This window comes from Cetorhinus maximus, chromosome 2, assembly GCF_964194155.1.
Source record: "Cetorhinus maximus chromosome 2, sCetMax3.hap1.1, whole genome shotgun sequence".
NCBI classification, from domain to species: domain Eukaryota; kingdom Metazoa; phylum Chordata; class Chondrichthyes; order Lamniformes; family Cetorhinidae; genus Cetorhinus; species Cetorhinus maximus.
The window spans coordinates 143,149,732-143,210,679 of NC_135880.1; the positions used below are offsets into that span (position 1 = coordinate 143,149,732).

The 60,948-nt window shown below is 45.4% G+C and overlaps 1 protein-coding gene across 1 annotated transcript; it reads left to right on the forward strand.

Annotated features, from left to right (window-relative positions):
• Positions 1-11,795: 11,795 nt before the first annotated feature.
• mboat4 (membrane bound O-acyltransferase domain containing 4) lies at positions 11,796-43,574 on the forward strand. Its single transcript, XM_078559531.1, has 3 exons — positions 11,796-11,923; positions 14,737-14,961; positions 42,586-43,574. Exons 1-3 carry the CDS (start codon positions 11,796-11,798, stop codon positions 43,562-43,564), a joined length of 1,332 nt encoding a protein of 443 aa, XP_078415657.1. The 3' UTR covers positions 43,565-43,574.
• Positions 43,575-60,948: the final 17,374 nt, after the last annotated feature.

Genomic DNA, 60,948 nt, shown 5'->3' on the forward strand with positions numbered 1-60,948 from the left:
CAACTCCAACTCGGCCAATTACCATTCCATCAGTCTTCTCTCGATCATCGGTAAAGTAATGGAAGGAAGTCATCAACAGTGCTATCAAGCAGCACTTACTTAGCAATGACCTCCTCACTGATGTCCAGTTTGGGTTCCACTCAGCTCCTGGCCTCATTACAGCCTTAGTTCAAACATGTACAAAAGAGCTGAACTCCCAAAGTGAGATGAGAGTGACTGCCCTTGACATTCAGGCAGCATTTGACCAAGTGTGGCATCAAGGAGCCCTAGCAAAACTGGAGTCACTGGGAATCAGGGGGATAGCTCTCTGCTGGCTGGAGTCATACCTAGCACAAAGGAAGATGGTTGTTGGAGGTCAGTCACTTCAGCTCAGGACATCACTGCAGGAGTTTCTCAGGGTAGTGTCCTCGGCCCTACCATCTTCAGCTGCTTCATCAATGACCTTTCATCATAATGTCAGAAGTGGGGATATTCGCTAATGATTGCACAATGTTCAGCACCATTCGCGACTCCGCAGATACTGAAGTGGACTCTGTCCAAATGCAGCAAGACCTGGGCAACATCCAGGATTGGGCTGACAAGTGACAAGTAACATTCGCACCACAGAAGTGCCAGGCAATGACCATCTCCAACAAGAGAGAATCCAACCATCGCCCCATGATATTCAATGGCATTACCATCACTGAATCCCCCACTATCAACATCTTGGGGGTTACCATCGACCAGAAACTAACCTGGACTAGCCATATAAATACTGTTGCTACAAGAACAGGTCAGAGGCTAAGAATCTTGCGACAAGTAACTCACCTCCTGACTCCCCAAAGCCTGTCCACCATCTATCTACAAGCCACAAATCAGGAGTGTGTTGGAATATTCCCCACTTGCCTGGATGAGTGCAGCTCCCACAACACTGAAGAAGCTGGACACCGTCCAGGACAAAGCAGCCCGTTTGATTGGCACCACATCCACAAACATTCACTCCCTCCACCACTGACGCACAGTAGCAGCAGTGTGTACCATCTACAAGATGCACTGCAGGAATTCACCAAGGCTCCTTAGACAGCACCTTCCAAACCCACGACCACTACCATCTAGAAGGACAAGGGCAGCACATTCATGGGAACATCACCATCTGGAAGTTCCCCTCCAAGTCACTCACCAACCTGACTTGGAAATATATTGCCATTCCTTCACTGTCGCTGGGTCAAAATCCTGGAACTCCCTTCCTAACAGCACTGTGGGTGTATCTACATCACATGGACTGCAGCGGTTTAAGAAGGCAGCTCATCACCACCTTCTCAAGGGCAACTAGGGATGGATAATAAATGCTGGCCCAACCAGTGAAACCCACACCCTATGGATAAATTTTTTAAAAATTCAAAGGGAGCTCCAGGAGGGCCATTTGCATTTGATAAAACAATCTTGCTAGTGGAAGCAGTGGGTCTACTGAGACAATGGTTTCCCAAACAGCAGACCCTCAATATAAATTACACCCCTTTCAACCCATAATGGTTGAGACACTATCGGTCTTAGAAACAAAGCCAATTCCAGACATTGGATAAACATCCCCTTTTGAAGCCATTGTGGAGAAGGAAAGTCACATGACCCAAGACTCTGGCCTTTTGAACAGTTTAATATTACCTTTCTGAGCTGTACACCCAGTTTACTGTTTTACCAGCTAACTGGCAAGCCACAAAGAAGCCGGCTCTGTCCAGACAGGACAACCGGCCCATTGAACCTGACCCTGCTGGGAGATTTCATACCATCGTCTACAGAACCGACTCACTCTCTGCATGCCTACTTCATCTTGCAACACCAACACCACCCGAAAAGCAAATCTTACAACCCTGGTCTCCAGCCAGCCAAACTCGAAATGCCTATATAAAAGAATTCCTCATTGGACTCTGACTCTGGGACTCTAGAACTCAGGTGAACCAATATTCAGTTTTTCTATGGTCCTTGCACTGTAAACCTCCTTTTCTTTATCCCTCCTTTACTGTGTGAATGTGGAAAGCGAGGTTCTAGATACTCCTTTTGCAGACTTTGAATGTGTGAGATAAACAAACCTTCTGAGTTAATTAATCCTAACTCAAGTTTGCTGTGGATTATTAGTAAAATTGGATCACACAAAAATTGAGGGGTTGGGAAAAAATATGTCACTGCTTATTCTTTAAAACAAACTAATTCAAAACACCAGTTTATGGACAGGTAGCAAGAGGAAAACAGTGCTGTTTGAATTGTTCCCCGCCTGTTCATAACAACACACACAGCAAAAATAAAGTCATAATTGTCACATATTGTCTTCTTCCCATCTTCCCTCCCTGAACTCATTAAATGGAGTAAACATAAGAAAGGTAAAATCAACAAAATTGTAATTGGGGACCATGGGACATGCATTATTGAGATATGGGATGCCCCGGAGCACTAGTGTACAATGGAACTTATAGCCTTTGTTGGAACTGACTGTCTTATTAACACAAGTTTCTCAGGCCGTGATTTTCCAGTGCTGCGCGTGGTGAGGCCTGTTGTGGGTGGGACTGAAAATTTGGAGAGGCAGCCAAGCGTCCATTGACTTTGGGCTGAAATTTTGGCGGGACTGGAAAATCCCACCATCAATCTTTTTGTTCCTAAATTCACATGGGGCAGCATTTTCCCGTCGGTGAGCAGGGGGGTGCGGGGCCCGCTCACCAACGCGTAAAATGATGCGCAGTGACGTCGGGGGTGCGTCCCGATGTTACAGCGTGTCATCTAGGTTATCAGTTCGGCGGGCGCACAGCCAAGTCGGCTGCGCACCCACCGAACTGTCAAAGGCCTATTAAGGCCTGTTAAAAACTAATTAAAACAATTAAATGAGCTGCCCCGTCCAATCTTAAGGTTGGCGGGCAGGCAAAGAGCCTAGGCAGCCTTCGCATATTTCATGGAACCTCAACCACGGGCAGGATGAGGTTTCATGAAGTATTTAAAAAATCAGTAAAATTTTTTCCAAAATTTCATTAACATGTCCCTGCTCATGTGATAATGTCACATGAGGGGACATGTTTCAAAAGTTTAAAAATCCTTTATTTCAAAGCTTAACACTGAAACAAATCTCCCTGAGGCACACCCGTTCCTCAGGGAGATCTCCAAAGCACTCAGGGAATCCACCCCTCCACCCCCCAGCCTGCACAGGGAGCACTCAGCCCGCCCACTAAAAAATGGCGGCGCGGACCCAATCGGGGGCGCTGATCAGGTTTGCGCCCGCCCCCGTACAACCCCCCTGACGGGGGGAGAATTTCTGGCCACAAAGTAGTGTTGGGTGGGGGGGGAGGGGGGAAGATGTAAGAAAGCATCGCTAAGATTGCCAATTCTGGTTCATCACAAAAAGTTTTATCACATTTCCTGGCATTTCCCACCTCCCCCCCCCACCAACTCTCAGTATTGCTTACCTGTTACCTTCATCCTGATGTTGATTGGAAAACAAACCATTTCTGCATCAACAGAGTCATGACTATTTGTCATACAGTCTTTTATCCTATCTCCAATATTTTTAGGGCTAATAAACATGTGTTAAAGAAAACATTTTTTAACAGCCTATGACTTTTCTTGCAGCGGATTAATCCTGAATTCCTGGAGACACAGAACAATCAGGGTACAAGTACATGTTATGGGACCAATAATGCAGACAACTTGAGTTCAAATCTTACTATATGGCAATTTGAAAATTGGTTAAAAAAATTGGAAATAAAAAACTGGTATCAATAAAAGTGACCCTGATCATAACATGATTGAATTTTACATTCAGTTCGCGAGAGGCAAAACATATAAACATAGAAAATAAGAGCAGGAGTAGGCCATTCGGCCCTTCGAGCCTACTCCGCCATTCACTATGATCATGGCTGATCATCCAACTCAATAACCTGCTCCTGCTTTCTCCCCATATCCTTTGATCCCTTTCACCCCAAAAGCGATATCTAACTCCTTCTTGAAAACATACAATGTTTTGGCCTAAACTACTTTCTGTGGTAGCGAATTCCACAGGCTCACCACTCTCTGGGTGAAGAAATTTCTCCCCATCTCAGTCCTAAATGGTCTACCCCATATCCTCAGACTATGATCCCTGTGATCCTTCCTGCAGGAAGGATCTGTCTAGTCCTTTTAGAATTTTATAGGTTTCTATGAGATCCTCCCTCATTCTTCTGAACTCCAGTGAATATAATCCTAACCGACTTAATCTCTCCTCATATGTCAGTCCCACCATCCCAGGAATCAGTCTGGTAAACCTTCGCTGCACTCCCTCTATAGCAAGAACATCCTTCCTCAGATAAGGAGACCAAAACTGCACGCAATATTCCAAGTGTGGTCTCACTAAGGCCCTGTACAATTGCAGCAAGACATCCCTGCTCCTGTACTCATTTCCTCTCGCTTTGAAGGTCAACGCACCATTTGCCTTCTTTACCGCCTCCTGCACCTGCATGCTTACCTTCAGCGACTGGTGCACATTCCCCTCTCTCAATTTATAGCCATTCAGATAATAATCTGCCTTCCTGTTTTTGCTACCAAAGTGGATAACCTCACATTTATCCACATTATACTGCATCTGCCATGCATTTGCCCACTCACTCAACTTGTCCAAATCACACTGAAGCATCTCTGCATCCTCCTCACAGCTCACCCTCCCACCTAGCTTTGTGTCATCTGCAAATTTGGAGATATTACATTTAGTTCCCTCATCTAAATCATTAATATATATTGTGAATAGCTGGGAGTGAGTCACAGACTAGATTTTAAACTTAAATGAGGGCACTTATGAGGGCATGAAAGTGGTGCTAGCTAAAGTGAACTGGCAAATGAGGTTAAGGGATAGGTCAATAGAGATGCAATGGCATTTAAAGGGATATTTCAGAATACACAGAATAAATGCATTCCAATGAGAAAAAAATTCCAAGGGGAGGACCCATCACCCGTGGTTAACTAAGAAAGTTAAAGACAGCATAAAACTTAAAGAAAAAACATATAATTGTACAAAGAAGAGTGGACAGAATATAAAGAACAGCAAAGAATGACAAAATGATTAATAAGGAGGGAAAAATTAGAGTATGAGAGAAAGATAGCTATAAATATAAAGACAGTAAGAGTTTCTATGGATATGTAAATGAGAAAAAAGTTAACAAAGTGAGCATCGGTCCTATAGATAGTGCATCTGGGGAATTGATAATGGAAAATAGGGAGATGGCAGATGAATTGAACAGGTATTTTGCATCAGCCTTCACTGTTGAGGATGCAAATAACATCCCACAGTAGCTGTAAATCAGGGAATGGAAGGGAGGGAGGAACTCAGAAAAATTACAAACACCAGGGAAGTGGTATTGAGCAAATTGTTGGGGTTGCGGGCTGACAAATCGCGGGGCCTAGGGGGCTGGATTTTCTGCTTGGTGTGCAGGCACGCGTCCGACACGTACGAGCGTGAAATAACACCCGATGATGCTGGGCGAGCATCCCGATGTCATCGCGCACTCGCGCAATATTTCGGTCGGGGGAATGTCAGCTGCACGCCCGCTGACGATTGAGAGGGCTGTTAAGCCTATTAACCAATTAATTAAATGGAATTTTTCCCCTGCCTATCCAACCTTACGGCTGGCGGGTGGGCGAGTAGGTCAAGCGGCCTTTGAATTTTTGAGGAAAACTCATCCACGGGCCGGATGAGGTTTCCGATGTTAATTAAAAATAAAATAAAAGTTTTTAGAACTAATTTCCAACATGTCCCTGCTAATGTGACAGAGTCATGTTTTCGGTTTTTTTTAAGAGCTTTATTTTTAATGTGAAAAATCTTCAGGCCCCCTGAGGCAGCTCTGTGCCTTCAGGGAGCTTTCTGTGCGCACACCCACATTCATGCACTGACTTCTGCGCTCGCCTTCCTCCCCTCCCACCCAGGTAGCGCTGAGCATTTCAGCGCATGACCGCGGGCAGTGGACCGTTGCGTGGCCGCTCCCGGGCCCGCCCGCCCGATGAGGGGAAAATCCTCCCCGAGGTCTTGAAAGAAGCGGCTATTGAGATAGTTGATGTGTTGGTTTTAGTTTTCTAAAATTCCCTAGATTTGGGGAAGGTTCCGTTAGATTGGAAAATAGCAAATGTAACTCCTCTATTCAAAAAGCGAGGGAGACAAAAAGCAGGAAACTACAGGCCAGTTAGCTTAACATCCATCACAGGGAAATTGTTGGAAGGTCTAATTAAAGATATTATAGCAGGGCACTTAGAAAAATTTAAGGCAATCAAGCAGAGTCAACATGGTTTTGTGAAAGGGCTATCATGTTTAACCAATTTATTGGAGTTTTTTGAAGGAATCACTTGTGCTGTGGATAAAGGGGAACTTGTGGAATCAACTGTACTTAGATTTCCAGAAGGTATTTGATAAGGTGCCACATCAAAAGTTTTTTGTGGATAATAAAAGCTCATGGAGTAGGGGGTAACATATTGGCATGGATAGAAGATTGGCTAGCTAACAGGAAACAGAGTTGGCATAAATGGGTCTTTTTCTGGTTGGCAAGATGTAACGAGTAATGTGCCACAGGGATCAGTGCTGGGGCCTCAACTTTTTACAATTTATATAAATGACTTTGATGAAGGGTCTGAAGGTATGGTTGCTAAATTTGCTGATGACATAAAGATAGGAAAGTAAATTGTGAAGAGGACATAAGGAGGCTGCAAAGGGACATAGACAGGTTGTGAGTGGGCAAAGATCTGGCAAATAGGGTATAATGTGGGAAAATATGAAATGGTCCATTTTGGCAGGAAAAAAAAATCTTATTATCTAAATGGTGAGAGATTGCTGAGCTCTGAGATTCAGAGGGACATGGGTGTCCTAGTGCATGCTTCACAAAAGGCAAGTAAGCAGGTGCAGCAGGTAATTAGGAAAGCTAATAGAATGTTATATATCGTGAGGGGAATTGATTACAAAAGCAGGGAGGTTATGCTTCATGTTGTACAGGGCACTGGTGAGACCACATCTAGAGTATTGTATACAGTACTAGTCTCTTTATTTAAGGAAAGATGTAAATGTGTTAGAAGTAATTCAGAAAAGGTTTACTAGACTAATACCAGGAATGGGTAAGTTGTCTTATGAGGAAAGGATGGACAGGTCAGGCTTGTATCCACTGGGGTTTAGAAAATTAAGAGACAACTTAATTGAAACACTTAAGATCCTGAGGGGTCTTGGCAGGGTGGACATGGAGAGGGTGTTTCCACTTGTGGAAGAATCTAGAACTAGTGGTCACAGATTACAAATAGGGGTCGCTCATTTAAGGCAGAGATGAGGAGAGATTTTTTCTCAGAGGGTTGTGAGTCTTTGGAACTCTTTTCCTCAGAAGTCAGTGGAAGCAGTGTTTTTGAATAAGTTTAAGGCAGAGCTGGAGAGATTCTTGATTAACAAGGGGGAATGTGGGGTTGAGGTTACAATCAGATCAGCCATGATCTTATTGAATGGCGGAGCAGGCTCGAAAGCGTACTCTTGCTCCTAATTCATTTGTTCACGTGTATGTTTGTATGAAACTGCTGGATAACTGAGACAACCCAACTTGTTCACCAATCCCTTTTAGGGAAGGAAACCTGCAATTCTTACTGGGATTGGCCAACACGTGCCTCCAGTTTCACATTAATCAGGTTGATACTTAAATGCTCTGTGAAGTGGCTTAGCAAGTCTGCCAGGTCACTAGGCAACATGGGATGGGCAGTAAATCTCAGCCTCGCTTAAATTCCAAGAATATTTTTGTTAAAGTTCTGGAGGGTTGGTAACTTCTTTCCCAACCAGAGGTTGATATATCAATAAAGGCTGCTTACCTCCCATTCCCCACCAGCTCCCCACAATGCTGTCTCCCACCTCTCCCCCCCACCCCCCAGGAATAGATTCTCAGTCGAGCTTGCTGGGTTTGCTCATCCCTTGGTCTTCCCATCAGTTGGGCTGGACATCTGATGGGAGGCTGAGACCAGTTAGCCAATTACCTCTAACTCCAAGGGATTGTTGAACACACCTTTAATGGTGGGCTCATTAATATATCTACTTTGTTTTCATCTCAGTAGCTGCAACATCTGTCTGCAAGCAGGATTTCAAACTGGTGCAAAGCAACTTTTATTTAAAACACACCACATAAAAGGTAACTCATTTATTTAGTTTCATACCTGTGGAAAAATGATTGGAGTTTTTTAAAATCCAATGGTATGGTATACAGCAACTCTAAGGCTTCTTCAACAGGTCTTCCCAAACTCGTGACCTCTGTCACCTAGAAGAACAAGGGCAGCAGGTGCACTGGAACACTACCATCTGCAAGTTCCCTCCAAGCCATTCACCATGCTGACTTGGAACTATGTCGCTGTTCCTTCACTATCATTGGGTGAAAATGCTGGAACCCTCCTCCTAACAGCACTGTGGGACATGGACTGCAACAGTTCAAGAAGATGGCTCACCTTCTCAAGGACAGTTAGAGATAGGCAATAAATGTTGGCCTTGCCAGTGACACCCACATGCAAAGAATCTAGAATCAGACACCCACTGTGCCTGTGCCAGCTCTGCAAGAGAAGCTCGGCTAGTCCCACTCACCTGTCTTTTGCCCAAAGACCTGGAAATGTTTTCAGATAATTATCCTATTCCCTTTTGAAAGCCACAATTGAATCTGCCTCCACCACACTCTCAAGCAGTGCATTCCAGATCCTAATCACTCACTGCATAAAAATAATTTTCCTCATGTTGCTGCTGGTTCTTTTGTTAACCACTTTAAATTGGTGCCCTCTGATTCTCAACCCTTCCACTAATTGGAACTGTTTCTCCCCATCTATTCTATCTAAATCTTTCATGAATTTGAAAATCTCTATCAAATCTCCTCTCAATCTTCTCTTACCTAAAGAGAACAAGTCCAACTTCACCATCTATCCTCGTAACTGAAGTCCTCAGCTCTGGTATTTTTGTAAATCTCCAATGCCTTCACATCCTTCCTAAAGTGTGGTGCCAAGAATTGGATACGATACTCCAGTTAAGGCCAAACCATTGTTTTATTAAGAATACAATACTTTCATTACTCCCAAACTTTTGTATTCTATGCCTCTATTTATAAAGCCCAGAAACCTGTAAAAACAATTAACCGCTTTCTCAACCTGCCTGCCACTTCAATGATTTGTGCACATACATCCCCAAGTCCCCCTGCTCCTACACCCCCTTTAGAATTATATATTTTATATTGCCTTTCCTCATTTTTCCTACCAAAATGGATCACTTCACACTTCTCTGCAGTAATTTTCATCTGCCACATGTCTGTCCGTTCCACCAGCCTGTCCATGTCCTCTTGAGGTCTTTCATCATCCTCCTCGCAGCTCACAACACTTCCAAGTTCTGTGTCATCAACAAATTTTAACATTGCACCATGCACATCCAAGTCTAGGTCATTAATATAGATCACAAAAAGCAGTCATCCTAGGCTGACAGATGCAGCGCTGGAGGTATTAGTGGTTCAGGTGGGCAGCAGGAGAGGCAACATTGTTCCACAGGGGGCCAGAACACCCTCAAGGATCACGCTTAAAAAGGAGTGGGAATAGGAGATCAGGTCAACTCCCAGAGCCTTGGCACAAGGACCTGGCAGAAGTGTAACAAGAGATCCAATGACCTCACACAGATGGTTAGCGCCAGTGAATGCATCTTCACATGACATCTCCTACCCACCAGAACACCAACTTCTCACATTGCTCAATGCACCACACCCTCATCACTCATCCAGCAGCAGTCCCTGTCACTCAGGACTCATGCCTAACATCCAGATATTCCAGTACATCCTCACATACCTACCAAAACTGCCAGCCTCGCACCTACTTCTCACTGCCTCCACATACCTCCAACTAGTCAACTGTGATGGGGACATCACCAAACGCAATGCGAAACAATCATTGAATTCTGCCATCACTTTTTCAGGACAAGGTGACACATACTAGAAGAGACCAGAGCAGAATTGGTGGGGGACAAGGACACCTTGTTCACCTGAGTCCTACAGAGGAGATGGTTCTCTGCATCATGGGGCAGGACGCAATGGAGTCAGTGGCATCCAGTGTCGCGGAGGACATTGCCCCATTTTAACTCCCAGCACACCCCTCATGCTACTATTTGGCATGGCGAGCATGCTGCAGATGGACCTCTTGCTTCCTACCCCAACCCCAATTCCTACACACCAGCCCTTCCCCTTCTAAGCTCCTGCTTTCAAAGACCAACAAACTGCCATTGCACTGCCACAGCAACACAAGGGGGAAAAGCGAGAGAGAGCAACAGCACAACACTGCTGAGACAGCCCCATCACATGATCTGACACTTGCGGAAGCTCAGATACCGGCACTGCACTTAACCTTTAAGGCTAGTATAGAGTTAGGATCAGCACATGATGAGTGGGCAGCAAGCAGGCCAGGGATAAAGGATGATTCATTTACCTGCTGACTGGAGAGTGGGGTGGCAGACAAATACTGCTGCACAGGACTTGCCTGAAGACCTCAATGGGGTGGCATACAGGAGAATGTTGAATGGAAATGCACCCACAGATTGGCTGACCTAACTCTGTCAAGGAGCATGAGGGAGGCCGGCTCCAACTTAGCAGAGCATGACCTGGAGCTTGCCCTCTCTACAGCCTCTGTTTCCCTGTTGTGCTGCAAACCCAAAGGACACTGTCACTGCTGCCCCCATACCTGTTGTATGGACAGGTCACCAGCTCCTCTGCTATCCCTGTGAGGGCGCAGCAACACTCTCTGGCAAACAAATCAAAACACCTTCAAAAACATGCCAGAGTATTTTCAGATATTTTCCAATGGAAAACCGTTCCAAAAATTTTACTTAGCTGCAATCAGGGTGCCTGGTCCTTTAAATAGCATTATGCAGGGCCCATCTTGCTGCTCCCTGCTTCTTTGTCCAGAGTGGACAACATAGGTATTGCCTGGACCTCCGTTGTCCAAGTTTGGTATCCTCTCACCACATCAGCCGGTTGGACTGTGTTACAAAAGGGTAGAATCAATTCAGCAGTTCGGTTGCACCCATATCAATGAAGGATGCTACGTGGACCACACCAGTAACTGCCTGCATCACTGCCTACCCCCCAGGGAAGTTAAGTAGGCCTGTGTAGCACTACTGCTAATGGTGCTACATGAATGGATTTCTCACCTGTGGTCTGTTGGGAGAGTGTACATTCCATCATTTAAACAGTGAACCACAGGTGTGAATTATAGTCTTCTCAGGGAGGACATCAAATTATTTCTATTTGAATTTTATTTATCTTTTATCCATGGTGATCCCATGTAGGGAATGTAATTCTAAGTGAAAGACTAATAATGGTGCATGGACCCATGTTCCTTGGATACACCCAGGCTTGTTTCAAACAGAACAAGAGAAGTAAAATATTTTGCTTTTAATGTAACCTTTAAGCAAATACTATGATTGCTAGAAGCCAATTAGCATGCCAGAAATAAGTATTGTTTGCAGTAGGAATTCTAAGTGTCAGATAGTTCAGCTGCTTATCTGGCACCCAGATTGAATTCCTCTCTGGAGCTGCTCAGTTACTGGGAAACAGGAGCAGGAATCAGTCATTTCCCCTTCTTTATCAATTGACATTTTCTTCTATTGTATATTTTCTCAAGTTCAGTTTAAATATGGACAAGCATGTGACACATTAATTTGGTGCTGCTGTGTAGTACAAATTGGAGTTGCATTTTAAATATTGCCACTTGTGCTTTTGAATATTGTCAGTTGTAAGAATAAGTTGCTTTAATTGGTTGTCTAACTTATATTTGAACCATATCCCAGGATGGATTTAGGGTTTTTACAATTTGAGTTAGACTATTACCCAGTCACCATCTACCAGTTTATGAGTGTCCCACTTGCACTTACGTTCTACTGCCTCTCCACCACAGGACACCTTCCTTTGACTGCAAGGTAAGATTACCTAAAGTTTGTCAGTAATGAGTAATGCCAAGCCCTAACTTTTTTAAACACTAAAAGTACTTAATTCCATCCCATACTCTCTGCAACCTGGATGTCGCGAACATGTACATTTTCAGTTGACAATGGGTAACAGGGCAGGTGACTTTTCTTTGGTAGGTTGAAATAAAGCAGCAATAGCCAGCAATATGCGTCCCTAGGTAAAGTGTCTGGTTGGCAAATTGAATTATAATATCTTGGAATGGAACAGAAGGAAGCTGAGTGTTTGAATGTTTTGTAACCTTATTTTGCAGATAGACTGTTACATTTGTAAAACTCTAGCTTAAGTATTTACAGATCCAATAGCAAACTACAAAAATTGAGTTAATGTTTCAGGTTGATGACCTTTCATCTGAACCCTGATGGAAGGTTACCAACCTGAAACGTTAACTCTGTTTCCCTGTCCACGAATGCTGCCAGACCTGCTGAGTATTTCCAGCATTTTCTGTTTTTTATTTCAGATTTCTAGCATTCGCAATAGTTTTTTTTGTGCAAAAAAGGAATTGTGAAGAGAAAAGAGAATAATCTGCAGGAAAATCTAGCTTGGTGGATTGTTTATTTCACTCTTTGTTATTATGTAGGATAGACCAGGAATTTAAGGAACAAACAGAAATAATTTTATAAGTTAGAAATTTAGAAATTATAATTTAGAAATAATTTTAACTTGAGTGTAAAGTAATCCTTTACTACCTTTTTTTGTGTTGATCAAAATCGAAATTAAAGTTTTCTTGCATGGAACTCTCTTTTGCAAGCAGCTGCTTCATTTAATATTAAGATAAACAAAAACAAGTAATAGTTTTGTCAGCTGTTTTGTGATAGCAGGAATTTGATTATTGTGAAAATGTTCAACTGTTCAAAGTGCTTTAATTATATAATATGAAATACAAGGATATCTCCTGCACCATTTCTTATGGTGAGTCAAGGGTTACAAACTCAGTAACATTTGATAATTTAGTTAGGTCTACTAATACAAAGTACTTCGGTTATCTTTCAAAATTAGTTGAAGAAAAACTAGAGATTAAACATTTGTGAGCTTTATTCCAGTAATGTTTATATTGGTTTTTAAATAGAGATTTTTTTGTATGACAACAAACAGACATCTAGTTTAAGTCTGGAGGGTCTGCAAAAGAAAGAAAGAACTTGCAGTTATATAGCGCCTTTCACAAACTCAGGGCATTCCAAAGTGCTTCATAGCCAACAAAGGGGTTCTTGAGTTGTCGTCACTGTTGTGATGGGCAGCCAATTTGTGTACAGCAAGGTCCCACAAACAGCAATGAGATAAGCAATTGGATAACCTCTGTTAGTGGGTAATGGTTAGGATCGCTTGTCCATCTGAGAGGGCAGATGCAGCCTTCATTTAACACTGTCTCAATACTCTATGATATGTTAGCCGGTGTTATGTGTTTAATTCTCTGGAGTGGAGTTGAATCCACAAGCTCCTGAGTTAGAAGTAAGAGTTGCTACCATTGAGCACTGTGTGTTTCAGTGTATTTCAATGTGCATAAGTTGCTATGAGAACATATATGAGAGGTTGTAAGTATGTCTGTATATGAGTGTGACTATGTAAAGTATGCGTGTTTGCGTTTCTGTCTGTATGCTTGAGTGTATGGTTTGATATGTAAGTGTATGCATCCAGAGCCAGGATTTTACGCTTCCCCACAGACGGGCTTTTAGACAGAAGGGGAGCGTGAAATTGAAGGGAAAGGATTCTCTCTGGGTTCCCGCCCATCCCAACCACACAGTGATTTTACGCTGAGGTGGGCAAGAGCTAGGACAGGAAGTCCACCCTTGTCCCAATTGAGGTCCTTAAGTGGCTAATTATTGGTCACTTAAGGGCCATTTCCTGCCCAACCTCAAATTTTAGGCTGGTGGGAAGATTAAACCTCTGTGGTGGAAGGCTGAAATACATCAAAGTTACATCCTGGGCGGGGAGTGGCCAAGGTGGGGGTGGAGGTGGGGGGGGGGGGGGGGGGGGGGGGCGGGGGGGCATCCATCAGAAGCCCTGTTCTGAAGTCAGGCACCTCTGTGCCCCCTTCATTTAAAGTCCAGTGGCCTCCTGAACTCCCTCCCCACCCCGGGTTTCTCTCCCGAGACCCCGGTCAACCCTCCTCGTGCCCCCACCCCCCAGGCCTTCCCTACCCTCACCACCCCGGGACCCTCTGAACTTGTCTGTGCCTCCAGTTCCCGGACTTAGTCTCTGATGACTTCTTGAACTTCTTTTTCTGTCCGCTGCAGCGCTGCCACTGTGAGGAGCGGAAGTCCCACCTGCAGCCAACTGTTGCTTGTTGGAGTGTAAATTGGCTGCGGGGCAGTTGGAGTCGGCGGGGATATGTTTCCCACCGACTCTTTGGATGGTGGGAAACAAGACCCCAGCATCCTAAAAATTCAGGCCCCTATGTATGTGTGGGTTTGTGTATGTGTTGGCCCACATGTGAATCTCTGTGTGGGTGCGTGTGTTTGTATTTCTTTTAGAAAAGCTGATCAATAACACGATGCCGATGTGCACAATTAAGAAGCAATTCATTTATAAAAACAAAAAACTGCGGATGCTGGAAATCCAAAACAGAAACAGAAACAGAAATACCTAGTTAGAAATAACTAGTTAGTTCTGTTGAAGGGTCATGAGGACTTGAAACGTCAACTGTACTCTTCTCTGCCGATGCTGCCAGACCTGCTGAGTTTTTCCAGGTATTTCTGTTTCTGTTTTTGTTTAAGAAGCAATTCATATGGGTTTAATTTAAAGAACAGAATTTGTCATATTTCTCCAGATATATATTCCTTATGTTCGGAGGACTTCTAATGGCGATTGTTTCCATGGGATTTTATGCAGTTCTGGTGCTCATACCTTCAGTTCTCTCCGTGGTATTCATACACTCTCTGGAGCCCAGAATTATTCACAAATGGACCTTCCTCATTCAGATGGGATGGCAAACACTGTGCCATCTCTGGCTACACTATAAAGACTACTATCTACAAGAAGCAACAGACATTAAGTAAGTGTATAACCTATAAGCACTTATTATAAGTACCGCTTGGTTAATTGGTCCATTACCCAGTCTAATATTGCTCTCTCCTGGTTTTATAACTATGGGCAGAATTTTACCGTTGGCGGGTTGGGCCCGCTCGCCGACCCTTAAAATGATGCGAGATGACATCAGGCGCAACTCCCGACGTCACCCCACCCCATTTAAATTTTCAGGAAGGCGGGGGCACAGCAAAATCACCTGCATGCCCGCCGACCTGTCAATGGCCAATTGAGGCCATTGACAGGATCAATTATACAATTAAAGGACCTGCCTGTCCAACTTTAAGGTTGGCGGGTCGGCCACGAGCCCCGGCGGCAAATAGAAAAAACATGAAACCTCATCCACTGGCGGGATGAGGTTTCATGTAGGGTTTTAAAAATTGTAATAAAGTTGTTATGTAAATTATGAACATGTCCCAACTCATGTGACATTGTCATATGAGGGGACATGTAAGGGACTTTTTATTTCTCTATTTTTAATATTTTTAAAAGTCGAGGCGATGCAGCCTCAGGGAAATGAGTGCACTCTTTCGTGCGCATACGTGAAAGAGCGCACTCTCAACTTTAGGGATTTCCCCCCCCCACCCGCACAGGGAGCGCATAGCGGTTGACTCCGCACCCACCTGCGATTGGGTCAGGCCCGACAAACGGAAAATTCTGTCCTATGTTCTACCTCGCTTGGTCCTATTAGTTTTCTCTTGTTCTGCTGGTACTTCTGGCCTCTTTATTTTACTGCTTTGCCTTCAAGCTAATTTTCTCCCAGCTTCATCTCCATGATTTCCTGGCCACACATAATGAAGCCTTTTTGTACACAAATATTAGAAGAGCTAACCAACACTTATATCCAGGCGTTTGCTTGATGGAATCCAGCATGGTTATTAGGGCTGCTAAGGGACTGCGGACTCACAGATCCTGTGTCCAAATAGAGATTTATTTCATTACAGGATGATCAACACATGGTCCGCAAGTTCTTGAAAAGTCGTCTGTGGATTCTCTAGTGGTGTCCATCAGATTTTGATGAGTGGTAATATTGTACTGACTTTTGAAAGTTTGACACTGAGACCTACCAATTAACTTATATATTCAGTGTTCAAACAGTGGCAATGTTTCCCTCATCTGAATATGCCTGTCTGCTTGTAAAACCACATGGAAAGTAAGGCCTGATAATTACCGCGAGAGAGTGAGGGAACGCGACAGCGGCGGGGTGGGGATTGTTCCCATAAATCACAGAGTGACAGAAGGATCTGAATGGCAGGTCCTCATTATCATTTTCTCATTCTACTTCCTGACCGTCAACTGGCCAGATTGGCAGGCTATCACACAGGAGAGCCAGCATTAGGAGGCCCGAGTCGAGGACTGTTGGTGCTGATCCCCGGCAATCATGAAAAATTGGGGAACAGACAAGGGGTTGGCAGCGAGGCAGAAAGTTTGTTTGAGGGGCTCGTGGAAGCACTTTTGCACCTCCTGCTCCATAAAGCAGTGCTCTCAAAACCACTTAACTTCTGTAGCCAATGGCTCCATCTGCAATTAGCTGCCAGCAGTTACAGATGAAAGCGAAAGGTAACAAGTGTTAAAACCAGCAGCAGGCCAAGCCATGTGCCCAGCCTAACTCAACACCAATATTTTGCAAAAGCTTTGATCAGATACCCCTGAAAGAAAGTTGATGATGAAGGAAACAAGACACAGATTCAAAACACAAACAGATAGATCCTTCTAAAAGAAATGAATAACTGTAGATAAAGGCTAACGATAAATTAATAGGTTAGCATAGAGATTGCAAATACTTATTTTCTTAATTTCTTTCAGGAAGCTGGTTAGTATAATGTTTACTTATATATATATCTGTGTGTGTGTGTGTGTGCCCTGTTTTCTGCAGGCTTGATCTCATTAAGTTTTCATTGAAATTAAGATGGGGCTTCCTCTTCCCTGCACTCCAAGTAATTTATGGGGAATGCAAGCACGGCATGTGTCCCAGTAACAACAGGAAAATAGCAGGATCTGCAGACACAGGGACACTGAAAATATCTTGTAGCATCAATGGGAAATAAAGAGAAAATAAAACCATTAATGAAAGTGAAAGGCCAAAATAAGTAATGCTCCAAAAGTAATACAATCGAAGAACATGACAGTTTAAAAAAAAGCACACAAATGCTGAGTAAGAAAGCCCTGTGTTGATGTGAATAGATATTAAAAGATCAATCAGATTCACTCCATGGGGCAAATTAATGAGCACTTTGGGAAAAATTGCTGCAAGCTAAAGATCTTGGATTGGAGGTTGGTATTCGCGCTCTGCTACTTACCAGCCAATGGGAGGAAACTTAGCCTCGTATATCTGTTGGGACAGTTGCAGCAATTACTGTGTTTTTGTCACTCATCTGCTGTAGCTTCCCCCTTAACCCCTGCAGATGGTCAGTCCCCAACTTTTCTTACACTGCACTATCACACTGAAATGTCTGACAGTGCCTCTCAGGTGACTAGACGCTGGGGATTAAGATCAAGAAAATCTCTCATCTGCTGATGCTGTGGAGTGCAACCAATTACTGCACAAGCAGAGATCCCCTGTGCCAGCAACTCAATTTTTCAACACTTACTGCAAATTTGTTGATGGTTAGCAATGATTCAAGAGCTTATGTGATTTTGTCCTTGATAAGCCCCTGCCATGGCAGAGTTACCTGTTCCACGCAGATCCTCTGCTTTGTCTGAACACACCTTCCCTACATATGCATTGTCTCTGAGTTTGCTGACTTAAATATCACCTTCCTTAACCTCAGGCAGTTAATTGGCACACCTATCTCTGCCTATAACTGACTGCTACAGTCAGACAATCTATAACCACCTTCTTTGTCTTCAATATTGTGCTTGTAAAAGGTGCCACTCTACCTCTGCTAAGTAAAGATTATGGCCAAGATTTTCCATTTGGCGGGCAGGCAGAGCAGGTGCTGATATGGGCTGCCGCGGACCCGATCACCGCCATTTTATGTGGGCGGGCCAATTCAGACCCGCCCAGCGCATTTCCGACTCCCGGGGAAAGCGGGAGTCTGGAGTTTGCGGCGGGCGTGTACAGACCTCTGGGTCCAATAGCGACCCGGCAGTCTGTTTAAAAAAAGGCCCGGCAGCCTCCTTTAGACTGATCACCATGGCCAGCAACAGGTGGTACCGCAGGGGGTCTGCACAACAGACCAATGTTGGGGGAAGCCCAGAGGAGGATGGCAGGCTGCAGGGTGTGGGCCAGGAGCAGGGCAGGCTGCAGTGTAGGCCAACGGGTGGCCAATGTGCCCCTTGCTTTTCAGATGATTGCCTTGCTGCCCTTGTCGAGGAGGTGCTGTTTCCCCAGGATGGGAGGAGGAGGCCCCCCACATGACGAAGCATGCCTGGGAGGAGGTGGTGAGCTCCCAGGATGTGGTGTGGCACACCTGGATCCAGTGTCGCAAGTACTTTAACGATTTGTTGCGCTCTGGAAGGGTGAGTACCATGTTGGTGTTGGGCATTTAATCCAGCAGGTAGCCTTAGCCTTTGAGGGTCCCCCCGCCAAGTCTTACTGCCATGACTGCATTGACTCATGTTGGGCATTTGTCGCACGCTGGGTGGGCAAGCAGGTAGTGACCATGCTTAGATCAGCCTCAGTGATCAATGAGAAGATGGGTTTTCCCCGCACCATGTGTTGGTCTTAGCCGCACATGACTAGTCTGGGGGCAACCTGCAGGAGATGCAGCTCGGCACATACTCAGAACTCCAACACATGTCCTATTCACGGTGATGAGATTGTGGAAGGGGAGCCTCAAGGTTTCGTGGCCAAGAGCCATCTGGTGCCCTCGGCGCCGCATCTAGTTGCGCGTCCTTGCTACGGGCGCTAAGACTGTGTATTTCTGAGAGTGATGGATGCAGCATGTATCTAAGGTGGCTGTTGCGGGAGAGGGGGTGGGGGGGTGGGGGGGGAGGTTGGGAGCAGTTGTACTATATTTTTGTCACCAATCAGCAGTAGTGTGGACAGGAGGCACTGGAGGCCTCAGATGGGCCACTGTGGCTGGGGTGCGGTGTGCGCATGCAGAGTACACGAGCGATTAGCCCCAGTGAATGGTCTTCTCTGTTTTGCAGGAGAAAAATGCACTCAATGCTTATGAGCGTTCGTGCACTGGAGGCGGCCAGGCCCAGTTGGTGATATTGAGTCATTTTGAGCAGGAGCTTGAAACGCGCCATGTGCCCAGGTCCACTAGTGTCGGTGAGGCAGGGGTGGAGCGGCCAGGTATTTGAGGTCCACAGTCCCATCCGCTCTGTCTTCCCACCATCCAAAGCACTAATGATCGTTGGAATCATGAATGCAGCAACACTACTCATTCACAGACTGATACAGTCAGACATGTGGGTCATACACAAAGGCCCATCAAAGATGCACGTATCCAGCACCTTCCAAAGTTGCCTTATCCCATTTCTGATCACTATCCCCATGGCCTTGTATGCCATGGCATTGCAACTGCACATCCAAACACCTATTACATGTTAGGAGGGTTTCTGCGTCCACCACGCTTTCAGGCAGTGCGTCCCACATTAATGTGTGCCAGAGTTCCTCGTCATCTCACCTGTTAACCTCATGCCCCTTACCTTAAATAAATGCCACCAGGTTAGTCATCCCTCCGCCAAGGGGAAAAGTTGCTTTCTGTCCACCCTATCTATGCCCCTCATAATGTTATGAAGCTCAATATTGTCACCCCTCAATCTCCTGTGCTCCAGGGGAAATATCCCCAGTCTATGCTATGTCTCTTCATGACTCCAACTCTCCAGCCCAACATGCATCCTGGTCAGCGACCTCTGCACTCTCTCCACTCCAATCACATCCCTCCCATGAAGCGCTGATCACAACTGCACGCAGAACTATAGCTGTGGCCTCGGCAGCGTTTTCTGCACTTGGAACATGACCTCTCTGTTCCTACATTATAATCCTTGGCTAATAAAGGCTAGTATGGCATTTACCTTCTTAAACGCCTTATGTACCTGTCCCACTACCTTAACGGGCCTGTCGACATGCCCAGCAAGGTCCCTCTGATTCTCCTTACTTTCTATGGTCCTACCATTCCTCATGTATTCCTGTACCTAGTTTCTCCTGCCCAAGTGCATCACCTCACACTTATCCACATAACATTCCATTTGGCATTCCTTAGGCCATCTGACCAGCCCGCCTGTATCCGCCTGTAATGTTTGGGCCTCCTCCTGACTATTTGCCACCCCACCAATGTTCGTCTCCTTAGGTTCTGGAAGGTTGAGTGCATAATGAGCCAGGGGGAAAGGGATGAAGTGTGTCACTGTGTGGACGCTAACTGATCCACTGTCCTTGTTGTTATTTTCAGCATCATCAGAGGCTGGCGACCAGGCTTCATTAGAGATGCCCCCTCTCACGCCTAAGGGCCGTGAACTGTCACCTGCGTCACACCATTTCTGCCAGGCAGGCACCAGCGCAGATACTAGCACATCGGTGGGAATTGCAACATCGGCTAGTGTCCCGGGACACAGCAGTGAGGGTACTTCATAATCACTGGAGAAGGTGGTAGAGACAGAGAGTGCCGATGGCGCCAACAGCCAGAGGACCAGGCACATGCTGAGTCGGGGCGTGATGCTGTGCCTCCAGAGTCATTCACGATGCAGCAGCTGCAGGAAATGCAGCCGGGTGTGCGGGAGCATCTGGGAGTGTTGCATGAGACTATGCTTCGCTTGGTGTCCGTGGTGAAGGAGTCCACGCGAAGCATGAGTGATGCAATGAGCCTCATGTCAGAGCATCATGCTTCCTCCATGGAGAGAGTGGCGACTCTCCTAGAGAGGGGCTTACAGGAGAACAAGCAGCATCTCCATGGGATAGGCTCGGACCTGCAAGCCCTCACAGCGCCAGTGGCCACAGCTGGTCATTGGCAATGTGGGAGATGGTCTGGGCACCAAGTTTCCCAGCTCGGTGCCCATCCATCTACTGTGAGCAGGGAGGTCCGAAGCGACCTCACGTCGGCGCAGCAGCTGCCTGTTGTCTCTCCGGGCTCCTCTCAGGGCGCTTTGGATGAGGGCAGCAGCTCCTCCGACCCTCTGCCAGTGACCGTTGCATCCAGTGAGGCTGCGGCGACTGGGGAGATGCCAGTTGTGGAACTGGCCACTCCCTCCCAGGCAGGGCCAGCACAGGCTCCACGGGCCAGAGGACATCCGCCAAGGTCATCGAGGCCACCAGGATAGCAGAGTCAGCAGGCTGTCTCAGAAGCCACTCCAAGCGATGGGGCAGCACCAAGAAGTAGCACCCATAAAATGTAAGCATAAGGCACCTTAGGCACACCACAGGTTTCTCACTGGTGCTTTTGTGTTGGCCCTAGATTAGGGAATTGTTATTTATTGCTGTTGTAAAAACATTTTGCTTTCATTTTGTTGCACCGTATCATGGATGAAATTAAAACCAGATGTGTTACCATGGCTGAGGGTGGCTCCTTTGTTCTGCATTTGTAACTTTTATATACATATCATGAGTGTTTGAACGGACATTGAGGTTTATGTCCAAAGCCCTTAGTTGCAGCTGATGAAGTGGCAGATTTAGCACTTAAGTGCCGAGTATGGAAGCGCCAAGCAAGGCTGGTCCTCCTGATCCATTTGTGTGGAGCTGGCTGAAGGTTCGTTGGATTAAAGTCTCCCGGGTGTCCCTGCCTCCTTGGTGTAGTCCCGGGTCAGCGTTTAGCCCCACATCATTCCCCTGTGCTTCCTCATCCTCTGACTCAGTGCTGGACTCATTGTGTGCAGCCGCATCCACTGCGTCAATGTCTTCATCGTCCACTGTGTCCCCCCTTTCCAGCACAAGATTGTGCTGAGCGCAGCATGCTACCATAATCAGAGAGCCACAACCTGGCGGGTACTGGAGTGCGCCCCCTGAACGGTCCAGGCAACGGAAGCGCATCTTGAGAAGACCGATGGCTCTCTCCACCACAGCCCTTGTGGAGGTGTGACTCCTATTGTAGCGCTCCTCAGCTTCTGTTCTTGGATGGCGGAGAGGCGTCATGAGCCACCTTCTGAGGGGATAGCCCTTGTCACCCAGCAGCCATCCATCCAGCCGGGCTAGAGCACTGAAGAGGCCCGGCACCTGGGAGTGTCTGAGGATGTAGGCGTTGTGGGAGCTGCCTGGGTGCCTTACACGGACTTGTAGAATCAGCATCCTGTGGTCACACACTATCTGCACGTTCATGGAGTGGAAGCCCTTCCTGTTGACAAAGACACTGGGTTCACCTGCTGGCGCCTTGATGGCCACATGTGTACAGTCTATTGCACCCTAGATGCGGGGGAAGCCAGCAATGGCCGCGAAGCCTCTGGCTCGCTGTGCCTGACTTGCCTGGTCGCAGCGGGAGTGGATGAAGGTCAATGCACGTCTGAACAGAGCGTCTGTAACCTGTTTGACACAAGTGTGGACAGCTGATTGGGAGACACCGCAAAGATCACCCACTGAGCCCTGGAAGGAGTCAGAGGCATAGAAGTTGAGGGCAATTGTGACCTTCAGAGCTGCTGGCATGGGGTGTCAACCCACACAGTTAGGGGAGATCTCAGGGCCAATCATCTGACAGATGTAGTGTACTGTCTCCCTTGACAGTCGGAGCCTCCTTCGGCACTGCACCTCAGACATATTGAGGTAGCTGCTTCTCAACCTGTATACCCTGGCAGCAGGATAGTGGCGTCTTCTGCGGCCTCTTCCACCTTGGACAACCCCTTGGCCCTGCGCCCCTTGTGCCTGTGCCTGTATTCCCAAAGGTGGCTCCCCTGGAGTTTGATTGTTCTCTCCTGGCCTCCTTCTTATTCTGTCGCTCCCTTCCTCCTCAAAGGAGCTGCCTCCAGTAGAGATGTCAGAACCCATACCCAGGCTAAAGGGAGGCCTCTGGAAAGCTGCAGGCCTGATAAAGATTCCTGACTGCAGAGTGCTGAGCTGAAGGTTCAAAGTACGCAGAAAGCTGCTGGAATTCATTCTGAACTGCTACAGATCACACAGGCAAGTTTAAAAAACTTTCTGCAATAAATACTCACAAACCAGATTGACACCCCACTGAGCCCTCTTATCCCGCCTGTGGATGAGTTTTATTAAAAAGCCTCTTACCCGCCTGCCCATTGCGCCCGTGCGCCGAGCCAAAGATCGCATGGGCGCCTGAAAATCGGCATTGATTGCCGAGTTAAGGGCCTTAACTAGCCCATTAATTAATGGCGGGCGCGTGTCGCACTTCATCGCGCACCCACCCAGCGAAATACTGCGATGGCACGCGGAGACGTCAGGACGCTCGCCCGACGTCATCGCGCCTCATTTTACGCGCTGACGTGCGGGGCCCGCCACCCACATGTCACTTTGAAAATTCTGCCCATAGCAAAGAAAGGAAGAATCTGAAAGGACATGAGAGCATGTGCCAGAATTTGTTCAAACTCTTATACTGTTGAATAAATTATATTCAAAGAAAATCCCTTTCCATTCAATTGATCAGTCTCGATAAGACATGCATCAAGAGGTTTCCTTCTGGTGGTAATCATTTCTAACAGCCCCTTAAGAGTCCAGGAAGATCTTAAGCTGATGAGGCATGGATAAATCAACACATGAGACTCGAGGTTATAAAAAGTATAAAAGGTTAAAACTAAAGGCTCTGTATTTGAATGCACAAAGCATTCGAAACAAAACAGATGAACTGAGAGTGCACATAGAAATAAATAAGTACAATTTGATAGCCATTATAGAGATATGGCTGCAGGAGGACATGGATTGGGATCTGAATATTAACGGGTATAGGACATTTAGGAAGGACAGGAAGCAAGGAAAAGGTGGAGGGGTGCCCCTATTAGTTAATGATGGTGTTAGCACAATAGAGAGAGATGACCTAAGTTCAGGAAACCAGGATGTGGAAACGGTTTGGGTAGAGATGAGAAATGGCAAAGACAAGAAGTCACTTGTGGGAGTCGTGTACAGGCCCCTTAATAGTAACCACATGGTAGAATGGAGCATAAAGGAAGCTTGTCAGAAAGGCACGGCGATAATCATGGGAGATTTTAATCGACATATAGACTAGAAGAGACAGATGGATGAAGAGTTCATAGAATGTTTCCAGGATAGTTTATTAGAACAGCATGTTCTGGAGCCAACCAAAGAGCAGGCTATACTTGACCTGGTGTTGTGCAATGAGATGGGATTAATTAATGATCTCATAGTGAAGGCGTCCCTAGGTAGCAGCGACCATAATATGCTTGAATTTTACGCTCAGTTTGAGGGAGACAGGAGTGGGTCCAAGACTATGTTTTTAAACTTAAATAAGGGCAATTATGAGAGCATGAAAGCAGAGCTGGCTAAAGTAAATTGGCAAATTAGGTTAACGGATAGGTGAATAGAGATGCAATGGCAAACATTTAAAGGGATATTTCAGACTACATAGAGCAGGTTTTTCCAGTCGGCGAGCGGGGACGGGGCCCGCTCGCCGACACGTAAAATGACGCAGGGATACGTCTGGCGTACGTCCCGACGTCACCCCGCATCATTTAGAGTTTCAGTTTGGCGGGCGTGCAGCCGAACCAGCTGCGCGCCCGCCGAACTGTCAAAGGCCTATTAAGGCCATTAAAAAACAAATTAATCTGATTGATGGACCTGCCCATCCAACCTTAAGGTTGTCGGGCAGGCCAGGAGCCCAGGCGGGCCTCAGAAAAAGCATGATTTAAATTTTTCTCAAATGTTTAAATAAAAGTTATTGACATGTCCCAACTCATGTGACAGTGCCACACGAGGGGACATGGCAGGGAAATTTTTTTATTACCTTTATTTCAACTTTTGAATCGAAGCCGATCTCCCTGAGGCAGCACTTTGCCTCAGGGAGATCTGTGCGCTCTTTCGCGCGCATGTGCAAAAGAGTGCACTCCCAGCTGAGGGAATCCCCCCCCCTGCCTGCACAGGGAGCACATATCCTGGTGGATGTCAAGCTGGGTGGGCCTTAATTGGCCCGCCCATGTAAAATGGCGGCACACCCCCAACTGGGGACACCAATCGGAGGCCTGCCCATTCCCGCTCCCGCACGAAAATGTTGCCCACAGAGTAGAATCATTCCAACGAGTAAGAAAAAGTCCAAGGGACGGACACACCATCCGTGGTTAACTAGAAAGGTTAAAGATAGTATCAAACTTAAAGAAAAAGCATATAATTGTGCAAAGATAAGTGCAAGGTCAGAAAATTGGACAATATAAGGAACATCTAAGGATGACTAAAAGATTAATAAGGAGGGAAAAATTAGAGTATGAGAGAAAGCTAGCCACAAATGTAAAGGCAGATAGTAAGAGTTTCTATAAATATTTTAAAAAGAAACAAATTAACAAAGTGAGCGTTGGTCCTATAGAAAACGAGTATGGAGAATTGATAATGGAAAACAAAGAAATGGCAGATGAATTGGGCAAGTATTTTTTATCGGTCTTCACTATAGAGGATACAAGTAACATCCCAGAAACAGCTATAAATCAGGAAATGGAAGGGAGGGAGGAACTCAGGAAAACTACAATCATCAGAGAAATGGTACTGAGTAAATTGTTGGAGCTGCAGGCTGACAAGTGCCTGGGTCCAGATGGACTTCATCCTAGGGCCTTAAAAGAAATGGCTAGTGAGATAGTTGATGCATTGGTTTTAATTTTCCAAAACTCCCTAGATTCAGGAAGAATTCCATTAGCTTGGGAGATAGCAAATGTAACTCTATTATTTAAAAAGGGAAGGAGACAGCAGGAAACTGCAGGCAAGTTAGCTTAACATCTATTGTGGGGAAAATTTTAGAAGCTATAGCAGGGCACTTGGATAAGTTCAAGGTCATCAGGCAGAATCAACATAGTTTTGTGAAAGGGAAATCATGTTTAACCAGCTTATTAAAGTTCTTGGAGGTAGTAACATGTGCTTTGGATAAAGGGGAACTGGTGGGTGTACTGTACTTAGATTTTCAGAAGGCATTTGATAAACTGCCACATCAAAGGTTATTGCAGCAAATAAAAGCTCATGGCATGGGGGTAACATATTGGCATGGATAGAAGATTGGCTGGCTAACAGGAAGCAGAGAGTTGGCATAAATGGGTCTTTTTCAGGTTGGCAAGATGTAACGAGTGGTGTGCCACAGGGATCAGTGCTGGGACCTCGACTGTTTACAATTTATGTAAGTAACTTGGGTGAAGGGATGGATTGGATGGTTGCCAAATTTGCTGATGACACAAAGATAGGTAGGAAAGTAAGTTGTGAAGAGGACATAAGAAGGCTACAAAAAGATATAGATAGGTGGCGTGAATGGGCAAAGATTTGGCAAATTGTGTACAATGTGGAAAAATGCGAAATTGTCCATTTTGGCAGGAAGAATAAAAGAAAGCCACATTATCTAAATGACAAGAGATTGCAGAGCTCTGAGGTGCAGAGGGATCTGGGTGTCTTAGTGCATGAATCGCAAAAGGCTAGTATGCAGGTACAGCAAGTAATTAGGAAAGCTAATAGAATGTTAACATTTATTGCGAGGGGAATTGAATACACAAGTACAGAGCAAAAACAGAAAATGCTGGAAAAACTCAGCAAGTCTAACAGCATCTGTTGCGAGAGAAACAGAGTTAACATTTTGAGGCCACATGCCCCTTCTTCAGAGCAGAAGAGAAGTGGAAATATGATTAAATTTATACTGTTTAAGGGGGGGTGGGGCAGGTGGAGCTGGATAGAAGGTCAGCGATAGGTGGGGTCAAGGGAGGGATTGACAAAGATATTATGAACTAAAGGACAAAGGGAGTGTTAGTGGTAGTGGTTAGTGATAAAAAAAGTGCTGATGGTGGCATAAAGGTAAGAAAGCAGAATGTGATAATAGCAGAAGGTTCTGCTCTGTTACTCTCTCCACAGATGCCGTTAGACCTGCTGAGTTTTTCTAGCATTTTCTGATTTTGTTTCAGAGTTCCTATATCTGCAGTATTTTACTTTTACATAAGTAGGGAGATTATGCTTCAGTTATATAGAGTATTGGGAGACCATATCTGGAGTGATGTGTACAGTATTGGTCACCTCAGTTAAAGAAGGATGTAAATGCGTTAGAAGCAGTTCAGAGAAGGTTTTGAACTCTCTCTCCTCCATCCCCACCCCTTTTCTGATCCCCCTTTTTTTTCCCAATAATTTATATAGATTTTTCTTTTCCTACCTATTTCCATTATTTTTAAATGTATTTCCATCCATTGTTTTATCTCTACCTTTTAGCCTTTTTCGATTCCTTCACCCCATCCCACCCCCACTAGGGCTATCTGTACCTTGCTTGTCCTGCTTTCTACCCTTAATTAGCACATTCCTTAGATAATATCACCACTGTCAACACCTCTTTTTCCTTTTGTCTATTACATCTTTTGGCTATCTCCACCTATCATTGGCCCTCTATCCAGCTCTACCTGTCCCACCACCCCCCTTAAACCAGCTTATATTTCACCTCTTTTCTATTTTTACTTAGAGTTCTGTTGAAGAGTCATACGGACTCGAAACGTTAACTGTATTCGTCTCCGCAGATGCTGCCAGACCTGCTGAGTTTTTCCAGGTATTTTTATTTTTGTTTTACCAGACTAATACCTGGAATGGGCGGGTTGTCTTATGAGGAAAGGTTGGACAGGCTAGGCTTGTAGTCGCTGGAGTTTAGAAGAGTAAAAGGCAACTTGATTGAAACATATAAGATCCTGAGGGGACTTGACAGGGTGGATATGGAAAGGATGTTACCTCTTGTGGGAGAATCTAGAACTAGGAGTCACTATTTAAAGATAAGGGGTTGCCCATTTAAAACAGAGATGAAATCTTTTCTCTCAGAGAGTTGTGAGTCCTTGGAACTCTCTTCCTGAAAAGGCGATGGAAGCAGAGACTTTGAATATTTTTAAGGCTGAGGTGGATATATCCTTGGTAAGCAAGGGGGTGATAGGTTATCGGGGGTAGGTGGGATGCAGATTTCAGGTTACTATCAGATCAGCCATGATATTATTAAATGGTGGAGCAGGTTCGAGGGGCCGAATGGCCTACTCCTCCTTATTCGTATGTTCATATGGATACATAGGCATGCCACACTACACTTCTATTGCCCTAACATCTCAGTTTTTCTGTTTAACAAAATGTCTTACACAAGATAAGGCATGAGTTATTTATATCCCACTAATGAGCTGTTCCTGAGCACAGTATGTAGCTGGCCTGTTTATCACTGGTAAGGAATGTTCTATTTAAATAAACCTACTTGATTTCAATTATCTTCAATTTCCCAGCATTTATTTTAAATACTAACTCCATATTGTGTACTCTTTAAGCTGAAGCTCCAGTTTGAGCTCATTTTTCATACTTGGTTTTGCTCATTCAAACTTTATGCACATCAGAAGCATAACAATCCTGGTTGTCATTGAGAAAGCCAGTGTAGCGAAGTTAATCCCACAGTGCAATTAGGTACAGAGTTCCAGGATTTTGACCCTGTGCTGATGAAGGAACAGGGATATGTTTCCCAAGTCAGGATGGTGTATGACTTGAAAGGGAACTTGGAGGCGATAGTATTACCAGACATGTGCTGTCCTTGTCTTTCTAGGTGGTGGAGCAGATGGGTTGGGAAGTGCTCAAAAAATTTTTGGTAAGTTACTGAATAGTCAACACAGCTACCATAGACCACCAGTGGTGGAGGGGCTTGAGATATTGGATGGGGAGCGGACTGCTATGCCCTGGATAGAGTTGAGCTTCTTGAGTACTATAGTAGTTGCACCAGTACAGGCAAGTGGAATGTATTCCATCATACTTCTGACTTGCATCTTATTGGTTTTCTTGTAGGTTTGGGAATTCAGGAGATTCAGAGCAATCAGTCACCGCAGAATACCCAGCCTCTAATCTGTACTAGTGGCCATGTCAGATATGAGACTGGCTCAGTGAGTTTCTGATCAATGATGACTCATAGAGTGATAGAATCACATATAACACAGAAGGAGGCCATTCGACCCATCAAGTCCATGCCAGCTCCCCACAGAGCAATCCAGTGAGTCGCACTCCTGCTACGATGGGGGAAGTCAATGATGTAATGCCATTGAATGTCAAGAAGTGGTTAGATGTTTTTTCTTGGTGGAGATGGTCAGCATAAGCATTACTTGGCATTTATTAGCTGAAACCTGGATGTTGTCCAGGTCTTGCTCAATTTGGCACAGGCTGCTTTATTCTCTGATGAATTGAGAACGGAAATGAGCACTGTGTGATCATCAGTGAACAAACCCACTTCTGCCCTCAACAACAAGAACTTGTGTTTATAAAGTGCCTTTATTGTCATAAAATGGCCAAAGGTGCCTCACAGAGGCATTATAAAACAAAATATGACATCAAGCCACATTAAGAAATAAAAGATCAGGTATCCAAAAGTTTGGTCAAAGAGGTAGATTTTAAGGAATGCCTTAAAGGAGGAAAGTGAGGTAGAGAGGTGGAAGGTTTAGGGGGGGAATTTCAGAGCTTAGGAGTTAAGGCAACTGAAGGTACAGCCACTAATGGCGGAGGGATTAAAACAGGAGGTGCTCAAAAGGCCAGAATTAGAGTACTGCATATATCTTAAGAGGAAGGTGGAGCTGGAGGAGATCACAAAGATAGGGAAAGGCTAGGTCATGAAAGAATTTGAAAACATGGATGAGAATTTTATAATCAAAGTATTTCTTAACCAGGAAGCAATGTAGGTCAGCAAGCACAGGGGTGATTGGTGAACAGAATTTGGTGCAAATTAGGAGATGGGCAGTTGAGTTTTGATGACCTCAAGTTTACAACTGAATGTTGGAGGCTGGCCAGGAGTGTATTGGAGGTCTAGAGGTAACAAAGGCATGAATGAGGGTTTCAACAGCAGAAGGGCCTAAGGCAGGGCTGGGTTTGAGCTATGTTATGGAGATGGAAATAGGCAGTCTTAGTGAAGCATGGAGATGTGGTTGAAAGCTTATTTCGGGCTCAGATATGACATAGAGTTTGTGAATAGTTTGGTGCAGCCTCAAATATTTGTCAAGGAAAGGGTGGAGTTGGTGGTGATGGAGCAGAAGTAGGGTAGGGACTGAAGACAATGGCTTCAGTTTTGCCAAGGTACATGGCAGAATTTTCCCTGAATTGCACTGACTGCGGTGGCGGGCGTGAAAAAGACGTTTTGCATGCCAACCACAAGAGTGGGTTTTTGCTTCCTGCCACAGTAATTATGTAGCCACAAGAAACGATGGGCAGACTCTGAATCACCCGCCACGCTATTACCTCACCGTTACCTCACTCCAGGTGCCATATCTAAACTGCAGCAGCACACACAGTTCTCAATGCTTGCAGCCTAGGACTGCTCCAGTGAAGACACGGCCCTGAAAGCCAAGAAGAGTTCAGTGACCCATCACTGGAATGCCGTTTGGAAGCTCGCCGTGATGTACTCTACCCCGGCTCTGGCCGCAGGAGGTCCAGCAATGTCACCACTCTGGCTTGGGAGGCAGTGGCAATGGTGGTCAGTGCCAATGCTGCACAGAAGAGGTTGGCCATCCCGTGCAGAAAGAGGATGAATAATCTCACCTGTGTCACCAGAGTAAGGCAATGCCATCTCATCATTCTAAACTCACACACTCAGTAAAGTGATGGGGTGGGTGGGGTGGGGGGGGCGGGGTCATTAACAGTGCGGCACTTGCTTAGAAATAACCTGCTCACCAATGCTCAGTTTGAGTTCCGCCAGGTTCACTCAGCTCCTGACCTCATTACAGCCTTGGTTCAAACATGGTCAAAAGAGCTGGACTCCAGAGGCGAGGTGAGAATGACTGCCCTTGACATCAAGGCAGCATTTGACCGAATGTGGCATCAAGAAGCCCTAGCAAAATTGGTATCAATGGAAATCAGGGGGAACCTCTCAGCTGCTTGGAGTCATACCTAGCGCAAAGGAAGATGGTTATGGTTGTTGGAGGTCAATCATTTCAGCTCCAGGACATCATTGCAGGAGTTCCTCAGGGTAGTGTTCTAGGCCCAACCATCTTCAGGTGCTTCATCAACGATCTTCCTTCCATCATAAGGTCAGAAGTGGGGATGGTCGCTGATGATTGCACAATGTTCAACACCACTCGTGACTCCTCAGATACTGAAGCAGCCTATGTTCAAATGCACAAGACCTGAACCATATCCAGGCTTGGGCTGACAAGTGGCAAGTAACATTCATACCACACAAGTGCCAGGCAATGACCATCTCCAACAAGACAGAATCTAATCATTGCCTCTTGACATTCAATGGCATTACCATCGCTGAATCCCCCACTTTCAACATCCTGGGTGTCAGTAAGAGGCGCACGATCAGTAAGGGGAGACTTCAGCCTGAATGAGACAGAGACCAAGTTTTTGGGACATTTGGGACAAAAATAAAAATAGCTGGAAAAACTCAGCAGGTCTGACAGCATCTGCGGAGAGGAATACAGTTAATGTTTTGAGTCCGTATGACTCTTCATCAGAACTGAGGAAATATAGAAATGAGGTGAAATATAAGCTGGTTGAGGGGGGTGGGACAGGTAGAGCTGGATAGAGGGCCAGTGATAGGTGGAGGCAAAAAAGAGATTGCGGAAGATGTCATAGACAAAAGGACAACAGGGTGTTAATGGTAGTGATATTAGCTAAGGAATGTGTTAATGGTGACATTAAGGCTAGAAAGCAGGATAAGCAAGTAACAGATAGCCCTAGTGGGGGTGGGGTGGGGGGAAGGGATCGAAATAGGCTAAAAGGTGGAGATGAAACAATGGATGGAAATACATTTAAAAATAATGGAAATATTTGGTTCAAAGTGGGAATTCAGTGCATGGGGGAAAGAGGTGCTTTAGGTAAGGTTTACTACAATAAATAAAGTCTGTTGAGTGGGGAGTTTGGTGAAGGGCGGAGAGGAGGTGCTTTTTTTCTTCTACCCTTTTTCAGCCTCTAGTAATTGATTTCCACTTTGGTGCAGCAGAAGGAGCAGGTAAACCAGTAACTGGTATTATTAGTTTTATTAGTATTGCAAGTACTGTATTGTTTTATCAGTATTGTAAAGTTTACTGGCAGTGCCAAAACCTATTGATAGATGTTTGCTTTATTCATTATAATTAATTAACTAGCAATTATTAATTAACTAACACATATTGGAGATGGCAGGGCAGGTGATGTGCTGCGATTACAGGATGTGAGAGCTTCTGGATACCAGTGTGATCCAGGGCAAACACATCTGCAGTAAGTGTTTGTGGCTGCGGGAACTTCGGCTCCGAGTTATTGAACTGGAGGCCGAGCTGCAGACACTGCAGCATATCATGGAGGGGTAAAGTTACCTGGACACTTTATTCCAGGAGGCAGTCACACCCCTTAGGATAGAGTCTTCTAATTTGGTCAGTGGTCAGAGACAGGAGGGTGTGACTGCAAGTGAGGCAGGTAAGGGGACCCAGGGGTCAGGAGTGCAGGAGCCCTGGTCCTTGCAATTGTCCAACAGGTTTGAGGTTTTTTCAGCTTGTTTGGGTGGGAGTGGAGGCTGCAGAGGTGGATGAGCTAACTGACCATGGCACCATGGCACAGGAAGTAAAATTTGCTCATGATCCAGTGTGGGGGGGATGATTGCAGCGAACAAGGCTTATAATGAGATGCAGAAGTATTGAAATTAGGTTCCCAACATGCAGCAGTGGGAAACGCGGCCCGCCATTGATAGGTGGAGCGAATGATTGCAAACTGGTTTTACGATGACATGAAACTGATTTTTGTGATCTCCTGACATTTTCCGCTCCCACAAGCTATGAAGCCCGCTGCAAATGGAAGTGGAAAATAATGGCCATAATTTTAGGAAGCTTCTACTCACCTAACATTGTATGTTGGACAAGCAGGCTGACAATTTAGATCTACGGGAGGGGTTGAGAGGGGTGGTGGTGAGGTAAAGCTGGGTGTCGTCAGCGGGCATGTGGAAATGACATTTTGTTTTTAAATTATGTCATCGGGGCAGCATGTAGTTGAGAAATAGGGAGGGGCAGGGGGGAGCCAAATATAGATCCATGGGAGACATCAGAGGTAGCTGGTGTGGAAATAGGAAGATAAACCATTAATGGTGTTTCTCTGGCAAAGATCAGATAGATAAGAGTGGAACCAGGTGAGTGCAATCCCACCCAGCTAGATGGCAGCAGAGAGGCATTGGAGGAGGATGGTCAACTGTGTCAAAGGCTGCAGGCAGTTCTAGAATGACAGGGAGGGATAGTTTGCCTTTGTCACAGTCACATAACATAAGACCAATGACTTTGAGAAGAGCAATTTCAGTACTATGTACTTTGGAGTGATTCAAACATGGAGCTGTGGGGAAAATGAGCATGAATTTGGGAGGTAACACATTCATGGACTTTGCAGAGCAAAGGGAGGTTGGAGATGGGGTGGTAGTTTGCAAGGACAGTGGGGTCAAGAGTTTTTTGAGTTCAATGGGTCTAGAGTTTTTTGAGGTCAGGGGGATAACAACAGATTTAAAGGAGAGATGAACAGAACCTGAGGAGGGAGAGCCATTATCAATATCAGCTAGCATAGGAGCCAGGAAAGAAAAAGGAAGTAGTTTTGTGGGAATACGGTCAAGGAAGCAGGAGGTGAATCTTATAAGAACATAAGAACTAGGAGCAGGCAATTCAGCCCCTCGAGCCTGCCCCACCATTCATTACGATCATGGCTGATCTAATTTCGGCCTCAACTCCCAATTTCCCTCCCTCTCCCCATAACCTTTCAACCCGTTACTAATTAAAAATCTGTCTATCTCCTCCTTAAATTTATTCAGCGTCCCGGCATCCACTGCACTCTGAGGTAGTGAATTCCACAGATTCACGGCCCTTTGAGAAAAATAATTCCTCCTCATCTCTGATTTAAATCTACCACCCCTTAGCCTAAAACTATGGTTCTCATTCTAGAATGCCCCAGAAGGGGAAACTTCCGCTCCACGTCTACTTTGTCTATCCCCTTTAGCATCTTATATACCTCAATTAGATCTCCTCTCATCCTTCTAAACTCTAGCGAGTATAGGCTTAAACTGCTCAATCTCTCCTCATAAGACAAGCCCCACATCTCTGGAATCAATCTAGTGAACCTCCTCTGAACCGCCTCCAGTGCAACTACATCCTTCATCAAGTAAGGGGACCAAAACTGTGCACAGTACTCCAGGTGCGGTCTCACCAATGCCTTGTACAGTTGCAACAACACTTCCCTATTTTTATACTCTAATGGCCAAGATGAACGTGAAGAGAGCATGAGGGAAATAGGAGAGAAACTAGGGAAAGGTACAAGTTCAGGTCTAGGGAAGGGGACCTTAGAGGAAGTTCTGTTGAAGGGTCGTGAGGACTCGAACGTCGACTCTTTTCTTCTCCACCGATGCTGCCAGACCTGCTGAGTTTTTCCAGGTAATTCTGTTTTTGTTTTGACCTTAGAGGAAGTTTGGCCTGGAGGGCTATGGGAAGGGAGAGAAGCAGCAGAAGCAGCTGGTGGGATGGTCTCAACCTTGGGCACAAAAAAGTCTATGAGCTCCTCACGCCTCTTGTTTGAGGTGATGTTGGAAGAGACAGAGAAGGGCTAAAGAAGACAGCTTCCAGTAGAGAAAAGAAGCCAGGGGTTATCTTTGCATTCCAGGATGATTGTGGAATATTGAGCAGTTTTGGCAGATGAAATCAGGACTCAATAGTGCTTCATGTGGTCCAGTGGATGGCTAAACCAGTCGTCCACCACACACTTTCAAATCTACATCCCTTGGACTTCAGGAAGCAGAGATAAGATCCACACCAGGGGAAATGGCTAGGGTGGGAAAGAGTAATGGTTTTAATGAGGGCTAAGGCATCAAGAGTGGAGTTGAGGAGATCAGTAGCTGCAAAAATGTTGTGGTGACATGAGGGCCAAAGGCGAGACAGTTGGGATTTTTAAACTGCAGTTGTAATGAATTGGGAAAGATTTCTTTCCAGGGGCAGATACAGAAGGAAGTAAGGTTTAGAGGGGACGTGGGTTGTGGGTTGAGAGCAGTACAAAGAACTGATCAGAGCTGGCTTTATCTGTGATTGGTACTGTGGGAGCGGGGCCTCACAGGATGGTAAGGTCAAGCAGGTGGCCATGAACATGGCCTTGTGTGTTTACATGGAGCGAGAGATTAAGGGAGAATAGGAGGGCAGTGAACTCAGGGAGTATAGAATGTGATGAATTGAGGTGGAGTTTGAAATCACCTCGGATGAGAAGCTGCTTGGTGTAGAGGCTGAGGGAGGAAAGTAGTGAGGATTGTTCCATAAGAAAATTGGCATGCTATTTGGGTGGGTGGTAGAGAGCCAGGATTTCAAATGAAAGATGAGAGGGTTTGAATATGGCAAGGTGCTCAAAGGAGGAGAAAATGTCAGAGGATTAAGGGGACAAACCAAAGTGCGATTTGTTGATAAGAGCCACACTACCACACTACCACTGTGACTAGGTATGGTGAGCGGTGAAAGCTATAACCAGGAGGGGAGGCTTCATTGAGAGGGAAGGTGTCATCACCCCTGAGCCAGGTTTCTGTCAAGCCTATGATGTCGATGCAATCATCCACAATAAGCTCATGGATGGGAAGGGCTTTGTTTATGAGTGAATGGACATTCTGGAGGGAGCTGTGAAGAGGAAAGGTGATAGCTGGCAGAGTCCACAGGTTCAGCATAGGGGGGGATGAGTTGGACAGGGAGGAGATTGGCAAGATCATTCCCCAGCTGGTGTCCTGGGTGTGAAGAGCAGGGAGAGAGTGGGAATGTGTAGTTGGGGTTGCTGCTCATGTGAAGGCAGTGGTGAATGCCTTCAGAGAATGGCAAGAGCAGCAGAGAGGGAAGCTGTAGGCTCAACGAAGAGGAAGTTAAGCCTCGAATGGCAGCAGAAGGGTAGGGAGGTCAAAGAATACTGAAGGGTTGGGATGGGGATTTGGTAAGGCAATGTACAGAGAAGGGAGAAATGAAAGGAGGCATAGCTACAGGAGCTGAGGGTCTAGAAGGGCCACCGATAAAGGAGTAAAAAGAGGGAGGAAAATAATAAAGTGAAAATCGAAATGATGAGCTCTAATCCAAAGTGGCAGCCAAAGTGTGCAAGTAAATAGACATGGGAAAAACTGAAATTACATAGGCCTGGATATGGAGCATTAATTAGGATGCATTAATCCTAGTACTGATCAGGGACAGAAAGGAGCCAAGAGGAGAGAGCCCAGAGTGAAAGCCATAGGTCCCACAGCAGGTTTAAGTTGATATACATAGGTTTGTTTTTACATAGGTGGAGTTAGCTTAGAGTGTCAACAAACTGGTTGTCCAATTTCAGAGACAGGCATGGCGTGAGTGAAGTCCAGAAGCTATTTGATGGGTAAGGTGTCAGAAGATACATTGATGGAGGAATTTCCATTGGAATGAAGATCCAGGAGGCATGCAGCATCAGTTACAGGGCAAAAAAATGATGGTGACGTTGGCAGTCACAATACAATCCAGAAGAAGTGGAGAAATGTGCTTCGGTCCAGGGCAGAGTAATCTGGTCAGGACCCAGACTGTAGCTGAAGCTGACAAACCAGAAGAACCATGTAACCATGTAACCAGTATCTCATTGATGAAGCAGCTGAAGATAGATAGGTCAAGGATACTGTCTAAGGGAGCTCCTGTATTGATGGCTGAACCTAGGCCTCTAACTGCCACCACCATCTTCCTTTGGGCTAGAAATGGTTTGGGGCAGTGGAAAATTATTCCCTCATCCCAGTTGATTTACATTTTACTTGGATTCTTTGACAGGGCCAGCAGAACCACTAGGCAAACTAGATGGTCGTCTAGGGTGACAATGGTTGGGATGGCAGCCACAGCACGCCAGCACCAGCACTGTGGCAAAAACTGAAGTCTGAATTCTGAAACTTTAAAATGATATTTATTATGAGCATGAGCAACTTAGCCGAGTGCCTGGGGCAGGGCAGTTTCACTTCAGTCCCTCCTCCCTGTCCATCTGGAATTTTCTAGCACACAACAGCAGCTACCAGCTCTTTCCCGGCAATCCCCTGCACTGCCCCAGTCCCCACGCATGCTTACAACCTCCCAACCATTTCCGTCCAACGCATGTGCTTGTTGACTATCCAGTCGCGTTCCCTTCCTTATCTTGCTCCAGGTGATGATCTTGTGATGCAGGTTAAGGTCTCACAAGGTTCAGCCATTCAAAGGCAATTCCTGAGTGATGATACAAAAACAGAAAATGCTGGAAAAACTCAACAGGTCGAGCAGAATCTGTGGAGAGAGAAACAGAGTTAACGTTTCGAGTCCGTATGACCCTTCTTCAGAGCTGAAGAGAAGTGGAAATGTGATAAGATTTACACTGTTTATAAGGGGGGGGTGGAGCAGGTGAAGCTGGATAAAAGGCCAATGATGAGTGGGGGCAAAGGAGAGATTGACAAAGATGTCATGAACTAAAGGACATAGGGAGTGTTAATGGTAGTGGTAAGGGCTGATAGTGGCAAAGGTAAGAAAGCAGAATGTGATAATAGCAGAACAAGGGCCAGCACACAGAAAAAAAACAACAGGAACAAGTAACAGATGGCCCTTTTGGGGATGGGGCAGAGAAAAAAGGATAGAAAATAGGATTGAGGGGAGATTTAAAAAAGGGGATAAAACCATGGATAAATGAATAAAAATAAAAATAAGCGGATAAAAAATAAAAATGAATGTTGAAAAAAAGGAATTAAAAAGGGGTGAGGATAGAGGAAGGAGTTTATGGTCTGAAGTTGTTGAGCTCAGTGTTAAGTCCGGAAGGCTGTAAAGTGCCTAATCGGAAGATGAGGTACTGTTCCTCTATTTACATTGGGCTTCACTAGAACATTGCATCAGGCCAAGGACGGACATGCGGGCATGATAGCAGGGTGGTGTGTTGAAATGGCAAGCGACAGGAAGGTCTGGGTCATGCTTGCGGACAGACCAGAGGTGTTCCCCAAAGTGGTCACCCAGTCTGTGTTTGGTCTCACCAATGTAGAGGAGACCGCACAGGGAGAAGCGAATGCAGTAGACCAAATTGAAGGTATTGCACCTTCTGTAAATGCATGGGAAGGTGCCTTGGGAAGGGAATGAGTTGTTGGGGGTGATGGAGGAGTGGACCATTCCGTCCACAGGCACGTGCTTATTGACTATCCATTCGCGTTCCTTACCCTGCTCCAGGTGATGATCTCATGATGCAGATTGAGGTCTCACAAGGTTCAGCCATTCAAAGGCAACTCCTGAGTGATGATACAAAAACAGAAACTACTGGAGGGAGCGGTCCCTACGGAATGCTGACAAGCAGGGTGAGGGGAAGATGTGTTTGGTGGTGGCATCATGCTGAAGTTGACGAAAATGGCGGAGGAGGATGCTTTGAATGTGGAGGCTGGTGGGGTGAAAAGTGAGGACAAGGGGGACCTTATCATGGTTCTGGGAGGGAGGGGAAGGTGTGAGGCCAGAGGCGCGGGAGATGGGTCGGACACGGTTGAGGGCCCTGTAAACCACAGTGGGGAGGATACCTCAGTTAAGGAAGAGGGAAGACATGTCAGAAGCACCGCTTTGGAAAGTGGCATCATCAGAACAAATGCAACGAAGGCGAAGAAACTGAGGGGAATGGCATGAACTGAGAGAATGGGATTACCCCTAACACCTCATCACCTACCCACGGCCCCTTCCCATGCAATCGCAGAAGGTGCAACATCTGTCCCTTTACCTCCTCCTTCCTCACCGTCCAAGGCCCCAAACACTCCTTTCAGGTGAAGCAGTGCTTCACTTGTACCTCCTCCAATTTGGTCTACTGCATTCACTGCTCCCAATGTGGTCTCCTCTACACTGGGGAGACCAAACACAGACTGCGTGACCACTTTGCAGAACACCATCGGTCTGTCTGCAAGCATGACCCAGACCTCCCTGTCACTTGCCATTTCAACACCCCACCCTGCTCTCACGCCCACATGCTTGTCCTTAACCTGCTGCAATATTCCGGTGAAGCCCAATGCAAACTGGAGGAACAGCATCTCATCTTCCAATCAGGCATTTTACAGCCTTCCAGACTTAACATTGAGCTCAGCAGCTTCAGACCATGACCTCTCTCCTCCATCCTCACACCTTTTTTAATCCCCTTTTCTCTACATTTCACTTTAATTTTTATCCGCTTATTTTTATTTTTATTCATTTATCAATAGTCTTATCCCCTTTTTTTATCCCCCCTTCTACCCCATTTGCTATCCTTTTTGTCCCCACCACCGTCCCATCCCCAAAAGGGCCATCTGTCACAAGTTCATGTTTTTTTCTGTGTGCTGGCCCTTGTTCTGCTATTATCACATTCTGATTTCTTACCTTTGCCACTATCAGCACCTTTTTTAGCCCTTGCCACTACCATTAATGCTCCCTTTGTCTTTTTGTCCATTCCAGCTTTTTCAGTCTCTCCTTTGTCCCCAACTATCGCTGACCTTTTATTCAGCTCCACCTGCTCCATCCCCCTTAAACAGTATAAATTTCATCACATTTCCACTTCTCTTCAGCTCTGAAGAAGGGTCATACTGACTCAAAATGTTAATTCTGTTTCTCTCTCCACAGATGCTGCTAGACCTGCTGAGTTTTACCAGGATTTTCTGTTTTTGTTTTAGATTTCCAGCATTCGCAGTATTTTGCTGTTATCCTGAGTGATGATCCTGTGATGTCTGTTGCGATCTCGCGACAGGTGTGGGAGCGGACTGCACGAATCTGAACGGTGCTGAGGGAACATGGTGCTGCAGAGGCAGAGCAGTAGGGTGGAACTCGAGAGGCAGAGACCGGAGTGAGGGCTGAGGGCAGGCCTAACCATGAGCTTGATAAGTCTTAGCGGTTGTATGGGAGTGGGACCATTTTACTGTATTAATTTTCAGAAGTTAATTATGGGGGTGCCAAGGTGAAGGTTCACCTAGGGCATAAAATACCCTTGCTCCTTGATGTCACAGTAAGATAAATGCTTGCCTTCATGTCAAGGGCAGTCACACCTCTGGAATTCAGCTCTTTTGTCCATATTTGCACCAAGGCTGTAAGTCAAGTTGATCTGGAGGAGAGTGGTCCTGTTGGAACCCAAAAAGAGCATTGGTGAGCATGTTAAGTGCCACTTGATAGCACTGTGGAGGGCTCCTTCCATCACTGCTGAAGATTGAGAGTAGGATAATAGGATTGTTATTGCTGTGTTGGATTTGTCCTGCTTTTTACAGGGTAATTTGCCAATATAACCAAATCAATGTCTTGCATTAAAGTAAATAAAGGTTAATCCTGAGCACTATTGAATCAGATCACAATTGAAGGGTAAGGGACTATATGTGGTGCAGGAACAGAGCGACCTTAGGGTGCATGTGCACAAATTTTTGAATGTGGCAGGACAAATTGAGAAGGTTGTTAAAAAAAAGTATGGCATTCTTGGCTTTAGTAATAGAGGGTTGGAGTACAAAAACAAGCAAGTTATGCTCAACCTTTATAAAATACCAGTTAGGTTTCAGGTGTATTATTGTGTCCACTTCTGGGCACCACACCTTAGGAAGTATGTCAAAGCCTTAGTGAATGTGCAGAAGAGATTTACTGGAACAGTACTAGAAGGGACTTCAATTATGTAGAGAGACTGGAGAAGTTTGGCTTGGATTCATTAAGGGAAAATCATATTTAAATAACTTGCTGGAGTTTTTTGAGGAGGTAACAGAGAAGGTTGATAAGGGAAACACTGTTGATGTGATGTATATGGATTTTCAAAAGGTATTTGATACGGTGCCACACAACAGACTTGCGAGTAAAATTCTAGTTCATGGAGTAAAAGGGAAAGTAAGCACTGGGATAAGGAATTGGCCGAGTTGTTTATCAGATTGGGGAAGGTTTGTCATGGAGATCCCAAGGGGTCAGTGTTGGGACCCTTGCACTTCCTGATATACATTAATGACCTAGGTTGTGGTGTTCAGGGCATGATTTCAAAATTTTCAGATGATATGAAGATCGGATATGTTGTCAACTATGATGAGGATAGTCTTGAACTTCAAAAGGACATAGACATGTTGGTAGATTGGGCAGACAAGTGGCAGATGAAGTTCAATGCAGGGAAGTGTGAGGTGATTCATATTGGCAGGAAGAATATGGTGAGACAGTATAAAATAAAGAGAGAAACTCTAAAGGAGGCACAGGAACAGAGGGACCTCAGTGTATCTGTACATAAGTCATTGAGGATGCCAGGGCATGTTGAGAGAGCAGTTAATAAAGCATATAGTAGTATCTTAGGCTTTATTAATAGGGGCATTGAGTACAAGAGTAAGGAGGCCATGTTGAACTCATATAAGACACTAGATGGGCCTCATCTGGAGAACTGTGTCCAGTTCTGGGCACCATATTTGAGGAAGGATGTGAAGGCACTGGAGAGAGTACAGAGGAGAGTCACAAGAATGATTCCAGGGATAAAGGACTGTAGCTATGAGGATAGATTGGAGAAGTTGAGACTGTTTTCTTGGAGAAAAGAAAGCTGAGAGGAGACTTGACAAAAGTATTCAAGATCCTGAGGGGTATGAACAGGTGTGAAACTGTTCCCACTCAAGAGAGCATCAAGAACTAGAGGGCACAGATTCAATATAATTGGCAAAAGGTGTAAAAGCGATGTGAGGAAAATTTTTTTAACCCAAAGGGTGGCTGGAGTCTGGAATGAACTTTTGGACAGGGTGGTGGAGGCAGGTTTGGCCGAGGTATTCAAAAGGAAATTGGATTGCTATCTGAAAAAAATGTGCAAGGTTACGGGGATAAGGAGTGGGACTAGATAGAATGCTCTTTGAGAGGCAGTGCAGACTCTATGGGCCAAATGGCCTCCTTCTGCATCGTAAAATTTCTGTGATTCTACTCTTTTAGAGAAGAAAAGGAATATGATAGAGATGTTCAAAATTATAAACAGTTTTGATAGAGAAAAAAAGAAGAAACAATTTACAGTGGTAGAATGGTCAGTAACCACAGGAAACAGATTTAAAATGTGATTAGCAAAAGGGACAGAGCAAACATCTCTTTATGCACTGAGTTATTGTGATCTGGAATGCACTAATGCACAGCCTGAGAGGATCATGGAAATAGATTCGGTAGTAAATTCAAGGATAAATACTTGAAGGAAAAACATTGGCAGGGCTATAGCAAAAGAACAGAGAATTGGCATTAATTGAATAGCTCTACAAAAAGCTGGCACAGGCAAGTGAGCCAAATGGCTTCCTTCTGCACAGTGTCCTTCTTCAGTTCTATGGTAAGTGCAAACTAGTCTTTGCACAAACAGAAGACTAATACCTGGAATGGCCTCAAAGTGGGCAGGGGAAGGCTGGAGGTAAAAAGAGTTAAGCAGTGCGATTGGAAGACAGTTTCTATAAAAAGATGAGGTGAAAGGGAATATGAATTGTTTTGAGGGTGGTGCACTGGTACAGTTACACTTTATTGGGCAAAGAAGTCAACTGTAATGAGAAAAATATCTTAAAATTATCTGCTGCTCCCTTCCGGTGTTTGGAATTTTTTTAACAAGTATTATTCCAGTAACAGCTTCATTTATTTGTGTACAAAAATAAGTTAATACATCACTGTTAAGAGGATTATGCTTAATTTATTAATTAATTAATATGCTTGGTTTCACATTCAGGTTCATAATAGCGCTGTCATCTCTGATGCTGTTAACACAAAGAGTAACATCAATGTCAATGGACGTTCATGAAGGTGAAATCAGGATTCCAGCTCGAATTATGCAGCAAAATGGCCTTGGCTCTGAAATTCTCTACTGTTCATTACCATACTTCAGCTACATGCTATATTTTCCTGCACTACTTGGAGGACCTCTGTGTTCTTTTCAAATGTTCAGGATTCACATAGAAAATCTTAAAAAGTCTGGTCAGAAATGCATCGCCAAACCTTTGTGGTTATTTTTTAAAAAGTGTGTCTTATTTTTTCTGTTGAATATGCTGAGAATATCTGTAAGAAATTGTATTAGTATTATAGAGCAAAGCAACCAAGGAACCCTTCAATGGGATGTTCCTAAGGATATTTTATTGATTTGGATTACAGCTTTGATGTTCAGATTAGCATATTACTCTCAATGGCTTCTTAGTGAATCTCTTAACAATTTAGTTGGCCTGGGATTGGATAATGACAGGACTGGAAAAGCTACTCTCTCCGATGCTGATATCTGGACGCTTGAGACAACCAATAAGATATCCGAGTTTGCTCGAACATGGAACAAAACCACAGCTGGTTGGCTAAGGAGGATGGTGTTTCAACACAGCAAAGTTCAGCCTCTGATGTCAACATTTGCTTTTTCAGCTTGGTGGCATGGCCTTCACCCTGCCCAAATCTTTGGATTTATCTTGTGGGCTACTACTGTAAAAGCAGACTATCATGTTCACCGATATATGGGCTCAGTTACTGCGGGATCAAGGTTCCTGAGAATATCATATAAAGTCCTGACATGGATGCAAACTCAACTGGTAACTGCGTACATTTTGGTAGCTGTGGAACTGCGGAGTTTTTCTTGTGTTTTGGTGCTGTGCAAGTCCGTTTGCACTGTCTGCCCATTACTATATGTACTGGTACTAATAGGAATGCCAAACAAGCCAAGCAAAAATTAAAGAACATTGTCAGTTTACCATCTGCTCTATATTCCTTTCATCTAAATAAGGCAGCACTACTTTCGATTGTCAAATCATCTGCATTTTATCATAATATCTGTGGATGACACCAGGCAGCTTTTGTGAATTGGAGACACTAACTTGTCAGACTAGTAGTGCTCTTCAGCAGGTGGGCATCCTAGCTGTGCCCCTAGTGGCAGGGGGTTGGGGGGTTGCACCTCTGTCATAGATAATACGGGTCCTCCCCTGCTCCAATGAACTCTGGTGTGTAAATATTCATATTTCTGCTTGGATGCTTTCCTCCCACAAATTTTTAGTCCAGACCATCATTTCCCCTGCTTAGGATATCAATCCATCCAATTGGCCACCTTTAAACAGCCATAATCCCCTAACTATATCTTTTGACTCGGGCTTTATGAAATATATGTTCACATTCAACAATACTTAACACTTCCACTAACCATTTTAAAAAGAACATCAATTCAGTATTTCTCAAAAACATTGTGGCAACTGCCTCAATTATGAATCTTATCCACCGGTTTGAATGGAGACCCATATGTGTACAACAATGACATCAATACGAAATGAAAGAACATTAGGATGGTACCATAATAATTACAGAAAAGTCCCTTCTATAACAGACCATTCAATGCAGTTAGTATTCTTGGTCCTATAATTGTAGATTGCTCTCCCTGAATTATTTTAATTTTAGAACCTTGTATCCTAGCTATCATATCTATCTATCCACCTATAAAAACATCCATATAAAAACACATCCAAATGTGATCACACACATTTTGTCCAATCACATTTTCAGCCGTCATATTTTTACATATATAATCACACTCGTGCATGATTGGCTAAAATTTCATAGTCAAAAATATTGACAAATTGGAACAAATGGGGAATATACCAATTGTGTCTGGTCAGAAGGGTTACATGAATTTCCAATGGAAAACTGCTAAAGACAAATGAAAATGTTTGCATTTGCAACCATCTTCAGCCAGAAGTGTCAAGTGGATTATTCATCTCAGCATCCTCTTGAGGTTCCCCACCATTGCAGATGCTAGCCTTCAACCAATTTGATTAATTTTATCTAATATTAAGAAATGTCTGAGTGCAATGCATACAGTAAAGTCTATAGACCCTGATAACAAATCAACTGTAGTGGTAAAGACTTGTGTTCCAGAACTTGTCACTAGCCAAAATGTTTCAGTACAGCTATAACTCAGGACAAATCCAATCCAGTCAATTATCGTCTCATCAGACTACTTCAATCATCCGCAAAGTAAATTTTGCATCAGAGTATACTGGTACAGAGTGGAATTATTGCGAGCTTGGTGAGGAGGGGAGGTAGGTGCTCTTTTCTTTGTCATTCTCTATCTTTCTCAGCTTGCAGGAGACCAGGGGCAGGATTTTACCGTCGGCGAGCGGGGTCGGGGCCCGCTCGCCGACCCGTAAAATAATGCGGGATGACATCAGGCGGTACTCCCGACATCACCCCGCCCCATTTAAATTTTCAGGAAGGCGGGGGCGCAGCAAAATCAGCTGCACGCCCGCCGACCTGTCAATAGCCAATTGAGGCCATTGACAGATCAATTAAAGTAATTAGTGGACCTGCCTGTCGAACCTTAAGGTTGGCGGGCAGGCCAGGAGCTCTGGCAGGAAGTAGAAAAAACATGAAACCTCATCCACAGGTGGGATGAGGTTTCACGTAGGGTTTTAAAAATTTTAATAAAGTTTTGTTGGAAATTATGAACATGTCCCAACTCATGTGACATTGTCACATGAGGGGACATGTAAGGGAATTTTTTTTTTCTATTTTTAATATTTTTGCATGTAGAGCCAATCTCCCTGAGGCAGCACTTAGTCTCAGGGAGATGAGTGCGCTCTTTCGTGCGCATATGCGAAAGAACGCACTCTCGATTTTAGGCATTTCCCCCCCGCCCGCACAGGGAGCACATAGCGCTTCCCTGCGGACGTCACACTGGACGGGCCTTAATTGGCCCACCCATGTAAAATGGTGCCACGCCTCCAATCGGGGGGGCCGATCGGAAGCAGGCCCGCCCATCAACTTCCCCCCTGATGAAGGAAAAATTCAGTCTCAGGAGTTGAAAAGCTGCACAAGAGGACTGAGTTTAGAAAACATACAAGAATGACATCACAGGAGAAACATAAGTTCATCGGTTGTTGAGAAACTGCAGTTAGGGAGGGTCTTCAAGTAGCTGAAAATGAGAAAAACACATTCTTTTAAAAGAAGGAGCTACTTACTTTTCAGCAAGAAACACAAGCAATACAGAAGTAAAGTTAAGTCAAGGCCAGGTAAAATAAAGCAGTATAAACCAAAGTAAAATAAAGTTAACGTAAGGGACGTAAATTGAAGCCATGGCAGGGCAGCTCGGTCATCTGAAATGCATGTCCTGTAATATGTGGGAAGCCCTGAACGCTACCAGTGTTCTAGATGACCACATGTGCTAGAAGTATCGCCAGCTGCAGAACCTTGGGCTCTGAGTTTCGCAGCTTGAGCAGCGGCTGGAGTCACTGTGGCACATCCGCAAGGCTGAGAGCTAGGTGGATAGTACATTCAGAGCAGTTGTCACACCGCAGCTTAGGAGCCTGGAGGCAGAAAAGGAATGGGTGACTGCCAGGCAGTCCAAGAGAACTAGCCAGGTAGTGCAGAAGTCCCCTGGGGTCCCACTCATCAATCAGGTCTCCATTTTGGATACCATTTTTGATACATTTTGGTTACTTGGAGGAGTGCAGTCAGAGCCAGGTTTGTGACACCACAGGCAGTTCTGCTGTATAGGAGCAGAGAAAGAAGAGGGGAAGAGCAGTATTAATAGGGAACTCATTAGGGGAACAGACAGGTATTTCTGTGGCCATAGACATGACTCCAGGATAGTATGTTGCCTTTCGGGTGCCAGGGTCAAGGATGTCATGCAGCAGCTACAGGACATTCTTCTCAGGGAGGGTGATCAGCCAGAGGTCGTGGTCCATGTTGGTACCAATGACTTAGGCAGGAATGGGGATGAGGTCCTGAAAGCAGAATTTAGGGAGCTAGGAAGGAGATTGAAAAGCATAACGTCTAAAGCAGTAATCTCAGGGTTATTCCCAGTTCCACATGTAAGTGAGTATGGAAATAGGAGAATTGAGTGATTAAGCACGTGGCTGTAAAGCTGGTGTAGGAGGGAGGGTATCAGATTTGAGTCATTGTGACCAATTGTGGGGAAGGTGGGACCTGTATAAACTAGACAGTCTACACCTGAACAGGACTGGGATGAATATCCTTGCAGGGAGATTTGCTAGCACAGTTGGGGGGTAGGGTTAAACTAGATTGGAAGGGTGCTAGGAACCTGAAAGCAAATTCACAACAGGGAACGGGAGATGGAGAATTAGTGAGTGACCATGAAAGACAGAGGAAGCACAGGTTAAAAAATGTACAGCATAGGAATTTGACAGTTCTACTCCATAGAACAGGAGTAAAAGTTCTAAGTTGGGGAAAGACAAATTTTACAAAGCTGACAGGTGAACTGGTGAAAGTGGACACAACTACTAGAAGGGAAAACTGTCAAATCAGTGGGAGGTATGCAAAAGCGAGATTCTACAGGCCAGTGCAGTCATGTCCCCACACAGGAAAATGGTGGTACTGCCAAGTCTAGAGACCCCTGGTTATCCAGAAACATACAAGGTAAGATAAAGCAGAAAAAGAAAGCTCTGACAGTCACGAAAAGCTTAATATTGTAGAAAGCCTTTAGGAATGTATAAAGTACAGGGGTGAAGGAAAAAAGATATTAGGAAAGCAAAGAGAGGATACAAAAAAATATTGGCAGGTAAAATCAAAGAAAACCCAAAGATGTTTTGCTAGTATATTAAGAGCAAGAGCATAAATAAGGAAAGATTAGGGATTATCGGAGATGTACATGGTAACTTGTGTGTTGATGCCAGAGATGTGGGCAGAGTTCTCAATGAGTACTTTGTCTCTGTCTTCACTAAGGAGTGGGATGATGCAGACATTCTAGTTAAAGAGGAGTGTGGAATATTAGATACAATAAGCATATTGAGAGAGGATGTACTGGAGGGACTGGCATCCTTGAAGGCAGTAAAATCACCAGGGTCGGATGGATTGTATCCCAGGTTGTTAAAGGAAGCCAAGGAGGAAAGTACGCTTGCTCTGAGGATCATTTTCCAACCCTCACTAGGTGCAGGCAAGATACCAGGGGATTGGAGGTCTGCAAACATTGTACCAATATTTAAAAAGGGTGCGAGGGATAGGCCAGAAAATTATAGGCCAGTCAGCCTGACTTTGGCGGTGGGCAAATTATTGTAATCAATTCTGAGACAGGATAAACTGACACTTAGAAAGATATGGATTGATCAGGGATAGTCAGCATGGTTTTGTTAGGGGAAGATCATGTCTTGTTAATTTAATAGAATTTTTTGAGGAAGTAACAAGGAGGATTGATGAGGGTAGTGCAGTGGATCTTGTGTACATGGATTTTAGTAAGGCATTTGATAAGGTCCCACATGGCAGACTGGACAGAAAAGTAAAAGCCCATGGGATACATGGGAAGGTGGCCAGTTGGGTTCAAAATTGGTTCAGCAACAGGAAACAACGAGTAATGGTCAATGGATGTTTTTGCAAATGGGAAACGGATTCCAGTGGCTTTCCACAAGGCTATGTTGGGTCCCTTGCTGTTTGTTGTATATATTAATGACTTGGACTTAAATGTGGGTGGCATGATTGGGAAATTTGCAGATGACACAAAAATTGGCTGTGTAGTCGATAGTGAAGAGGATAACTGTTGTCTCCAAAATGATATCAATAGTTTGGTTGGGTGGGTGGAAAAGTGGCAAATGGAATTCAATCCAGAGAATTGTGAGGTAATGTATTTGAAGAGGGCAAACAAAGCAATGGAATACACAATAAATGGAAGAATATTGAGAGGGATAGAGACCTTGGAGTACATGTCCACAGGTTCCTGAAGGTGACAGGACAGGTGGATAAGGTGGTAAAGAAAGCATATGTAATGGATTCCTTTATTGATTGAGGGATTGAATATAAAAGCAGGGATGTAATAATAGAACTGTATAAAATGCTGGTTAGGCCACAGCTGGAATTTTGTGTACAGTTCTGGTCACCACATTACAGGAAGGACATAATGGCCCTGGAGAGAGTACAAAGGAGATTGACAAGAATATTGCCATAGCTGGAAAATTGCAGCTATGAGGAAAGATTGGATAGGCTGGGGTTGTTTTCCTTTGAACGGAGGAGGCTGAGGGGTGACCTAATTGAGGTGTACAAAGTTATGAGGGGCCTAGATAGGGTAGGCAGGAAAGACCTGTTTCCCCTAGCTGAGGGGTCAATTACCAGGGGACATAGATTTAAGGTGATTGGTAGAAGGATTAGACGGGACATGAGGAAAAACCCTTTCATCTAGACAATGGTGTGTCTGGAATTCACTGCCTAAATTGGTGGTTGAGGCTGAAACGCTCAACTCATTTAAAAGGTACCTGGATCTGCACCTGAAGTGCTGTAACCTGCAAGCCTACAGACCAGGTGCTGGAAAGTGAGATTTAAAATGAGCGGCTAGTTTTTTTTCTCTTTTTGGCTGGCGCAGGCACAATGGTCTGAATGGCCTCTTTCTGTGCCGTAACATTTCAATGGTTCTTAGTGATGGAAGGTATCATCAATAACCTGCTCACTGATTCTTTTTGTTTTTGATTCTTTCAATGGGCTGTGGACACGCTGGTGAGGCCAACATTTATTGTCCATCCATTATTGTTCTTGAGAAGGTAGTGGTGAGCCGCTGCCTTGAGTCGCTGAAGTCCATCTGATGCAGGTACACCCATTGTGCTATTGGGGAAAGAGTTCCAAGATTTTGATCCAACGTCGGTGAGAGAATGGTGAAATAGTTCCAGTCAGGATGCTTGTAGCTTGGAGGGGAACTTGGAGGTGGTGGTGTTTTCAAGCATCCGCTGTTCCTCTCCTTATAGGTAGCAGAAGTCATGGATTTGTAAGGTGCTGACAAAGGAGACTTGGTGAGTTGCTACATTGCATCTTGTAGCTGGTATACACTGCTGCCGCTGTGCATCAGTGGTGGAGGGAGTAAATGTTTAAGATGGTGGACGGGGTGCCGACCTAGCGGACTGCTTTGTCCTGGATGGTGTTGAGCTTCTCGAGTGTTGTTGGAGCTGCACTCATCTAGGCAAGCAGAGAATATTCCATAACAAAAACAAAAATACCTGGAAAAACTCAGCAGGTCTGGCAGCATCTGTGGAGAGGAACACAGTTAACATTTCGAGTCTGTATGACTCTTCAACAGAACTAAGGAAAAATAGAAAAGGGGTGAAATATAAGCTGGTTTAAGGGGGTGGGGGGTGGGACAAGAAGAGCTGGATAGCGGGCCAGTGATAGGTGGAGATAACCAAAAGATATCACAGACAAAAGAACAAAGAGGTGTTGAAGGTGGTGATATTAACTAAAGGAATGTGCTAATTAAGGGTAGAAAGCAGGACGAGCAAGGTACAGATAGCCCTAGTGGGGGTGGGGTGGGGTGAAGGAATCGAAAAACGCTAAAAGTTAGAGATAAAACAATGGATGGAAATACATTTAAAAATAACGGAAATAGGTGGGAAAAGAAAAATCTGTATAAATTATTGGAAAAAACAAAAAGGAGAGGGAAAATCAGAAAGGGGGTGGGGATGGAGGAGAGAGTTCATGATCCAAAATTGTTGAACTCAATATTCAGTCCGGAAGGCTGTAAAGTACCTAGTCGGAAGATGAGGTGCTGTTCCTCCAGTTTGCGTTGAGCTTCACTGGAACAATGCAGCAGGCCAAGGACGGACATGTGGGCATGAGAGCAGGGTGGAGTGTTGAAATGGCAAGCGACAGGGAGGTCTGGGTAATGCTTGCGGACAGACCGAAGGTGTTCTGCAAAGCGGTCAGCCAGTCTGCGTTTGGTCTCTCCAATGTAGAGGAAACCGCATTGGGAGCAACGAATGCAGTAAACTAGGTTGAGGGAAATGCAAGTGAAATGCTGCTTCACTTGAAAGGAGTGTTTGGGCCCTTGGACGGTGAGGAGAGGGGAAGTAAAGGGGCAGGTGTTGCATCTTCTGCGGTTGCATGGGAAGGTGCCGTGGGAGGGGTTGAGGAGTAGGGGGTGACGGAGGAGTGGACCAGGGTGTCACGGAGGAAACGATCCCTACGGAATGCCGCCAGGGGGGGTGAAGGGAAGATGTGTTTGGTGGTGACATCATGCTGGAGTTGGCGGAAATGGCAGAGGATGATCCTTTGAATGCGGAGGCTGGTGGGGTGATAAGTGAGGACAAGGAGGACCCTATCATGTTTCTGGGAGGGAGAAGAAGGTGTGAGGGTGGATGCGTGGGAGATGGGCCGGACACGGTTGAGGGCCCTGTCAACCACCGTGGGTGGAAAACCTCGGTTAAGGAAGAAGGAGGACATGTCAGAGGAACTGTTTTTGAAAGTGGCATCATCAGAACAGATGCAACAGAGGCAAAGGAACTGAGAGAATGGGATGGAGTCCTTACAGGAAGCGGGGTGTGAGGAACTGTAGTCGAGGTAGCTGTGGGAGTCGGTAGGCTTGTAATGGATATTGGTGGACAGTCTATCACCAGAAATTGAGACAGAGAGGTCAAGGAAGGGAAGGGAAGTGTCAGAGATGGACCATGTGAAAATGATGGAGGGGTGGAAATTGGAAGCAAAATTAATAAATTTTTCCAGGTCCAGACGAGAGCATGAAGCAGCACCGAAGTAATCATCGATGTACCGGAGAAAGAGTTGTGGAAGGGGGCCCGAGTAGGACTGGAACAAGGAATGTTCCACATACCCCATAAAGAGACAGGCATAGCTGGGGCCCATGCGGGTACCCATAGCCACACCTTTTATTTGGAGGAAGTGAGAGGAGTTTAAGGAGAAATTGTTCAGTGTGAGAACAAGTTCAGCCAGACGGAGGAGAGTAGTGGTGGATGGGGATTGTTCGGGCCTCTGTTCGAGGAAGAAGCGGAGAGCCATCAGACCATCCTGGTGGGGGATGGAGGTGTAGAGGTATTGGACGTCCATGGTGAAGAAGAGGCGGTTGGGACCAGGGAACTGAAAATTGTTGATATGTTGTAGGGTGTCAGAGGAATCACTGATGTAGGTGGGAAGGGACTGGACAAGGGGAGAGAGAATGGAGTCAAGATAGCAAGAAATGAGTTCCGTGAGGCAGGAACAGACTGACACAATCGGTCTGCCGGGACAGTCCTGTTTGTGGATTTTGGGTAGGAGGTAGAAGCGGGCCGTCCGAGGTTGGGAGACTATCAGGTTGGAAGGTGTGGAAGGAAGACCTCCAGAGGAGATGAGGTCAGTAACAGTCCTGGAAACAATGGCTTGATGTTCAGTGGTGGGGTCATGGTCCAGGGAGAGGTAGGAGGAAGTGTCTGCGCGTAGACGCTCAGCCTCTGCCAGACCACAACAGCACCACCCTTGTCAGCGGGTTTGATGACAATCACATTCCATCACAGTCCTGACTTGTGCCTTGTAGATGGTGGGCAGGCTTTGGAGAGGCAAGAGGTCAGTTACTCACCACAGAGTTCGCAATCTCTGATCTCCTCTTGTAGCCACAGTATTTATATTGCTGATCTAGTTCAGTTTCTGGTCAATGGGAACCACCAGGATGTCGATAGTTGGCTAATGCCCTTGAATGTCAGATGGAGCAGGTTAGATTCTCTCCTGTTGGAGCTGGTCGCTGCCTGGCGCTTTTGTGGTGCGAATGTTACTTGCCACTTATCAGCCTGAATGTTGCCCAGGTCTCATTGCACATGGACACAGGCTGTTTCAGTATCTGAGGAGTTGTGAATGGTGCTGAACATTGTGCAATCATCAGCGAACTTCCCCACTTCTGAGTTTATGATGGAGGGTAGGTTATTGATGAAGCAGCTGAAAATGATTGGGCTTAGGATACTACCCTGAGGAGCTTCTGTAGTGATGTTCTTGGATTGAGCTGATTGATCCAACCATCTTCCTTTGTGTTAGGTATGACTTCAACCAGTGGGGAATTTCCCCCCGATTCCCATTGACTTCAAATTTATTACGGAACTTCGATGCCACACTTGGTCAAAGGCTACCCTAATGTCAAGGGCAGTCGCTCTCACCTCGCCTCCTTAAAGATAACACGCACGTGGAGTTTTCAGGAATATCAAAGGAAAACCAGTTCAAAATTGTCAAATCTCAATAAAAATCAGTAATACTGGCACCAGTAATACCGGGGTTCCATTTTAAATTACACAAGACCAGTTCGGACAACTTTTACTGGTACCCTTCATTTCCAACTTTTACTGGTTTTTCCTTTTGAGAACCAACGCCAGTAAATGTCAGGCCCTGTGTCTAGAACGCATTGAGTCACATTCCAGACATTGCACATAGGAAGTCACAATTTGTTACAGATGCAAAATAATCGAAAAAGAAAGTCAATCATTGACCTGGGGTCTGAAATTAACAAGCTCTCTAATTGACCTGAGCAGATTATAAATCGGTGCAATTACCTGAATTTGCCTATTTTAAGCATTGCCCTAAGGGCACAGGGCAGATCAGCTGCTGAAATATTTTCAAAAGTGTTTGCTGCATTGAAGCCTGCTAACATATATTTCTTTCTTCTTTCTTCTTTCTTCCTCTTTCTCCTTCTAAGACATCAATCAAATTTTTATTGCAAATGCAAAATATTCTTTACAAATTATTGAATAGCACCATTTTGATCATATGCCATCAGAACCGAATGCCAGACTTCAGACAGCGCACAAACCCAGTAGTACTTTTTGGACACACTGATCATGTTTATTTATTATTGAATTTCCTGTTTCTGTGACTGATGAACCAGTGATTAAACAACCCATGTATATAATTAAAAGCCACAAAAAAAGAGAATTCAGACTGAAAAACACACTAAGATTGACTATCAGACACCCTCAAAACATTTGCAGTCAAATTTCTATCTTTATTGCAACATTACTTCTTTAACTACAGGATTTCTAGTTATTCTTTCACCAAAGACTTGAACAGAATTAAAAGCCCTCACTCTGGAAAAAGCTGCACAAAGCTGACCATGTGTAAAAACAGGCCAAGGGATATAAATACCAATTTTGTCAAGAGTCTGGCCTTGTGACTTGCTTATAGTCATATAATGTGAAAGTCTAATTGGGAACTGTTTTCTCCTGCGTTGAAAGGGCAGGTTTATATCTGATGGGCTCAATAGGATTTGAAGAATAAACACTCTGTTTCCTTAAAATCTGTCTGTTATAATTTCAGGATCTATCATCAAATAAAGCAGCTTCCTAATTACAAATCTTGTTCCATGATTAAGTCCTTGTTTAGGATTCAAATTTTGTAGCAACATTATAATTGCTCCTTCCATGAGTGTAATTTTTGTGGTGGCATCCCCATTGGAGTTAGACTGTGTAGAAAATCTGAAGGATATAGACTGTTATCATCTTTTTTTTTCCTATAGAATCAACGCTGGTGTATTCTTTTAATTCACCTGACAGCTTTTCTAAAACGTTTTAACTCTAGCGAATCTTCATTTTTAGCATAAGGAACAGCCTTTGAATAATAAGTTGTATCAAATAATTGTCCCTGCCATTTTGCCACATTTAACTATTACCACCATCTCATCCACCCTTCCCATGCCACTCCTCTTATGCTATTCCATCCCTCCTATGCCGTCCCTTCCCATGCCATCCCTCTCTTGCCATCCACATTCCTTACAGAAACAATCTCTCAATCCAGGGTAACTTTGTTGTTGAGCACTCCTTCCACTGCTTGTGTTTGCCACCAACGCCACCACCCCCATCCCCTCCAACCCTACCATCACTGCTGCCACCAACTATTGGCAGCTGCATTACATGCTTCAGTCCACCACGCGTCCTGCTTGCCTCTATGTGCGTCAGGCATTGCCAACCAAGTAAGCCCACCAACAGACACACCCCCTTAAATTAACAGTGGTGTACTGGTAATGTCATTGAACTAGTAATTCGGACTATGCTCTGGGGACATGGGCTCAAATCCCACCACAGCAGCAGGGTGGAATTTAAATTCAATTAATAAAATCTGGAATTGAAAAGTAGTCTCAGTAATGGTGACTATGAAACCATCATCGATTGTTGTAAAAACCCATCTGGTTCACTAATATCCTTCAGGGAGGGAAATCTGCTGTCCTTACTCGGTCTGGCCCATACATGACACTTGAGCAAGTAAAAACAGAAAATGCTTGAGAAATTCAGCAGGTCAGGAAGCACCTGTGGAGAAAGAAAGAGTTAACGGGTAGAATTTTCTCAACTTACTCGCTGCTGAAATGGTGGAAGCATTCGCAAAACGGGAAAAGCCACTGAACTCTCCAGTGGACTTTGTCGTAGTTCTTTAACTGAAGTACCCAAGGAAGTCACCAGCAGAAGGGTTCTCCCGTCAGCCTGGAAACAGTGCACCAAGAGCATCCAGGACCTCAAGAGGTTAGAAAAGTAAGTGGCATAACTTTCAGGTGCCAAGGTGCACAATCTGATTTTCCCATCATTCCCCTACATAACACTCTCAGACCAACACGCCTTGTAGCTCCACTCAGTCCTGTCTCTGCAAGCACCTTCTCACATCCCCAACTGAGCAGTCAACATTCACACTCGCTCATCCTATTGTGCTCAGGTATCCATGCCTCACAGTCACCCTCCACAAATGTTGTTCCCTGCTACCCACAGAAGCCACTGTGAACACTCCCAACTCTCTGCTTTCTCTCCTTGCAGGTGAAGAGAGTACACAAACTCAGGGAGACTCAGAGACCTGGGCGCTGGCCCTCCAGTGACAGGCACCTAGTCGGCCATTGAAAAAGAATGCCCACCTGGCCTACGAGGAAGGAGGTCTTGTTCCAGGAAGCTGCAGATGGCAGCAGTGACCTGCCATGAAGAAGTGAGCCTCCTGATGCACTGGTGCTCAGGCATGACAAGGGAGCTGATCCTCTATCTGTATATTGGGAGTTTTCACCTCCTTGGAGCTTGGTGTCCAACCCCTCTGCCCTATGGAGTGGCATGTGGCTGAGGAGAGGCAGCTAATGTTGGGGTTTCTTCTACGGTTGGTGGTGAAGGTGGTATTGGCATTGCTGCTCTTTTTCAGAGGTGCAAGGTGGAGGAGCATAAGCTACTCCCATGCCATGTTTAAGAGTGGCAGCAGGAAAGTGCAGCTGAAGGTGAGTGAAGTGCGAGACAGGTGAAGTGACATCCAAGAAGTTGGCAATTGGCTGTTGAGCACTGAAATCACTCTCTGAATTACAGAACTGTTACAGCACAGAAGGAGGCCATTCGGCCCATCATGTCTGTATCAGCTCGCTGAATGAGCAACTTACTTAGTGTCATTCTCCCACCTTCTCCCCATAACCCTGCAAATTCTTCCTTTTCAGATAACAGTCTAATTCCCTTTCGTATGCTTCAATTGAACATGCCTCCAACACACTCTCAGGCAATGCTTTCCAGGCCTTAACCACTCACCATGTGAAAAAGTTTCTCCTCATACTGCTTTTGCTTCTTTTGACAATTATTTTAAGTCTGTGCCCTCTCGTTCTCAATCATTTGACGAGTGGAAACAGTTTCTCCCTATCTATTCCATCCAAACCCCTCATGATTTTGAATACCTCTAACAAATCTCCTTTCAGCCTTCTTTTCTCCAAGGAAAACAGTCCCAACTTTTCCAATCTACCTTCAAAACTGAAATTCTTCCCACCTGGAACCGTTCTTGTGAATCTCTTCTGCACTATCTACAATGCCTTCACGTCCTTCGTAAAGTGCAGTATCTAAAACTGGACACAATACTCCAGCTGAGGCCAAACTAGTGTTTTACACAAGTTCAATATAACTCCCTTCCTTATGTACTCTATGCCCCAATTAATAAAGTGTAGGATACTGTATGTTTTATTAACCGCTCTCTCAACCTGTCATGTCACCTTCAATGACTTATGCGCATATACACCCAGGTCCCTCTGCTCCTTCACCTCTTTAGAATTGTCCTCTTTATTTTATATTGTCTCTCCATGTTCTTCCTACCAAAATTAATCATTCCACATTGAACTGTACCTGCTACATGTCCACCCATTCCACCAACTTGTCCATGCCCTTTTGAAGTTCTTCATTACCCTCCTAACAGTTCACAATTCTTCCAAATTATGTATCATTCACAAACTTTGAAATCGTGCACCAAGGGCAGAAAATTTTCATATGGCAGGCGGGCTCAGCGTGAGTGGGTTGGGCCGGGGGCAGGTGCGCTGCCATTTTACGTGGGCAGGCCAATTAAGGCCTGCCCAGTGTATGATGTGACCGGTAGTGCTCAGCGCTACCTGTGCGGGCAGGGGGAGGGAGAGCCGGGGCCAGCGCTCTTCCGCGCATGCGCGCGGAAGAGCACTTCAATCTCCCTGAGGTACAAAGCTGCTTCAGGGAGATTGAATCAATAATAAAATTATTAAATAAAAGGTTTAAAAATTCATTTAAACATGTTCCCTCATGTGACTGTGTCATGAGTTGGGACGTTTTTATATTTATGAAAATTTATTTATCTATTTAATAAACGCTTTAGGAAACCTCATCCCGCTCGTAGATGAGGTTTCCTAAAAAATACGAAGGCCATTTGGGCTTTCCACCTGCCCGCCAACCTTAAAGTTGGATGGGCAGCATTCACAATGACAATAACTACACTCATGGCCTTAATATGCCCTTTACATTTTGGCAGGCGTGCAGTCGACTCCGGAGACATGCAGCTCCTCCATCTCCTCCTCAGCCAGCTCCTCTCCCTGTTGCAGTGCCAGGTTGTAAAGGGCGCAGCAGACGATGACGATGCGTGACACCCTCTGCGGACGATGTTGCAGGGCTCCGCCAGACCGGTCCAGGCACCGGAACCACATCTTCAGCATCCCGATGGTCTGCTCCACTAAGTTGCGAGCTGCTGCATGAGCCTCATTATAGCGTCGCTCTGCTGCAGTCTGAGGCCGCCACACGGGTGTCATCAGCAACGGCCTCTGCGGGTATCCCTTGTACCTAAAGAACCAACCCTGCAGCCTCTGTGGACTCTGGAAGACTTCAGGGATCTGCATGCGACTCAGGATGTAGGCATTGTGCACACTCCCTGGAAACCGTGCACACACCTGCAGGATGTGTTTCTGGTGGTTGCACACCAGCTGCACGTTCAGTGAATGGAAGCCCTTGTGGTTGATGAAGTCCACTGAGTGTAGCGACAGAGACGTGAGCGCCACATGAGTGCAGTCAATTACACCCTGCACCTGTGGGAATCCCGAGATCAGGGCGAATCCAATGGCCCTTCCATCCTGGCTGTCCCGGTCCTGGGTGAAATGCACAAAGTTGTGTGCCATGGAGAAGATGGCATCCCTGACCTCATGGATGCATTTGTGGGTGGCAGATTGTGAAATCCCACAGACGTCACCTGTGGATCCCTGAAAGGAGCCACTGGCATAGAAATTGAGCGCCGCGGTCACTTTCATAGCCACTGGCAGTGGATGCCCTCCATGTTCCCTTGGCGCCAAGTCCTGCAGTAAGTGGTAGATGTGAACCACCAGGTCCCTAGACATGCGCAGTCATCGGCGACACTGGTTCTCAGTCACTTGGAGGAATGCCAGGCGGCGTCTATAGACCCTGGGTGTCATTAGGCGCCCAGCAGCCACGGCTTGCTGTCGCTCCTGGGCAGCGTGTGCAGGAGCCCTTGCAGCCCCTTCTTCATGAGGTTGCTGCTCCTGCCTTTGTGCGAACGGATGCCTCAGTCACTCTCTCCTCTGTCTTCTACGGTCTCTGTAGGCCATCAGGCACACAGCTAGGTCACCAGGATCCATGATCCTGACGTGGTCCTCCTGCAGCATGAAAGAGAGACATGGTTTTCATGGCTGTACTTAGCACCTTTCCTGGCCCTGTGTGACCGCCCCTTAATGCTTCCCGGAGAGTGCTGGTCACCCCTCGGACGGCCAGAGATAAGTGCGCTGCATGGCTGCTCTGTCAACCTGGTCCAAACCAGGATGGTGAGATTACAAGGGGCTGTGAGCATCTCCAGCAGTGACAGCTACATGAACAGCGTTGGCGAGGAGATTGTACAACGTGTGCAGTCCAACTGCTCCGCGGTCCAATAAAGCAGTGGCAGACTCGAAGTCTGTGTCTGGAGGGTGAGGTGGCATGGCGGGTAAGGTATGGAGCGCTTGGTGGCCCTTTGGTGCCTCCGTGATGCTTGCATGGGTGGGCAGGCTAGGAGCCTGACCCCAATTATATCACTGTGCCTGGGCCTGATCTGTCTCAGTTGCAGAGGCCTGGTCAGTTTATACAGGTGTCCCTAATGCGTGGCCACTTCCCTCACTTACCCTGACCCCCACCGTGATTGCCTGTGTGGGGGATACAGCGCCAGGGCAGCACTTAACCACCCCCCCACCCCACCCTCAGCAGTCGCCTCTGAGGCTAGTCAGCACTTGCCCCCGGACACACCCCACACCCCCCCCTACTCAGCAGTCACCTCCAGGGCCATGCATCAGTTGCCCCTGCCCCCCGGCACCCCCCTGAGGCCTGTAAACAATGGGTGAGCTGTGGAGAACGCTGCTGCTCACTCACCTCAGTTCCCCCAAAGTGAAGGCCACCAAGTGCACGTCGTCAGCGTACTTTCACACCGACGTGGATGGACAATACAGCAGGGTTCCAAGAGCCTGGTGTGATGGCCTTTTTATTTATGCTGATGTATTACAATTAGCTGCCCACTGACCTTTGGCGGGCTGAGCAGACGATCGCAACCTGCCTTCATGCCGCAGTGAAGCAGGTCATGCCATATTTTCCACACACGCCACCTATCACGCCCGCCGCCAGTGGGCTCAGAAAATTCCACCCATTAAATCAAGTTTCCATTTGCCCTCTTGAGTCAATGGCTAATGCCGTAGATCTTGAGCAGGAGAGTTTTCCCCAGTGTCCTGGCCAATATATGTCCCTCAACCAATATCACTACAACAGAAGATCTGGTCATTTTCCCATTGCTGTTTGTGGGACCTTGATGTGAGCAAATTGGCTGCCGTGTTTCCTACAACAGTGACTGCACAGTACCGCTTCCTCCTTTCTTCTTTCTTTATACACCTAACCCAATAATGTAAAACAGACAATATCAGATCAGCCATTACAGCCTACCATTATATACCTCTTCCAATTTTCCTGAAATGGAAATTCAGGAGAAGTGAATAATAGATGGTGATTCGATAATGACTGTTTCACATTATCAGCAAAAGGTAAAATAGCTTCACCCCTTCTAGAGCTCATCAATATCTTCTTGGAACTTTCATCATGATTTTAACACTTGAACAACTTATAGTAATTAAAAATTAGCTCCTAAATTATGGTAACTTTATAGCTGATCAGCATTGTTAGGTCATTGACATCAAAAGATAGGAAACAGGAGCTGGAGCAGTTCATTTGACCCTTCACGTCTGCTTTGCCAATCAACAAGATCATGGTTGACCTCCTACAGCAGCTACAACTTCCTGTGCCATCCCTGTATCTCTTAATTCCCTAAGTACCCAAAAATCTATCACCCTGTATCTTGAATACGCTTAACAATGAACATCCCTGGCTCTTGAAGTTAGAGACTTACAAAGGTTCACAACCATTTGAGTGAAGAAACTTCTCCATCTAAGATCTAAATGCCTATCTCCTTATTCTGAGACTGTGACCCCTACTTTCTGGATTCCCCAGTCAGGAGAAACATTTTATAAGCATCAACGCTGTCAAGCCCCTTAGGAACTTCATATGTTTAAATTAGATCATCGCTAATTCTTCCAAGCTTCAGGGAATATGCGCCTAGTCTACCCATTCTCTCATCATAGGATAATCATTCATCCCATGAATCAATCTAGTGAACCTTCGTTGTACTTCTTTTAGCGCAAGTTTGTCCTTCCTTAGATGATGAGACCAAAATCTGCACACAGTGCTCCAGGTGTGGCCCCACCAATTTCCTGTGTAATTGTAGTAAGACTTCCTTACTCTTATACTCTGGCCAGAATTTTGCCTTCGGTGTGCAGGCACGCATCTGACACGCCAGAACATAAAATGACACACGATGGTGTCAGGCGTGCATGCCGACATCACAGCGCACCATTGCAATATTTCGCTAAGTGGTGTGCAATGAAAACGGAGGCACGCCCACCATTAATTAATTGGGCCAGTTAAGGTCCTTGAGGTACCAATTGTCTGTGATTTTACACAGGCATCACATGGGTGCAACGGGCAGGCAGGTAGGGCACATTTTCAAAAACCTCATCCTCGGACAGGATAAGAGGGGTGAGTGGGCTCGCTAATGCGAGTTGTTTGTACTTTAGCTTATAAGTTGCTGC

What these genes read in the sequence shown, in the direction of transcription:
- mboat4 (XM_078559531.1), top strand. Translation starts at nt 11,796, where the DNA reads ATGGATTTAGGGTTTTTACAATTTGAGTTAGACTATTACCCAGTCACC. An exon ending in CACCTTCCTTTGACTGCAAG is followed by an intron (nt 11,924 to 14,736) that starts GTAAGATTACCT and finishes ATATTTCTCCAG; the next exon opens with ATATATATTCCTTATGTTCG. An exon ending in CAAGAAGCAACAGACATTAA is followed by an intron (nt 14,962 to 42,585) that starts GTAAGTGTATAA and finishes TTTCACATTCAG; the next exon opens with GTTCATAATAGCGCTGTCAT.